This window comes from Heterocephalus glaber, unplaced genomic scaffold, assembly GCF_053883595.1.
Source record: "Heterocephalus glaber isolate CG9 unplaced genomic scaffold, H.glaber_assembly_v1.0 deba00001561, whole genome shotgun sequence".
In the NCBI taxonomy this organism is placed as follows: domain Eukaryota; kingdom Metazoa; phylum Chordata; class Mammalia; order Rodentia; family Bathyergidae; genus Heterocephalus; species Heterocephalus glaber.
Window position 1 is genome coordinate 10,917,504 of NW_028258349.1, and position 62,158 is coordinate 10,979,661.

General features: G+C 42.9%; 2 protein-coding genes across 3 annotated transcripts in view; both read right to left on the minus strand.

The window, feature by feature from the left end:
* The window catches only part of Wtip (WT1 interacting protein), a 24,790-nt gene extending 10,612 nt beyond the window's left edge, over window positions 1-14,178 (minus strand). The window contains exons 1-2 of the mRNA XM_004859155.4: window positions 13,489-14,178; window positions 6,141-6,242 (exon numbers count right to left, since the gene is read on the minus strand). Coding sequence (XP_004859212.2) covers window positions 6,141-6,242; window positions 13,489-14,155 — 769 coding nt within the window. The 5' untranslated portion in view covers window positions 14,156-14,178. The remainder of the gene's footprint in view (window positions 1-6,140; window positions 6,243-13,488) is intronic.
* Window positions 14,179-23,718: 9,540 nt separating this feature from the next.
* On the minus strand, window positions 23,719-55,523 carry Uba2 (ubiquitin like modifier activating enzyme 2). 2 transcript variants are annotated; one of them, XM_004858893.3, is made up of 17 exons: window positions 55,324-55,523; window positions 51,969-52,052; window positions 50,571-50,641; window positions 49,073-49,137; window positions 48,165-48,265; window positions 45,191-45,312; window positions 40,672-40,739; window positions 39,914-40,035; window positions 37,346-37,445; window positions 35,573-35,739; window positions 32,859-32,952; window positions 32,652-32,764; window positions 31,470-31,625; window positions 30,122-30,218; window positions 28,682-28,787; window positions 25,981-26,117; window positions 23,719-24,573 (listed from the first exon to the last, which is right to left on the minus strand). In XM_004858893.3, exons 1-17 carry the CDS (start codon window positions 55,459-55,461, stop codon window positions 24,392-24,394), a joined length of 1,923 nt encoding a protein of 640 aa, XP_004858950.1. In that variant the 5' UTR covers window positions 55,462-55,523; the 3' UTR covers window positions 23,719-24,391. The 2 variants fall into 2 exon arrangements, with proteins under 2 accessions (XP_004858950.1, XP_004858951.1); XM_004858894.3 differs by lacking the exon at window positions 50,571-50,641 and having other exon boundaries at window positions 55,324-55,514.
* Between the last annotated feature and the right edge of the window lie 6,635 nt (window positions 55,524-62,158).

Consider the following 62,158-nt stretch of genomic DNA (forward strand, 5'->3'; position numbering starts at 1 on the left):
TTCCACTCTTCGGAATTTACTCAAGAGAAATGAAAACATATGTCCACCAAGTGAACTCTACAGGAACATTCACAGAACCATGTAGTATCTACCAACTGTTCAGTGGATAAGCAAACTGTGGGGTAGTCATCCAGTGGACTCCCATTCAGCAATAAAGAAGAGGGAGCTGGGCTAAAGAGCACTAATGAGGGGCTGAGGTGTAGCTCAGTGGTAGAGCACTTATCTAGCATGTGCAAGGGCCTGTGTTCCATCCCTAGAGCATACACACACACACACACAAAGACTATATCACCATATACTGCATGAATGAAGAGTGTGTAAGAGTATTCATAAAAGAAAAATATTCACCTCACTCAATTTTGTTTTTAATTTTTGTGAAGGAAAGAAAACATTCCTTCATAAAAATTTTTATATTCCCCGAGGAAATGCACCCTCAGTATAGACCTCAACAAACTCCCACAGACAGAATTCCATAAACAAAAACTATAAAACACATAAGGAACAAGTTATCATGACCAAGAGTGAGGAGAAACAATAAACAATTAGAACTGAGACTTCAAAAGACATTTGGCATTGCAATTGTTAGGCAGAGAATACAAAATAGGTATGTTTAATATGCTTACAAAATAAAAGCAGATGTCTAAAACATAAGACTACAAAGATTTCTTAGGACATTTTAAAAACCAGTAACTGTAAGCAAAGATAAACTGGGTTTTATGAAGAATTTCTTTTCACTGCACATAGTGGCCCATGCTTGTAATCCCACCACTCAGGAAGCTGAGGTGAGAGAACTGCAAGTCTGAGAACAGTCTGAGCAATTTAGCAAGGCCCTGTCTCCAAACAAAGTAAAAATAAAAAAGGGCTGCATATGTAGCTAACAGTGCTTGCCTAGCATGCAGAAGGCCCTGGGTTCAATATCCAGTACTGGGAGCGAAAATGATGTCAGGATTTAAGCAAGGGAGGGGATTCTCTTCATCAAAGACGTCGTTAAGCCAGTGCACACCTGTAATCCCTGCACTGGGGAGGCTTCACCTGGAAGGTGGCTTGAGTGCAAAGACTGCCTAGGCTACACAGTGAGTTCAAGGCAAGTCTGAAGGAGTTACCAAGACCTTGTCTCAAAAAACAAACAAGAAATGACATCATTAAGAAAGAGATGAGTTAACCACAGGTTGAGAAAAGATATGACAGTACATATATACATAATGGACTTTATCTAAGATATGCAAAGCACTCCTACAAATTGATAAGAAAAAGTCAAACAGCTCAATTTAAAAATGGGAGCCAGGTACAATGGTGCATGTATGCCTATAATCCCAGAACTCTGGAGGGCTAAGGTAGGAGGACTGCAACTTTGAGTCTAGTCTGGGCAACTCAGCAACTTCGTGAGACCCTATCTCAAAAAATAAAAAAAGTGGGGCCGGAGATTTAGCTCAGTGGTTCCGCCACCTGCCTCGCAAGTGCAAGGACCCAAGTTCAATCCCCGGTACCAAAAAAAATTTTTTTAAATAAATAAAAATTTTTAAAGCTACGAAATAAATAAATAAATAAACAAATAAACAAATGGCAGGGATGTAGCTCTGCAGCACAGTGCTTGCCTAGCAAGTGCAAGGTCCTGAGTTCGATCCCCAGTACAAATAAATAAATAGGGCTATGGATGTAGCTCAGTGTCAATGCCCTGGGTTCAATGCCTAATACAACAAAAAAGGAGGCAGGGGTCAACAAGCACTTTATAAACAAATATATTCAAGTGGCCAACAAGCACATGAAAGAACCAAGAGTCATTACTACTCATCAAGGGAAATTCAAATTAAAGTCACATTAAGACACTACTCCCCCTTCACCAGAATGACTAAAAGATGGACGATGCTTGGTGCTGGAAGGAATCAGGAAAATTGGAATTCTTAATATACTCCCAATGGTATTATAAATCGGTTCCTCCACTCTAGTAAACTGTTTCATATTATGTATTAAACCCATACAAATGTTACTCCATGACTCAGCAACTCCACTACTAGAGATGAGAAAAATGTCCATCAACGGACATGTATACTAGTGCTTTTATTCATAATAGCCAATTTTCTACAAACAGCTTAACAACCCACTAACAGACTGTAGCTCAGAGGTCCCCAGCACAGCAAAAAAAAAAAAAAGAAAAAAGAGTCCATTAACAAATTGACTGAGAAGGGAAGAGTGATGGAAATGTTTACCACTTACTGATCTGGGTGGTTACCCAGGCACAGGTACACATGAAAATGCTTCAAGTAGGGCCGGGGATTTGGCTCAGTGGTTTCGCCGCCTGCTGCACAAGCGGAAGGATGTGACTTCGATCCCCGGCACCAAAAAAAAAGAAAGAAAAAAAGAAAATGCTTCAAGCTGAAATACACTCAAGACTGGTAGGGCCGGGGATTTAGCTTAGTGGTTTCGTCACCTGCTGCGCAAGCGTAAGGACCCAAGTTTAATCCTTGGTACCAAAAAACAAAACAGAGCTGGAGATATATGGCTCAGTGTGAAGGCCCTGGGTTCAATCTTAGTACTAAACAAACACAGGTATATATATTTCATTACTAAGTATGACATTTGCATAGATTCATAGTAATCAATATTTATTAGGCTTAGAAAGTTTCTTTTTTTTTTTTTTGGTACTGGGGATTGAACTCCGGTCCTTGCGCTTGCGCAGCAGGTGGTGAAACCACTGAGCTAAATCCCCGGGCCCAATTCCATTTTATTTCTAGCTTGCTATTAGTTCTCTGATAAATGAATATTGAGCTGGGCATAGTGGCACACACCTGCAATCACAACAGTTGGGAAACTGAGGCAGGAAGATCACTGTGGGTTTGAAGCCAACCTAAGCTACACAGTTCATGGGTGGCCTGAACCATACAGGGTCTTCCGGTAACAAAAGTTGGATCTCCGGTACCAAAAAAAATAAAAATAAAAAAATCCAAAAAATAAATAAATAAATAAATATTGAATTTTACTGGCTACTTTTTCTATACCTATTGAAATGATTATATTTGTTCCCTTTAATCTGTTTATGAGGCAGATTACATTAATGAATTTTCTATGCTAATTTTTGCCTTTAGTTTTACTTATGTTTGTTTTGGTGTTGTTGTTGGGTTTTTTTTGGTACTGAGGATCGAACTCGGGTCTTTGCATTTGCACAGGAGGCGGTGAAACCACTGAGCTAAATCCCCGGCCCTCATTAATGAATTTTCTAATGTGGATTCACAATACTTTTATTTTCCCCCAAAGTAAGACCTGACTGGAAAATAAGTCCTAGCCAGTCATTACCATGGTGATGGCCAGTGTCATGCAGAACATTTAACTCACTATTTATTCTCTTGGGCTGGGGATTTAGCTCAGTGGTTCCACTGCCTGTCCTACAAGCGCCAAGGACCCAAATTCGATCCCTGGTACCAAGAAAAAAAGAAAAAAACACTATTCTCTTGCTACAGAGCTACTGTGCAATGGCAGGTAAGGCAAGGATAGGCCGACTGGGGCTGGCATTCTTGATCTCTAGTTAGATCCTCTTTTCGGAGAAACACGAGTGTATTATACAAGTAATTTGGTCAAAATATATTATCTTAATTATACATTGTTAAATTTAGTTCAAGGGATAAATAAATAGTACAAGAAAAAACTCTTGGGCCAGGGATTTAGCTCAGTGGTTTCACCACCTGCTGCACAAGTGGAAGGACCTGAGTTTGATCCCCGGTACAAAAAAAAAAGAAACAACTCTCAGGGCCAAGGATTTAGCTCAGTGGTTCCACCACCTGCCTCGAAAGCGCAAGGTCCCAAGTTCGATTCCCAATACCCACCCACCCAAAAAAGAGAAAGAAAACTCTCAGAACTAAGGGGCAACCCCGCACTCTGAAAGGGCTCCAGGAGAGTCTAGCCCAACCAACAGCAAAAGCCTACACCAAACACAGAATCCCCTAAGCCCAGCTGCTGTGTTGTACAGGGCACCATTCACGCTGTATTTTATTACACACCATCCCCACAGGCCACCACAGGAAAGTGTCAAAGATCTGTGCCATGTACTGGCCTTCTTCCTGAGAGTTCCCAAAAGGAAGAAACAGATCGATCACACACACACACCCATGCACAATGAGAACAGAGTCTGGCACACCTGCAGTTCCAGCTATGCTGGAAGCTGAGACAGGTGGATCACTTGAGCCCAGAAGTTTGAGTCCATCCTGGGCAACACAGTGAGACCCCCAACTTAGAGAAAGAATGAATCTGAATGGCATCAGAATTTATCAGAACACTTAGAAGAAAAAACTACGAATCCAAAATGCTAAGTGAGGTCTGGAGGTGTGGCTCAGTGGTAGAGCACTGGCCTAGCATTCATGAGGCTCTGGGTTCAAGCCCAAGTACCACCAAAAAAAAAAAAAAAACCAGAAACAAAAGTTATTTCTATGTTGGAAATCTATTCCCCATCAAATGTTAATAAAGGACCAATGAAAACCCATTACACCTACCAGAAAACTTCCCTCCCACAACCCCTTTCTTAGATAACTACAAAAAGCAAGAAGACTATGTTGGACACATTGTGGCTTCCTCACGGGACTGATTCTCCTCCTCAATCTTCAAGTTTCGCTGTCTCCAGCCTCCCTCACCTATGCTTCAGGAAACCTGAACTCACTTCCATCCCCTGGTAGTCCTGAGCTCCCCTGCCCTAACCACGATGCTGGTCAGACTCAGGCAAGTCAGTCACAGAACACCCCCAGCCACAAGGACTAGTTCAGAATAACCTGGCCAGTAAGATACAAGATAAACTTTCTAGAAAAGGAGTTTTGTGCCTACTCCAAGGAAGTAACCAGAATGATTCCCAATACCACCAAAACAGAGAGAGACAGATATGCCCTTTCCCATCTGACCAGTGGAATAAAACTGAAGTCTTAAGCTACTGCCAGGACATCTTACCAGGACATGGTGACACAAATTGTCCCAAAGATAAGCCCAAACCCAACGGCAACCCAGCCAACCAAATCATAATTGCCTGAGCTGCTGAAGCAACCTCAGCCTGAAGCCAGTCCTTTCTCTGGGTTTCCATTTCACCAGGCCAACAAACAGACTCAGAGTTGAAGCCTCCTCGCATTCCCTGCAGGAAATAGTGGATTCAACACAGAAAGTAGGCTCCCAGGGTGGAATGAGTGCTCCACACAGGCCTAGAGTTCAAGGGCGCAGACTGGTGAGGGCCGTCCAATGGGAACTCGATACAAAGCCTGAATCGAATATTTGAGATGAAAAAAATTAAAGCTAAGCTGGCTTTGGTGGCACATGCCACCGACGCAAGTGGATCACAAGTTCGGGGCCAGTCTAGGTAGCTGAGCAAGACCCTATCTCAAAATAAAAAAATAATTAAAAGCACTAAACCTGTAGCTTGGTGGTAGAGTGGCCCTGGGTTCAATGCCCAATACCACCGAAAAACAAACAAACAAAAACACAAATTTTTGTTTAAAAAACACTTACTGAGGGTAGGGGTATACCTTACTCCAGAGCATTCCCTAGCATGTATGAATCCCTGTGTCCTATTGCCAGTTCCTCAAGAATAAACGCTTTTTATTAAAACTATTTGACTTACCACTGTACACATATTATTCTGTAACAAAATATTAAAATGTTTAATGGAAATAAATAAAAGTCTGCTTAGGGGCAAAATCTGTAAGAACAGTGGGAAAATCAAGAGTGCAGATTTATTAGGGTGGGTAAATTACAGTTACTTTTTTCTTTTTATAACATCTATATTTATACTGCATGTAAACAGAGACAAAAATAAATAAATTGTAGGAAAAAAGAACATTAGCCCTAGGTCCAGACAGGCAAGAGACCCCTGGCTGCTCCACACCCCCCTCCCAAGCAGACCCTAGCAGGTGACAGAGGCCAGAGCAGAGGACAGAAGGGGTGGCCTTTCCTACAACCCCAGAGGGCTCCTCAGTGGCTCCACGGCTCCCTCCCCAGGCCCTAGCACATCTCCCCATAGGCCTGGGCCTCTAACAAGCCAGGCACAGAGGGCCAGGGGTCATAACCCATGTGCATGGGAAGACTGTGGCCAGCCTGGGCCAGAGCTAGGTGGCCCATCTTCCTGGGACTTGGGTGCAAGGGAGCAAAAAGGGTACAGGGAAGAGGTTACCTACCGCAGGAGTCACAGATGAAGCAGTCGGTGTGATAGAGGCTCCCCATCGCCTGGCACGCCTGCCTTGCTCCATAGATGCCAAGCCCACACTTGTTGCAAATGCCTAGGGGAGGAGAGGTGGAGAGAGCAGTGCTTGGCACCATGGACTGTGGAGCCAGAAGGACAGGCATGTGGCTCCTGTCCCAGTGCTGCCTGCCTGCCTGACCTTGGGAAGGTCCACATCCCTAGGTCAATATCACAGGTCACTAGTGACTAACAGGGGACCATAAGGGAATCCACTACTTGTTATTGTCACCTGAGGACTCAAAGAGCTGAGCAGAGCGCCTAAAGTCATTCATCAGTTATCAGGATACACCTACCCCTCCTCCCACGACCTGAGGTAGAGGACCTTGCACTGAGGGAAAATCCGTTCTGCTGTCTATGAAGCAAATCCTATTCTTCAAAATAAACATGGATTTTCTGACCCAGACTCAAAGAAGAAGACCACACAGGCACACTGAGGAGCAGTCATTCACCCTCTCCAGACACCCTCCCTCCTCTGTACCACAAGGCACCCGTAGTCTCTCCTCAGGCGACACACACTGATGGCCCACCTCATGCCCCACAGTTCACAGCTGGAGAAATCCTGTGGTACACAAGTCCCCACCCCCAAGGAGCCTGTACTCCAGGGAGGAGATCAACACCACCCGCTAAATAATGTCAGGCGGAAACAAGTGCTATGGAGAAAAATAAGGCTGGTTGAGAGTATGTTTAGGGTCTGGGGTGTCACCCAGTCAGTAGAAGAGCACTTGCCCAGCAGGAATGAGACCCTGGGTTCCATCCCCAGTGCCACACACACACACAAACACATACTCACACACACTCACACAAAAGTCTGAGTGGTTTTTAAACAGACTGCTCAGGGAAGCCTCTGATGGCAAGGTGGTATTTGAGCAAAAGCCTGAAGGAAATAATGGAAGGTAGCAGCTGCTATACAGGTATCTGGGACTGCCGGATAGAACAGGGGACCACTGTTGGCGGGGTGTGCAGCATGCTGCCCAGCAGGGCAGAGGGTGGAAAAGAGAGGAGTGACTAACAATTCCCAGAGGAAGCCGGGCTTCAGCCTGCAGGCACTCTGACCACCCTCCTTGAGACCCAGAGGTGACCAGCAGCCCTGGCGTGAATCACCTTCACAGCAAGACTTGGGGGTCTCCCTTGCCCCACAGAGCATGAAGATGGCTCAGCCCACCTGCCTCTTCTGGCTGCTCCAGGACATGCTGTGTCCCCGCCCGCCACCCCAACTCTTTTTCCATATAAAGACTGAGTATCCCTTATCTGAAACTCGCCAAGACCAGAAATGTCTCAGATTTTGGAGTTTTTTTCAGATTATGGAATATGTACACAGGCTTTAAGCATCTCTAATCTAATCTGAAATTCAAAATGCTCCAAACTCTAAAAGAGGTTTTTGCTTGTCTTGTTTTGATTGTTTTGTTTTTGAGACAGGGTCTCACTAAGCTGCCCAGGATGGCCTCAAATGTGTGATCCTCCTGCTTCATCCTCCTGAGTTCTGGGATGACAGGAATGTGCCACCATACCTGGTTAACTTATTTAGGGGGGGGGGCTACCGGGAATCGAACTCAGGACCTTCTGCTTGCGAGGCAACCAGTAGCACCACTAAGCTAAATCCCTGGCCCGACCTGGCTAATCTTAAACTTTTTGAGTGCCATGTTGGTACTCAGAAAAGTTTAGGACTTCAACGCATTTCAGATTTTCAGATTAGGGATACTCAACTTCCGTGACACTAAACAAACCTCTCCTGGCTTGAAAAACCCCTACGTTCTCCATCAAACACCCCAGCCCCTTCCTCAGTGAAGACGATGGCTTGGTGCACACCCAGTCACCTCCTCACTGCCCACAGCTGTGCCCTTTCTGACCCGTCTTGCTAGAGCATGGACCACCCCTCCTCTGGTCTCTGAGACACAGCCTGCCCTGAATTTCTGCATCTGCTCCCTTCCCAGCACTCTTCAGTACTTCCCCTGCTCTTTCCCAAAAGCAAGGCCAGAGATCCTGATTTTTCAAGAAAAGCTAGAAATCCAGATCTGTACAAGAAATCCTTCCACTTCCAATCCATTCCATGTTAATTTAAATCTTTAAAAATGCAGCAGCCAAGCAAACACTACCTGCAGGCTTCTGCATGTGGCCGTGGCTTCCTGGTCTCTGTGGGTCTCCCATCTTCCTTCCCTACCACCCAGTCTACCCAGGGCTCCAGGTGCTCTCTTCCAGCCCAGACTCCCCTGAGCACTGATCCACTTTCCAGAGGTCCCCGGACACTTTGTGTCCAGTGTTCTAGATGCCCCCAAACAGCTCCAGGCTTGGTTTCTCCCTCAGAAGATGGCACTTCTGTCTACCAAGGTGTGTCCCTCTCCCTCACCTCCAACTCAGAACCAACGCTCCTCTTTTTTGGGTCTTGTTTTTTTTTTTTTTTTTGCGATAGGGGTCTTGCTGTGCTGCCCAGATCGGTCTCCAATTCCTGGACACAAGCAATCCTCCTGCCTCAGCCTCTTGAGTAGCTGGAATAACGGATGTCCATCACCATGCCTGGTTTGTTCCCTAGTTTTGGCTTCACTCCTACCCCCTACTCTCACTAGCCTGATTCAGACCGTGGATCACAAGCCCCTCTGCCCAGTCCCCAATAGCCCACCACCCAAACTGCAGCCAGACTCATCACTTCAAGACGAAAGAGAGCTGGGCCGGGGATTTAGCTCAGTGGTTTCGCCACTTGCTGCGCAAGCGCAAGGACCCAAGTTCGATCCCCGGTACCAAAAAAAAAAAAAAAAAGATGAAAGAGAGTCGCTCATAATGGCACACCCCTGTGATCCCAGCACTTGGGAGGCTGAGGAAGGAGGATTGTCACATGTTCAAAGCCAGCCTGGGCTTCATAATGAGTTCAAGGCCAGCCTGAAAATGCAGCGAGATCATGTCTCAAAGAACCAAAAAATAAAATAAAAACCAGGTGTGGTGGCACATCCATGTAATCTTGGTACTTTGCAAAGAGGAGGCAGGAGGATTGCAAATTTGAGTCCAGACTAGGCAACTTCATGATTTAGCAAGACCCCGTAAATAAATAGGGCTGGGATGTAGTTCAGTGCAGTGGCTGTCTGTTCAATCCCAGCACTGGGAGGGAAAAAACTAAGTGAAAAAGATCTACCCTCCCACCTTCCTTCTTATCCATCAGCTTTGAGACTCTCGCCTCATCATGTCCCTGAAGACATCCCTGGAACAGACAGACTTTTTAGTGCAAAAACAAAACTCAGCCACCCCCAAAAAGCAGGAGGGAAGAATGGACAAGAGAGGAAGCCTCCACCTTGCATTAGCTTTTGGGTTTTGTGTTTTTTCCTTTCAGTATGTGCTTGCATGCCTTTAATATAAATACACTAAAGTGCCAGACATGGTGGCACAGGCCTGTAATCCCAGCACTCGGGAAGCTGAGGCAGGATTTCAGTGAGTTGGAGGCCAGTGTGCCCTACACAGTGAGTTCACGGTCAGCCTGTAGTACACAGTGTGACCCTGTCTCAAACAAACAGAAACACATTAAAGAGAGAACCAGGAGCATGAGGCACTTGAGAGATAAGGGAGAATGCTTCAAGGAGAGCAGACTCTGTAAGTGCTGTCAGATACAGGAGCAAGATACAGACATTCAAGGCCTAGAAAATAATGGCTAGGGCTGGTGCCAGGCTGGGGCGTCACTGTCACACTGTGCAAGAGCTGGGCCAAATCAATCAAGAGGAGACAGAGCAGACGGCTGAGGGGATCTGGAGGTGAATGAGCAGAGATCATCTCAGCAAGACACAGGGATGGGAAGGAGGGGAGATGAAAGGACTGAGGAGACTCTGTGGCCATGCAGGTTTAGGAGTTTTGTTTTTGCCTTTTTTTTTTTATGTAAGATCCTCATACAACTGGGCAAGGTGGCATACCGCACACCTATAATCCCAGCTACTAGGGAGGCTGAGGCAGGAGAATTCCAAAGCCAGACCCTGTCTCAAAAAAATAAAACATTAAAAGGGCTGGGGATGTAGTTCAGTGGTAGAATGATTGCCTATCTTCCATGAGGCCCTGGCTTTGATCGCTAGCACAGGAAGGAAAGAAGGGAGGGAGGGAGGGACAAGACCTTTGTACAAATTTGTAGCCAAAGAAAAATGGCCACTGGAAAGAGAAACTGCAGATGGAAAAGATGGAGGATGCAGACGGAGGACCCTATCTTCTCAGATGGCAGGAAGAACGGCTGGTGTGGACTGGAGGGAGCTTGAGGGTGAGGAGCAAGAAGCTGATGGAAACAGACTGCAACTGGTGACCTTGATATTCTGAGCAAGTGGAAAGCAAGAGCAAGCATTAGAGGAGAGACAAGCTTGCTGAGTTCAAACTGGGCTGGGCATGGTGGCACATGGTGGCACAGGCCTGTCATGCCAGCACCTGGGAGGCTGAAACAGGAGGACTGCAAGTTCCAGCCTAGTCTGGCCAACTCAGTGAGACCTTGGCTCCAAAACGAAAAATAAATAAAAAAGAGCTGGGGATGATGTGGATCTGTGTGAAGGCGCTAGGTTTGATCCCCCGTACTGAGAAGAAAAAGAAAAAGAAAGAAAGAAGGGGGAAGGGAGAGGAAAGGAGGGAGCAATGCTACCAAGAAGCCCACCGAGGTTGAAGACGCTGCCATGGTCCCAGCAGCTTCCTCAGAGGCACTCAGGGCCCCACAGGGCTGCAGAGGGGCTTCAGTAGGGACTCAGCTGGGATCCTGCAGGGCAGGTAGCTGAGAGGAGTCAGAAGTGCTGGTGAGAAGTGGCTGGAGTTGGAACTGAAGGCTGCAGGGGAGAAGCAAAAACAGGGTGTGGCCCTGGGAGTTGGGTGGCCCAAATTCAGAAGGCAGGGAGGCCACCAAGAGGTTCCAGAGGCCAAAGGCTATTGGCTAATGGCAGTGGAGCTTGGGGAAGGGAGAAGAAAGTTCCACAGACATCAGTGAAAGGCAGAGAGGGACCAAGAGTTCAGCTGGCACCAGGGCATGGAGGGGGAATCAGGAGGGATCACAAAAAGAGAGAAAGGCTCTGCAGATGGGGTCTCTCAAGGATCCCTGGAGCTCACACTACCTTGATCAAATTTTTTTTTGTTTGTTTGGTGTTTTTTGGTACCGGGTATCGAACTCGGGTCCTTGTGCTTGCGCAGCAGGCAACGAAACCACTGAGCTAAATCCCTGGCCGATCAAATTTTGTTTTATTCAAGCTGAACTAGTATATGAAATTATCACCTTTGGTTTTTCTTTTCTTTTAAAAAAAATTTTTTTTATTATTTGAGATTAAGGTCTCGTTATGTAGTTCAGCTGGCCTTGAACTCATTACATAGGCCAGGGTGGCCTCAAACTTGTGGCAATCCTCCTGCCTCAGCCTCCTCAGTGCTGGGATTACAGGTGGCACCACTACACCCAGCTTGAAAATTACCACCTCTGTAGCTCAAAGAAGTCAAGTATTGTGAGAACCATACAGCTCAAGCAAATAGTTGAACAGTTGCTTTTCTTTTTTTTTAATAGTACTAGAGATGGAACCCAGGGCCTTTGAACTGAGCTACATCTCCAGCTCTTTTTTAATTTTTATTTTGAGACAGGGTCTTGCTAAGTCACTAAATTGCCCAGGCTTGGCTCAAACTTGCAATCCTCCTGCCTCACCCTCCCAGAGTGCTGAGAGTATAGGAATGCCCACCACATCTGTCACTCCTCATACTTTTAAGAAACAGAGAACCGTTACCTAAATCTTGGTTTCTCGCTGCCCTTGGGGTGATAAAAACCTATCATCAATACTCAGAGAGCAGAAGTTGAGTCCAACTCCTCTGTAGGAAGGATGATCACATGCATGCACACACACATACAAATTTCCACCATGGACCCCTTTGCTTCCAACATTACCTGCTGGGACCAGGGCCATGCCAACATCACATAAAAATTCTGGAACAGGGGCCAGGGATTTAGCTCAGTGGTGCTGTGCCTGCCTTGCAAGAGCAAGGTCCTGAGTTCAATCCCCGGTACCAGAAAAAAAAAAAAAAAACAGCCATGGAGGCCAACAGGTGCATGCCTGCCCAGGCTCTGCCATGCATCGGGGGCCAGCAACTGGCTAGCTTCCCTGAAGAGAGCACAGATGAGCGGTTTCTTTAGCAGACAGCCCCAGCTCTGCTCCTGGCATCTGCCTGCTGACCGGCAACACTCTTTTACTTTCCTTCGGGCACCCTAGCCAGCTAACAGCAGCCACCAGACCTGCCAGACCACAGTCTCCCACCAGGAAGACGCTCTCCATCCCCAAGGCAGGCAACCCAATAGCCCACACACGACCTTGACCTCCTGACCCCTCCTGGGCTACACAAGGAGCCGGCGGGAAGCACAGTCGGACACCCTCACATGCTTCCTTTTGCTCTGTCTGGAATGCCCCAGACTGGCCTGAAAAATGCAGCCTGCTCACCGCTCAAAATCCAGTTCAGGGCATTCCAGAGTTGTTAGCTCCACTAAATGGAAGAAAGATAGAAACCCCAGGACAGCCTCAGTCCCGGGGTTGATAACCACCCATCCCGCCAAAGCCAGGAGCCTCATCCTTCCGCTTACTGGGAAGTGGGGGGGGGGGAGCGAGGGGAGCACTTTGCTCAGGTCCTACAGTACTTCTGCCTGCCCCTAACTTCACCCTAAGGGTAGTCCAAAGGGATGAGCGGGCCAGGGCGGAACTGGGACATGGAGGCTGTCGGAGACTGATGGGCTTTACAACCGCATTCGATGCAGAATTCCTCGAAGCAGGATTCCTTTAAGAAACATCTGCTACACACAGAACAACCAGGAGCAACCCAGTGAGCCTGGCTTGGTCGTCCTCTCTATCCCTCGGGGTTCTGTGCACAACCCATACAGCTGGGTGAGAGCAGCACCAGGCTGACAGGCGTCCCTTCTGCTGATGTCGACACCACAAGCATGATGAGCGGCGGCAAGTGCCAAAGGTTAAGAAGGCCAATTCAGACATGGTGGCGCAGCTCCCGCAATGAGATCTTGTCTCAAAATTTTTAGAAATGAAAATTTAATTTTTTTAAAAAGGAGGGGAAAACGGCAGAAAATAGCTCGTTCTGTCAACCTGACTTTCAAGTCAGGCACAGCGCATCCACTCACTTTACCAGAACCCGCTCTGTAGCGGGAGACCTAGAGGGGAAGCCACTGTTGAGAATAACCCTAGACTTAGCAGTTCACAAAACGCCGCCAGCTCCCCAGCCCACATGAGACCCACTTCTCCGTCCAGGCTGCCTTCCGACGCCCGAGCCCTGGCACCCGACCCCGGCCGGCCGGCGAGGCACTCGCTCACCAAAGTAATCCTGCGCGGTGCGCGCCTCCAGCGCCCGCTCCAGCTCCCGGGTGAGCGCATCCAGCCGCCGCTCAGCCGCGCTCGGGCCGCCCTCCCGGGCCGGGGGCAGCTGCAGCGAAGGCAGCGGGAAAGGGGCCGGCCCGGCAGGCTCTGGGGAGCGGGCCGGCGCGGGGCAGGTGCTGGGCAGGGGCAGCAGCAGGTCGGCGTAGGCGCCCGCCGAGCCGCGGGAGCCCAAGCTGGACACGCTGGAGCGGGCGCTGCCCACCGACGGCGGCCCGAGCCCGGGGCGTGGGTCGGAGCGGCCGGAGCGTGGGCTGCCGTGGCGCTGGTCGTAGCCCAGGCTGATGCCGCTGGAGCGGGCGCTGCCGCCGTCCGAGCCCGCCAGGCTGGCCCGCGGACTGCCGGCCGGCTGCGCGCTGAGCTCGGGGGCCGCTGCGCGCCGCGGGCCTCTCTCCGCGCGGCTCGGTCCGTCCACCCCGGCCTCGGGGCCGCCGCCGCCGCCGCCCTTGCCTCTGCGGCCCAGCGCTGGCGCCGCCTCGTCTCCCGGCCCGGCCCGCGCCCCCCGCCGACCCCGGCCCGGGGAGTCGCCGCCCGGCCCCGGCTCCCGCAGGGCCAGCCCAGCCAGGAGCAGGGCCGCCTCGTCCGCGGCCGCCCGGGAGCGCTGCATGGCCCGGCCCGCCGGCCCTAGCGCGTCACCTCCGCCTCCGCTTCCCGCCGCCGCTCCGGCCGCGCCGCCTCATCGTCTGCCCGGAGCCCGGAGCCCGCCCCGGGACCCCTGGGCGCGGGGCGGGGCCGGCGCCGGGCCCGGGTCTCTCGGCCGGCCACGCGCGGGCCGGGGGACGCGGCGCTGCGCTCGAGGGCGCGCGCGGCGGAGGAATGTGCGCTCCGCGGTCCCGGACCGCGCCCCCTCCTCCCCGCGGAGCGCAGGGGGCGGAGGGACTCCTTTGCGGGGGCAGGAATGCGAGGAAGGAGACGGCACTGCGGCCTCAGGAATGTGGGGGGAGTGGCGGCGGCGGCGGCGGCGGCGGCGGAGCCGAGGTGTCCGCGCTGCGCCGGGAGTTTGGAGGGGCGTGGAGGCTGCGCCGGGACGCTGGGGCTGGCGGCTGGGCGCTGCCCCTCAGTGGGGAAGCGCACAGTCGTGGCGCCGCGCAAAGCGCGCAGGGCTTGCCGCGGGCCCTGGCCGCCTGGCCTCTGGGAAGATTCCGGATTCCCGCGAGCTGAGCTGGAGCCTGCTGCCCCAATCCTGGCCTAAGAAATCTGAGCAGTAGACAGACTGTTCCCACATCCTCCCCCATGTTACTTCCGAGCTCCGCCACGGTTTCAGGCGCAGGGCCGAGCAAGTTCAGCCTTGTGCAGACAGCGCACCGCCGGCATCGACCCTCCAGAACACTGAGTCTTGCAGATGCGCCCTTAGGACCTTGCAGGAATCCACGACCTCCAGGCTGTGGGGAAGGCGCCTAGAGCTAGGAGCCATGGTTGGTTGGAAACTGGTCCTCGGGCTGGGTTCCCTCGAACACGCCCCTCGAAGGCCAAGGCCGGACAAGGCTGGAGACAGGCCTCAGGCTCAGGGCCAGCAGGCAGTGAGCCTCAGCCGCGTACATTCAGGCCCACAACCTTGAGGTGTGAGGACTCCTCCCTTTTCCAGCCCCCAGCCTCTGAATTTTGGGTGTGGCCTGATGTAGATGCTCTTAAAGCACCGGTGCTGCCTCAGGTGCCAGGACCTGTGGAGCCACAGAGGCCACGTGGGTGGGGGGAGAGGGGTCCCCAATGGCACTAACTACAGACTGTCAGGATCCAGGAAAATAGCACCTGTTGCTCAGAGAATTCCAGGAAGGCACCTCCAGTATCTCAGGGGCAGGGAGCCTGCATAGGGAATTGTCCTGGCCCAGACTGATCTGGGCAGCCTGGCCTCAGCATGGCTGAGCAGTCAGTTATGGTCCCAGTTTCACAGCTGGAAGTGGAGCCTAGAATCTGACCACAGCACCTCCCAGGGCAAGACTGTTGGACTAAACTGGTGAGCGGAAGTTACGGTAAGGGTTTAGAAAGGGCAATTTGGTGCTAATATCCCCACAAAACAACAACAAAGATATTCATAAGCAGTAATTTTTTTTCAGTTATTGGAGATTGAACCCAGGGCCTTCACATTGAGGTACATCCTCAGCACCCACCCCCCTTTGGTACCAGGGATCGAACTCAGGACCTTGAGCTTTTGAGGCAGGCACGGTACCACTGTGCTAAATCCCTGGCTCTCCTCAGCCCTTTTTAATTTTTATTTTAGTTTTATTTTTTGGTACCAGGAATCGAACTCAGGACCTTGCACTTGTGAGGCAGGGGACAGAACCACTGAGCTAAATCCCCAGCCCTATTTATCTGTTTCGAGACAGTAACTCCCTAAGTCACCAAGTTGCCCAGGTGGGCCTCAAATTTGTGATCCTCCTGGGTCAGCCTCCTAGAATGCTGACATTACAGCCACCACCCCTGGCTTGAGGCCCCTCTTTCTACCAGGCTGAGTCAACACACAACATCCCCTGGTCCTGGTATGTCTTTTATGCCTCTCTGAGGACAGAGAAAATTAAAAGCACTGACAGCTGAAGCCTTGAAAAGATTGATCTCCCAATCTAAGAGTTAGGGTTGGGATCTGACAGTTTGCTTCTTTCATTAAGTATCAAGAGACCACCATCTTTTCTTACCAGGCACTCAGAACCAAGGACTTCTGTGCAAACTTGGTACCATAGTAAGAACTCCACTCAGTCTACAGCTCAATGGGGAGGGCCTATTTGGGGGTGCTCAGATTAGTGGGGCTTTTGATATTTTTTTTCTGGTACCAGGAATCAAACTCATGACCTTGAACTTGCAAGGCAGGCACAGTGCCACTAAGCTAAATCTCTGGCTTGATATTATGTTTTTGAGTATGAGGTTGGTGTTTATGACTTTCAGAAACCTGGAAGGCTACCACAGACCAACTGGTTAGTCTGTGTGTCCTCAGATCCTCAACCCAGCACTTACTGCTCCATAAGAAAAAAAAAAAATTGGGTTTCCATGCCCAACAGCTCTTGGCATCCTACTTACTTCTCTGTTTTCTATCCGTGCTGATGATGGTGACAGTTTTCCACTGAGTGCATCATAGTGCAGAAGAGAGATGCAATTTATGTTTATAGAATAAGTGAATGAATAATGTTTATAAAACCTAACTTTCCTGAGACTGATTTTGTGAGAATTAAAATAAACTGTTGGGGAGCCAGGTGTGGTGGCATTTGTCTGCAATCCCACTACTCAGGAAGGCTGAGGCAGGAGGACTGTAAATTGAAGCCCAGACTGGGCAATTTAAGAAGATCCTGTCTCAAAATAAAAAACTGAGGTTGAGGAAGGAGAATCACCTCAAGTTTGAGGCCAGCCTGGGCTACATAGTGAATTCAAGACCAGCCTGAACTACATAGCAAGATATCCTAGAGAGAGAGAAGGGGGGGGGGAGAGAAAGAGAAGAGAGGGAGGGAGAGAAAGATATCAGTGTGAAGGCCCTACACTGGGGTTCAAAAGGGCCCTGCTTTTAATCCCCAGTACCAAAGACAAAAATACCAAAGTAAACTGCTGAGTCTGGGGAGGTAGCTCAATGGCAGAGCACTTGCCTAGCATAGATGAGGCCCTGGGTTTATCCCTCCCACTGCAGGGGTGAAAAGGAAAAAGTAGACTGTTGGCAGATTCCTAAAGTACAAAGCCTGAGAATCTCTTTTGCATTGTTCATTCTATTAAATTTTGCTTCCAATCTTTCCAAGTTTTCTGAGTAATCATTGTTGCTAGATTTAAACATTTTAAAGCTTGCATTAGTGAGAGACATTTAGAAAATCTCCTAAGATGTTACTTTACCAGTGATAATTATCTTCAAAATATAACCAAACTACAAGGAAGCACTGTAGCCCTATACATAGTTCAACTTAATTAATTAATTTTTTTTTAGTGAAAGCAGTTAAAATTTCTCAAGTAATCTTTTGGCCAGAGTCTGTTTTGAATTGGATGCAGGGGGAAAGGGGAATGTTCCTTCTATGAGCAGAATGCAAATAATGTATTCCCAGTCTGGAAGTATCTATAAAAATACTTCTCTAAATATATCCTCCCTCAAAACAGTCAAATGGAGATTTTGGACCGCAAGAATACTGCTTTAAAATGCAGAAACAGGAGGCACTCCTCACATCCACAAGCCACAAGGATTAGAAACATCTGCATTTTTCTTTCTTCCCTAACTTCTTTGGATTTATGTGTGTGTTGTGTGTGTGATTAGAGACTGAACTCAGGGCCTTATGTGTGCTAGACAGGCTCTCTACCACTGAGCTACATCCCCTTTCTTTCTTTCTTTCTTTTTTATTTTTTTAACAATTTTTTTTTTTTTGGTACCGGGGATCGAACTCGGGTCCTTGTGCTTGCTTTTTTAACAATTTTTTTTTTTGAGGGCTGGGGATTTAGCTCAGTGGTTCTGGCACCTGCCTTGCAAGCGCAAGGTCCTGAGTTCAATCCCCAGTACCAAAAAAGCAAAACAAAAAAACCAATTTTTTTTTTTGAGACACCATCTAAGATTGCCCATGCTGGCCTTAAATTTGCAATTCCCTGGCCTCACCCTCCAAGTAGTTGAGATTACAGGTGTGCACCACCAAACATCCAGCCTTTAACTTTTAATATTTTTGTATATGTTACAAAAGGCTAGTTAAGTGGCTTAAATTAGCACATGTTCCTGGGCTGCAGGGCAGGACCACTTCCAACATGTGCCATTGATGGGTAACCTTCAGGACAAGGCATCTGTTATGAACCAAATGGTTCTGGGCAGCTTCTGAGTAGACTATTAGTCTAGTGAGGACAGTTTGATATCAGTTTTCTAGAGGTTCAATGGCTGGGGATGGCACACACACTTGTAACCCCAGCACGTAGGAGGATGAGGCAGGAGGATTGCTATGAGTTCAAGGGTAGCCTGGACTACCTAGTGAGACCCTGTCTCAAAAAGACAAAACAAAACAAAACAAAAAGTATAGCCATCCATTTTCTAGAAGCTCAAGTCAAAAAGAATCTTTCCAGGCTGGGGATTTACCTCAGTGGTTCTGCTACTTGCCTCGTAAGTGCAAGGACCAGAGTTCAATGCCCAGTACCAAAAAAAAAAAAAAAAAAGAATCTTTCCTAAGTTCCACTCTAGTGGAGAGACAAGTAAAATTGATTTCATCAATGTTGCACCCAGGAATCACTGAACTTCCCATTCCAACTTAGGCTTTTAATAAACTTGATGGCCTTTCCAACATTAATCATAGGATACACTCAAAACTTTGGAAAAGTCACATAGTTGAGCTGGGCACAGCTGCATATACCTGTATTCCAACCTACTTAGAAAGCTGAGGTGGGAGGATCACTTGAGCCCAGGAGTTCAGGACCAGCCTGAGCAACATACAGAGACCCCATCTCAAGACACATTAGGCATAAAAGGAAAATATAAATTGTACATGTTATGGACTAGCCAAAGCTGGATAGTACAATCAACAATGTATACATTACCCACCTGGATCCAACAGACGGTAATTTTGCTCTTTCTTTCTGTCCACACTATATATTTTACTTTTTAAAAATTGTAGGTTATCAGCTGGGTGTGGTGGCACATATCTGTAATCCCAGCACTTGGGAGGCTGAGGCAGGAGGATCGCTGCAAGTTTGAGGCCAGCCTGGGATACATAGTGAGTTTTAAGGCCAACCTGGACTACACAGTGATATCCTGTGTTAAAAAAACAAACAAAAAATAACAGAAAAAAACAAACAAAAAAAGCTACAGGTATCATGAAGCTTCATCCCTAATATCCTGAAAATAACAATGGCCTAAACCAGGCTTGGTGATGCACACTTTTAATCACAAAATTCTTGGATAGTAAGAGGATCACAAGTTCAGCCATCCAGAACCACTTAGTGACTCAGTGAGATCTGGTCTCAAAATAAAGAGCTGAGAATGTAACTCAGTTCAATCCCCAGTACCAAGAAAAAAAATTTTGGCCTTTCTAACTCCAAGAACACTGTCATCCCTAAGAAAATAACTTTGTGTGTGTCTGTGTGTTTTAATGGTACCGGAGGTAGAATCCAGGACTTTTGCACTGAGCTACATTCCCAGCAACCTCCCACTTTTTTGGGACACAAAGTTGCCTAGGCTAGGCTCAAATTTGGGATCTAGAACTGGTGTTTATTTATTTTGTAGAATTGGAATATGACTTTACAGTATTCCCACTGTATTCTTAAATTTCTTTTAATTTGCAGAAATCACCATTTTCTAAAACGCCAATGATTAGCCAGGCATGGTGCTTCGTCCCTATAATCCCACCACTCTGGAAGGCTGAAGCTGAAAGACTGAAAATATGAGTCCACCCTGGGTGACCTAGCCCATCTCAAAGTAAAAAGAACAGGGATGGAGATGTAGCTCAATGAGAAGGCTGAGGGTTCATTCCCCAGTACAGCAGAAAACAAAAAGTCAACAACTATGCTAGGCATGGTGGCACACGCCTGTAATCCCAGCACTCAGGAGGCTGAGGCAGGAGGATCTCTCTGAGTTCCAGGCCAGCCTGAATTACAAAGCAAGACCCTGTCTTTTTTTTTTTGTACCAGGGATCAAACTCGGCACCTTGCGCTTTCGAGGCAGGTGGCAGAACCACTGAGCTAAATCCCCAGCCTAGACCTGTCATGTTTTTAAAAAAAGGCAACAAATTATTGAAAAGCCCAGACAGGACTGAAGATTTAGCTCAGTGGCACTGCACCTGCCTGGCAAGTACAAGGTCCTGAGTTTGATCCCCAGTACTGGAAAAAAAAAAAACCTGACGGTTCAGTTGTGGAGTATCACATACTTTTTTTTTTATGGTAATACTGAGTACTGAACTCAGGGCCTTCACACTGAGCTACATCCTAGCCCTTTTTTTTTGAGACAGGGTCTCACTAAATTGCATAAAATGGACTCAAATGTGCAATCCTTTTGCCTCAGCTTCATGAACACTGGGATTATAGGGATGTAGCACATCTGGCCATTTGTGTTATTCCTCTACTTCCTGTCAGCTGGAAGTTGAATCTACAGGCTTTATTAGATTCAGGCTAACAATATGTTGGCAAGGTGCTGCTGTTCTTGGTATTAGCAGGAAGCACCTAACATTCCCACTGGTGCTGCCAGGTCTGATCACTAGATTATGGTGGTGGCAGCCAGAACTGCCCACTGATGAGACCATTTTCCTTTTCAGGTCATCTGTGTATCAACACTGGAGCACTGCACTAACACTGCTCCTTGGCAGCCATGCGTGGAAGGGTTTTGGCATCCATTATGATCTTCGCCTTATCAGTTATTTCATGTTAAAGTGCTGAATCTTCTTGTGGTACATGTTGAGTATGTAGATCAGCCTTTACGCAAACTTGTCACCAGACTGTTCCCTAGGAGGCTGGAAGGTGATCCAACACCATCAGCCTATGGCTGAACAGAGGCTGTTGCAAAGAGCCCTGCAAACAAGTCCCCACTGAGAAGACCCAGATCTGAAGTGTCTCCACCTCTAGGGATCTGCAGGGAGCTTGGCCTACTGTTGGGTTGGGCAAGACTCCCTCCACCTTCTAGTTAAGACTCGCTGCCGACAAAACTGCATCTCATCAAATCAGATGGTGAATGTACAGATACTGCTGGAAAAGGTAGTGAAAGTTGATGCAAAGATAAAAACCTCTTGTCTGCCTAGACAGATACACAGCTACAGACTTAACTGGCATTTTCCACTATGTACCTTCAAATGGGAAGGAACAAAAGAATATATACAAAATACCTGAAACACATTGCAGACAACTGTATCTAAAAGGCAGGCTAATGGGGTGTAGAAGGGAAAGAATTTCACAATTCAATTTCTTTTTTTTTTTTTTTTTTTGGTACCGGGGATCAAACTTGGGACCTTGAGCTTGCGGGGCAGGTGTTAGAACCACTGAGCTAAATCCCCAGCCCTTCACAATTCAATTTCTGGGGAGCCTTTTAGAGTTCAGAATTTTTTTTTTGGTATGGGGAATCAAACTCAGGATCTTGCACTTGCCAGGCCGGCTTGGCACCACTGAGTTACATCCCTGGCAAGAGTTCCTAATTTTAACATTGAGGTGGTATCCTAGTCCTAAGTATAAAATGTTTTTCTAGAGGAAAATTAAACACCTAAAAATATAAAGGCAGAATGAAAGCACAGCCTCGCAGCACTTTGAATGAGCCAGCTTGCTACCAGCAGCTTTTGGAAGGCTAGAAGTTAGTGTACCCTGCAGGGATTGAGCCACAAGCTCCTGAGGGCAGAGACTTACTCAATGTCATTTTTTTTTTTTTTGCTATGTGTGATACTGGGGGTCAAACGCCACTGGCTCCATTTCCAGCCACTTTTATTTCCTCTTTGAGACAGGGTCTCACTAAATTGGCCAGCTGCAATTCAACCTATGATCTTCCTTCCTCAGCTTCCCAGAGTGCTGAGTACAGGCATGTGCCACTGTGCCCGGCTTCAACATGACTTTTCTGAAGGCTCTGACTGCATGCTGAATTTACAAAAGGTATAAAAGAAGGAATAACAGTTAATAAGCTGGAAGGCAGAGTAAGAATTACATAGAGTGGACATCTGATATGGTGGCATGCACCTGTAATCTCAGCACTCTAGGAGACTGAGGCAGAATTTGGAGTTCCAACCCAGCCTGGGCAACTTAGCAACTCAGCAAGACAGGGTCTCAAAAAATAAAAAAGGGTAAGAATGTATGTAGCTCAGTGTGAAGGCCTTGTATTCAATCCTCAGCACTGAAAAAACCAAAGCACCAACCAAACCAAACCAAAACCAAAACATCCACAAGTGGAATACAGTAAGTTATCAATTTGAAAAGGAGCTGTGTATCTAAAAGGATTATTACCAAAAACACACCAAGGGGTGCTGCACCTGCCTGGCAAGCGCAAGGTCCTGAGTTTGATCCCCGGTACCCAAAAAAACCCAAGAACAAACAAACCACACCAAAGGCACAGATGGCCAGTGGAGAAATAGCTTAATAGCTTTCTGTTCTCCGAGGTCCAGCTCAAGGGGAACATGAACTCTCTTCCAGCCAGCACTGTCGTGGCCACATCTGTAGGCTGGATGGAGTTGGGCTGTGAATGGCAGCCTCAAGAAAGGGTGCAGTGGGCGGGGATTTAGCTCAGTGGTTTTGCTGCCTGCTGCACAAGCACAAGGACAGGATTGATCCTGATCCCTGGTACCAAAAAGAAAAAGAATGGGTGTGGTGGCGCATACCTATAATCTCAGCACTTGGGTGGCTTAGGCAGGATTGCCACATCTCAAAAAAACCCAAAAAGAACCCCCCCCCCAAAAAAAACCCCCAAACAATGAGCCTGGTGAACTGAGGAACAATTCAAAGACTAGAGAAGAGATAACCCCCCAAACACACTTTCTCCAGCATCCCAAATCCAGAGCCTGAGTCATAGATGCTGGGGAGAAAGCACTTAAATATTCTCTTTTTTTTAAAATTTTCTGAGACAGGGTCTCACTGTGTAGTCCAGGCTGGCCTCACATTTGTGGTGACCTTCTTGCCTCAGCCTCCTGAGTGCTGGGTTACAGGTGTGTGCCACCATGCTGGGCAAAATCACTTAAATGTTCTCAACCAAAGGGCAAATGTTGACAATACAAATGTAAAATACAACACTGCCATCAGAGACTTTATTATAGAAAGTACTCAATGGGGATCTTTCAAATCTTCATACTCATTAGTACTTGGTCCCACTAGGTTTTATTTTTTTTGGTACCGGGGAGCGAACTTGGGACCTTGCACTTGCACAGCAGGCACCAGAACCTCTGAGCTAAACCCCGGGCACCACTACATTAATTTTTTAAAATTTTTATGCAGTACTAGAGATTGAGCCTCACAAATCCTAAGTAAAGACTATACATACCACTGAGCTACACCCCCAGTCCTGAATTAGTATCTTTTTTCTTTGGTACTGAGGATCGAACTCAGAACCTCAAGCTTGCCAGGCGGGCACTGTGCTGCTGAGCTACACCTCTGGCCCCTGAATTAGTATCCTTTTTTTTTTTGGTACCGGGGATTGAACTTGGGACCTTGCGGTTGCGAGGCAGGCGGTAGAACCACTGAGCTAAATCCCCAGCCCCTGAATTAGTTAGTATCTTAACATAGAGATTTCAGCATGGCTGCAGTAGCTGTAATGCACAAACTTAGTAAGGCAGCAGAAATAGGAACTGTGCAGGCATTGTAACAATTACGCAGATGCCATTTATTTGGTCCATAGTACAGTATATTTGTTAATTTGAGTTTTACAAAACATCAAATATAAATAACCTGAAATTGTAACAATACACAAAAATTGGCTTCTTACACAGACATATCAGGCAGTAAAAACTGAAAATCTGAGTAAATTAACATTGTTTTACATTAATATACATAGCGCCATTTAACATTTAAAAACAGGTTTCAATGCATAGCACTTGATATTTCTTTGAATCTGCCTCAGTTAAGAGTATGAAAATGGTTAGATCTAGGCTAAAAATAATTCTTCTTCTAGCCAAAAATAAAGGCATAATATTTATAACCAGGTATCAACTTTACTAAATCACAATATTTTTAAACTATTAAATGATACCTAAGGGTATTTACATTAAAAAGGCAACATGCATTGTGTTGTTTTATCTCATAACTGGTTATGCACACAGTTTGTTCAAAGGGTTTAAAAACTATATTCCTACTTTCAATACAGCATACTGCAATGTTTCTAATAGTTCTAGCAAAATGAATGCTTTCAAAGGGAGCAGAATCACTTTCAAGTCACTGGTGTCAGTTTTCCCTTTGGAACAAAGGATATAACAAATGATCTGGTTGTGCCCAGATGAGCTGACAGAGTAAGGGTTTTTGTTCAATCTAATGCTATGACATCATCAAGCTCTCCCCTTTGTTCCATACGAGACCTCTTTGCACTGATATTCTCTTTCTCATCTAATTTCCTCTTGCGATTTCTCTCATCTTCATTACTGTCAGCATTATTTGAAGGACCTTCTTCGTCTGAGTCAACTATGAGCACATCATCTTGCTCTTGTGCTTTTTTCAGAAAAAAGAAAAAAATGGTTAAAGTGTGGGAGTTATTAGTGGCTCACCAATAATTAACATATAACTTAAAAATAACTCTTCGACTATATTCCAAACTTAAGAATGGCTCCACTACCCTTATGGAACTTCACACATCGCATATTTGTTTCTGAACTGTCTTAAATGTCTGTATACAACCAGCACCAATTTTCTTTATTTTGGGGGGGAATTGAACCGAGAAGAATTAGAACAAGCATCACATAACTCAGGAATCATTATGCTTCACTGGTTTTCCAACTTGAAAGTGGAGGATGCATATCCTAAGAGCGGGTGAGATAGACAGTAACAGTAACAGTTTTTATAATGTGGCACAAATTGTTCTGACCACTGTCCACATAACAATCCATTTCATTATGACAACTCTATAAAGAAGATGAACATTATCCATTTTCCACCAAGGTACAGTGAGGCACTGAGGTATAGTAGTCCAGAGTAAGGCTGGGATTCAAATCCACTTAGAGGAACTCCAAATTTTATGCTCTGAATCTTACACTAAAGGTGGTTTTATCCCCTCATCCCCATGTACAAATCAAAAGCAGAACACTTATTTTATTGTTATATTGCCTCTGAAACCAATGAATAGCGGAAGACCAATAAATGTTTATTTCAAATCACCATTTCAAACTACAATTGAAAACTGCCAGAGCAGCCCCAAAGGAGACCGTTTCAGTGGAGGGAAAAGGTCACAAATCAACAGCCCATGAGACAGCCGTACTCTAGTCTCCAAGTCTGTCCGCCCAAGCTCTCAGGGAATACTGGAACCAAGAGTAAACATATCCCAAAGAAAGCAAAGGAAATGCCAAAATGGAAGGAGAGAAATTAGAAAGTGGTAGCTTTAGTTTCCTGAATAAAGAATGAAGGGAAGGAAATAAACATCCAAATCAGAGCACCGTAAACAAGTTGTTTGGAAAAGCACCAAGTGGCAGCACTGAAACTCCACTTTACCAAAGTCACATTGGCTTAAAAGAAAACTCTGAGTGCTAGAATTCCATACTTACCAAGCATCTATTCACTCAAAATGACCAGATGCATTGACTGGTTGCTCCTAAATAAAAGAGGTACGGCCTACTCTGTAGCCAGAACTGACTTTATGTACTAGTAAACTGACATTTCCAGTTGTAAAAGCCAATTTAAAAATAACAGGGTTTTAATTTTTTCTAAGAATTTCCCTCAGTCTGAAATGTGTCCAGGGGTCATATATTCAAAGGTCCACAAAATCAATACTAAACCAATACATACCTCTAGTATTTTTATGGATTTCTACCTCACAGTCAGCACTCAAACATGTAACCAGAGCTTGTTTCTATATACTGGGGTTTGGTGGATGATGAACCACCTGCTAGTTGGGCCAGGACTTACCTGTGGAGGTGGAAGGCTGGGCACCATCATCGCTGCCATTGGTGATGCTTTTGGTGGCATCTTCGGCTTGTTTGGGTCCTACTTTATCTGGGGCATCACCCACAACTTCAAATTCAACATCCTTCCCTAGGTCTTCACTGTAAGAGAACCATATACCACAGAATAGGACTACTGCTATGACTATTTACACAGTGAAAAGAGCAACCAGAGAAAGCTCAACATATACACTAGTTCATATCATATATTTGAATTCTGTTTAAAATATTAAAAAGATTATTTACAATAGATTTTTGTGATAGTTCAAAACTTTAACTCAAATGAGTCAAAACTAATCCATCTTTGAATCAGGGGACAACTTAAAAAGAAAAAAAAAGCTAAATAACTTTTATTACCAACGCATAAAACCGAATCTGAAATGCTGTAGCCTAATGTAACTTTTTTTTGGTGCTAGAGATCAAACTCAGGACCTTGTGCTTACGAGGCAGGCAGCGGAACCACTGAGCTAAATCCTCAGCCCCCTAATGTAACTCTTAGATGTTACTTCACCAGGTGTGCCAAAAGATTCCATATATTCTATTCATAATCTGATTTTGACCATGGTGGCATTGGTGTTTTATGGGTAGAGCTACATGATTTCTGGGTTTTTTCTCCCTTTTTTGGAGACAGGGTCTCACTATGTAGCCCAGTCTGGCTTTGAACTTGGGGCGATCCTGCCTCAGCCTCCCAAGTACTGGGATTACAGGCATTTGGCACCACGCTTGGCTTTCCACCATTTTTATAGGCAGCACCCTGCTTTTCTTTGAGTCCCCAAAAACATGTATGAAACTTTAATGTATGAAAGTCAAACAGACTTACATATTTTTTGTGGGGGGGGGGCTGTTCCCAAGAGAGCTAAAAAATATGGTTAAAAAACCCCAAAGCCCTAATTATACCTCCTCTTTTATTATTAGTTATTATTATTATTATTATTGGGTACTGGGAATCATACTAAGGAACTTGCACTTGCCAGGCAGGCGTGGCACCACTGAGCTAAATCCACGGCCTTACATTTCCTCTTTTAAATACCATGTGATATTTCCACTTTATTGTACATGTCTTCATAGTCATTTCTTTCACGAGTGGACACAAGCACACCACTGACAGCCAACTGGTGTCCAACAATCACAGCCTGCCTAGTCAAGTCTATCTTTGACTCCATTATGTAACCATGTGAAACTTACACTTCTCACTAATGATCCCCATTTAGTCTTTACTGTCATTAAATGCTTTTTATAAAACAAGTATAAAATGTTAATCTCTCCAACCAACCACACACACACTACACAGTGGTATACAGATGACAACAGCGCAAAATGGATGCTAAGCAACACCAATCTAAGTCTTTGTGTCAGTTTATGGGTAAAAATGAGGATTTTTAAAAAGGCACCTTGTTCAGCATATTAATATATGAGTGGCCAGGCATCTTGGCACATGCCTATAATCCTGGCATTCTGGGAGTCTGGGCAACTTAGCAAGACCCTGTTTCAAAACGGAAAGGGTAGCCAGGTGTTGTGGCAAATGCCTGTAATCCTAGCACTTAGGAGGCTGAGGCAGGAAGATCACCTGGACTACACAGTGAGTTCCTGGTCAACTTGATCTACATAGTGAGACCTGGACTCAAAAACACAAAACAGGGGCTGGGGGTGTAGCTCAGTGACGCCACACTTGCCTGGCAAGTGCAAGGCCCTAAGTTTGATCCCCAGTTCCACAAATAAAACAAAACAAAACAGGGCTGGGTCTGTAGATCAGTGCAAGGCCCTGGGTTCAATCCAAGGTACCACCAAAGGGGGAATAAAAAAAGTACAGGATCATTTGTATCATAACCTTGCTGGATATATATAAATATTCTGTAACACAAAGCAGTTTGAGTACTTTTTTTTAAAGCAGGCAGGAAGTAAAAGCAAATAGAAAAAATACATGACTCAGGAATCTGTACAGGATAATTCTTTTTCATGTGTGTGTGTTTTCTCTTTTGGTACCAGGGATCGAACTCAGGATCTTGCAGTTGTGAGGCAGGCGCGGTGCCACTGAGCTAAATCCCTGGCCCTGTGTTTTTTATTTTCTGAGAAAGGGTCTTTATATGTAGTCCAGGCTGGCCTCAAATTTGAAATCTTTCTGCCTCACCTTCACCACTCCTGGGACTCTAGGCCTGTAACACCATGTGCAGTGGGATAATTCTTAAGTCTTCTGTTACATTACAGAATCACAAATAAAATTATTTGCCTTGTGGGAGAAATATTTCTTCTTTATAAAAAGGCTGAAGATTTTATTGCCACTTGATTACTGAAATAAATTCATCTCTGATTAAAACTATTCAAAGTCCTAGAGTCCATGTCATTCTATCAGTCATTATTGTTGGCAGTTCTTTACTTTTGCTTATCCTTTTTAGTTCTTTTTTTTTTTTGGTACCGGGGATTGAACTCGGGTCCTTGGCTTGTGAGGCAGGCAGTGGAACCACTGAGCTAAATCCCTGGGCCTTATCCTTTTTATTTCTGAATCCCCAAATTTTTTCTCTTGATTAAACTTTAGGGAACTCACTAGTCAACTCTAATGTACTGCAGTTTTGAGTGAACAGTAGAGTTTAAGGGTAAGAAAACATTTTTCTTCCACTTTTGTTTGTATATTCATAATTTTCTATACTTAAAATAACAACAGTGCCTACCTATGAAGGATGTTGATCAATAAAGTGTAGTCCTGAAGGAAATCATCTGCTTGAAGTCGGCTGCCATTTCTAATTCCGAATTCTGACAACTTCTTATGATTATTAGCTAGGAAATATGAAAGGAATATAGTTACTTTATTTACATCTTCATGACGTCAGGTAGGTTTTTAAAAAGCTAAACTTATGTTATAGGCCAAACCGTGTCCCTCTAAAATTTGTATGTTGAATGTAACTGCTATTTGGAGACAGTTTTTTGAAGAGATGATTAAGTTAAAATAGGTCCTTACTACCTGAGATTCTTGACCAGTTTCCATTTTTAAGCTAACATTTGAAAGAGCTGGTGAGAACTAAGGGGATACCATATGATTATAAACACACTTGGGAGGAGGGGCATGAAACCGCTGGTTAGAATGGGGCTTACATATTCAACTAGATTCCTAAAATAGACTAGCACCCAGCCAATACGTAGTCTTCAATTACAAATGAATTTATGCCCTCAACAATTTCTCAACAAGCAACTACCATCAAGAATTCTGACACTAAATCTTTGTTTTGTTTTTTTGGTGCCGGGGATCAAACTCGGGTTCTTGCACTTGCATAGCAGGCGGCGAAACCACTGAGCTAAATCCCCGGCCCCTGACACTAAATCTTAAAGACAACTTAACATTTAAATCCCCATCAGGATCTAACAAAGTATACTGAATAAATGACAGCGGGACAAATAAACATATGAGAAAATAGTGCACCTAACCTAAAAGAGATAGTACAACACAATTCTCACTAAGGAGGTTGAACAAAATCAAATGCATTCTGCTTTATGTAACAAATACATTAACAAAAGGGATGATCTGCTCTTTTTTGAGGAGGGCAGTGCTGGGGATTGAACCCAGGGTCTCCCAGAAACAAGGCAACTGCTCTATCTGAGCTAAACTCCCAGGTTCTGTTTGGAGTTTTGAAAGGAAAACCTCAGAAAATTAAAACTGGGCACTGATTTGCAGTAGTATTTTCTGCTGTGGAGGAGAAACAGGCTATCAAGGCTTTCTTACTCCTGCACAAAACACCCCAAAGATTTAATTGCCTTTTCCACTCTGAATTACCGAACAGTCTCCTCATCACCAACTTATCCACCTGCACTCATGATATAGGAAGGGAGGTGCCCTGGAAGTGGATCAAGAGTATCACAGTTACTGTAAATAGCATCTGCGCACTGGTCACTGAGAAACTGTCCCTAAGACACTGGAATAACACAGAGCTCCCAAATCTGGAATTGTGATGAGCCCACCAAGGCCAACATTACCGTGAGAGAGCACCTCCTTGACTAAACATCACCTCTATCACTGTGAAACTGAGTAATGTACAGTGAATGTATAAACTAATGTATACTCCTTCCTTTAGCAGTTCACCCAAGTGAGGGGAATGAAAAATGCAATGATATAATACCTTCTGTCTCTCCTTCTTCTGAAGATATTAGGATTGTTCCTTTTCCATCTTCAATTTGAACATCTGGTGCAACCATAGCAAATTTCTCTTTCACTATCTATAAGGAAAAAAGATTCAAAATGCTAACATAGGTAATTATATACCATAAAAGGCCTAGACATTTTTTCTATGAAGGCTCCTATGTCCCCCTTCCATTGGAATGGGGTTAAGTTATTCTTAGGGCAAGCAGGAAAACTGGGGATTTATTCATATTCTATGCCCTATATATGACCACTATTACAGATCAGATCACACTTCCTCCAAATAGGGGATCCAGAACTCCTTGACTGACTCTTGGTATTTTATCTTTTCCTGCAGGCTGGGAAATGACCTACACACTTGAAATATTTTATTTCAGTCTCTGAGCCAACCCTGTAATGGAAGATGTTAGATGGAAAAATCTGTTACTAAACCGATTCTCAGATAACCATGACCTTTCCAAATCCAATCTCTCTTTAAATTCTAAGATGTATTTAGAAGTAGTAATATTCTATTAAGTTCTAACTGCTTCTAAACAATAATTACCCTACAAATAGAGGAATTGTCTTTAATCCCAACAGTCAACACATAACAGTAATTATTTCCTAGAAAGTGAGACACCCACCCTCTGATGGTCAGTTCACCAAGACCTGCTGTTTCTCTGACTAAAATGTGAGTGCAAGTCAGTCTATCCTGTGTAATCAATTCTAAGAGAAAGGCCTATCACTATCAAGCCTCTTTTCCCAAAAGGGAAAGGCTTCTTCCCCCAGCTCAGGAGGTATGTAAATATGTAGCACGGTGATGGACACAACAGAGGAATAATCTGAAGTAATCAAGTTAAGAAGTGACACTCTTTACAGCCCTTTAATATGAAGATACTAATTGGGGTTTTGCTCTGCTGCAAACACAAAACTTTTCACAATGCATGCAAATACTCTGTTCACTGCCATAGTCAGGACTTTTCAAGGATACCTGTTTGGCTGTTTAAAACAGCCAAATAGTGGGATTTACCCACTATCTGGTAAACAAGAGCAAAAACTCTTCTGCTTTCCCAATATTGTGTCATCTCTGTACCATATGGAGTAAGCATCCCAGCCAAACACACCTATATCATTCTAGAATATGAGACACATATTCTGGAAATATAGAGAAAAAAGCCAGCAGGAATCCAGACAGTGGAGTAATCTAAGAAATCAGAGCAACTCACTTCAGTAGTCAGAACTTTTCAGAGTAATGATCAGGTGTTAGTTTATCATAGTAATAATGTGAAGAGCAAAAGGAACCTGGATTCCTCCCCTTTCCGGGAAAAGAGAACCAGCCCTGCACTCACCTTATCTTGTAAGGTGAGAACGCTCACTTTGTGGACATTCAGCCGTACAGTCACCTCTGGCTTGCTGGCACATACATAACAATTGGGGTTGGGAGGATCCAGTGCACAAGGCACAAGAAGCTTCTTCCTCGGGTTTGGTTGCTTATTCAAAAAAATCTTCAGAGAAAAAACACAAGCAGGAATCAGAAATGTGAGTTACAATTCTACACAGCAATCTAAAAATCTTACTGTATATGCAGTTTTTAAAATGACTGAAATATTCCCCTTTACATTATATGGCAAAAAGATCAGGAAAATCATAACCTTAAGAGTCTGATTTTCCCACCATCTTTCCTAATCAGCTACAATGAACAAGGCTAGGTTTACTGTAAAGGCACTTTCTTTGACTTATACAAAACTCTAGATTTCTCTGCTACCTAACCTAACAGTAAGGATATAATCATAAAGGTCTCTGGTATCATTAAATCAGCTTGTGGGTGTTCTTCCTGGTGTTTATTCACATCAACTTTAAGTGCTCAATAAAATCAATACATTCACTTCTGTAATTTAAAAATGCTTTTACTGATGTCTGGAACCAAACTGACTGCATTTCCTCATTTTCTGTGACAACACAGTTAACATAATTACATTAAAAATATAATGTATACAGATAATAATATTATTTAATACTCTCCCAAAGAACCAAAGTAAATACAGTATACTGAAATTAAGAAAGGTCTCAACTCCTGTAGCTCAATGGCATAGGGCTTGCCTAGCATGTGCAAAGCCCTGGATTCAATCTCCAGCACCACAAAATGGCGTGCATGCATGCATGCACGTGTTTTGTTTCCAGAGTTGAAAAAACAAGGATCTCATTCATAATTAATTTCTTTAAAAATTCTGTAAAGCTGGAAATGTTAAAAGCAAATTTGCTTCTATTTCCATTTATCAGATAAAACTAAAAGAGGCAAATGTGCTTTACCACTGCAATTTCCAGGAAAGTTAAACAGACTATAAAATAACTGAACAGTTATTTTCCATCCATCCATCCAACAATTTTGTTGTTTTAATTTTAAAAGTTGTCCATTAAATTTTATTTTTTGGTGCTCAGGATCAAAGCCAGAGCCCTGCAGTGAAATATACTCCCAACCCCTATAAATTACTTTTAAAAAGAAGCTGAATTTATAAAATAGAAATACTCACTGTTCTACATTGATCTATTTTTCCTGATAAAATCTTTAATCCTTCCAATACTATCAACCCGGCAATCACTGCATTAGTAGTAGCAATAGCAGGAATAATGTTCCCTGCCATTGCTGGGGGAAAAAAAGATGGACATATTTGGCTGTTAAAAAAGAAAATAATACACTAGAGGTTTCAATGACACAAATGAAGTACAGAACAACTTACATTTTATATCGAATCTGCTCTTCATATTCATACTGAAAATATGCATCCTGAGGTTTGCTGCAGAGGTGACAAAATCCATCGCTGATGGGTCATCCTGCCAAAACATAAATAAGGTATCAAGTCTTCCCACAACTTCACCAGTTTGACTAGTAATGCTTCAGAGCGGTACTTTCACCTGTTTATAAAATTGCAGATAGTCAACAAGAACAAGAGACGATCCTGAAGAGATGCTCATCAGCAAAGTCTTAGAGTAAGTAGCCTAACGGTTTGAGTTATAGCCTGAACTCGAGTTTGATAAGGCCTTCTGCTTTGAGAAGATTCTATCCCAGTGTAGAATTCAGAAGCAACAGAACCATCGGATGTGCCCCTTTTCTCATATGATGCCCAGTGCAAAACTCTTCAGTGTACAAAGTTAAAGCCATGAGATTTGCTGCTAAAAGACTTACACCAAGCAATGTTACTATTTTATTCACACTTTAGGTCATTTTTTAACAAATAAGGATGGCTACTACCAAAGATGAATGACTGCTGTGTTGTGCCTGACACACGCTAATGATGCAGCAAAGGTTTGGAGCCTGACATGAGCTCAACATATGCCTAATTCAACACCAAATTCAAAACTGTTTCTCTCTGTTGTAACTAATTTCTATTCATATTTTTGGTAAATTCTTGAGCGAGATATAACTGTTTCTCTCTGCTTTTTATTCTCAAAAGGTAGAGGCACATTCCTGTAATTCCAGTACTCTGGGAAGTTGAGATAGGAAGATGACAAGATCAAGCCCAGCTTGGGCAATTTAATGACTTAGTCAGACCTATCTCAAAATTAAAGAAAAAGCCAGGCCTGCTGGCACACAGCTTTAATCCCAGCACTTGGGAGGCTAAGGCAGGAGGATCACCATGAGTTCAAGGCCAGCTTGAACTACATGGTGAGACCCTGTCTCAAAAAAAACAAAACCCTCCCACAAATAAAATTAAATGGGGGTGGGGGGCACCCACAGGCAGGGGATATAGCTCAGTGCTAAAACCTGGTACCAAAAAAAATTAAAATAACAATTCTCAGTTCCAAAAGTTCTTTATTCAGTTACTATAAATTGATAAACTTTCTAAGTCACTAGAATAACAAAAATATTGAAAAACTACCTTTAATGTCATGCAAGTAAACACAAGACTAATGTTTGTTTGTTTGGTTTTTTTGGTACTGGGGATTGAACTTACGACCTTGCACTTGCGCAGCAGGCACTGGAACCACTGAGCTAAATCCCTGCCCCAAGACTAATGTTTATAAGAATCTCAAGAATCTAAATTTACTAGCACATCTGATCCAACAAAAGTCCCAAACTTTGTGTACACAAAGCAATCTCAGGTTTCTAAAACTGGCCAAACTCTTTCCCTTACATTAAAATCCATAGTACATCTTTACCATCATAGGAATATATAAACCTTATCAGATAACTTCTGTATATAATTAACATCAAGTAAAACTTTTGAGCCTGGGGGCATAGGCCCATAATCCCTGTACTCTAAGAGCCTGAGGCAGGCTGCTCCCATGTTTGAGCTCAGCCTGGGCAATTTGGCAAGAACTTATATCAAAATAAAAATGGACTGAGGGCCAGGGATTTAGCTCAGTAGTTTGGCCGCCTGCTGCGCAAGCGCAAGGACCCAAGTTTGATCTCCAGTACCAAAAAAAAAAAAAAAAAGAGGTATGCCATCGGACCAGGATTTAGGTCAGTGGCCTCACAAGCCCAAGGTCCTGAGTTCGATCCCCAGTAGGGCAAAAAAAAAGAGGTACACCCTGAGTTCAATCTTCTGTTAAAAACAAACAAACAAACAAACCCTCATGCAACATGTAACTACAAGCTGAGTGTAGTGGCTCACATCTGTAATCTTAGCACCCAGGAGGCTAAAGCAGGAAGATCACTGTAAGTTTGAAAGTTTGAGGCCAGGCCAGGATGTACATGGTGAGTTCAAGGCCAGCCTGAATTAGAGACCTTGTTACAAGAAACAGAAAAAAAACCATGTAACTGCAGAGTACTATTAAATATTATTTGAAGCTTAAGAGTAAATCCATCTCATTATTATACTGAGAGGTCTTTTGCTCAGACCTCCTAAAAGTTGTAATTATTTCAACAGAAAGGCAATTTTAATCACTTTCAAGGTCAAATGAAGCCAAAAGACTGTTGTCTCCAAAAGGATTTTGACTTCTATTAATACATCTATATTGAATTTAAAGTCTATTTTCTTTTTTTTTGGTACCGGGGATCAAACTTAGGTCCTTGAGCTTGTGCAGCAGGTGGCAAAATCGCTGAGCTAAATTCCCGGCCCTCTATTTTCTTAAGTCAGTGGAACAATCTACTCTAATAAATTCACATTATTTTTCTTGTCAATATTATAAACCACAAACCCTTTACTAAAATCCAAAATGAAGTTTCACGATACTGCTTGAAATCATATACAGAAAATTCACACTGCAAATATAGTAAAACATCCAAACCAAATTAAAGATACATCCTCAAGATCTGATAATACCTCAAAAATTCCTAACTTCTATTACAGCTCAAGAACTAAAATATACATGTGATATATATATAATTGACCCATTGTCAGGGATTTAGCTCAGTGGTTCCGCCGCCTGCTTCGTATGCACAAGGTCCTGAGTTCGATCCCCGGTACCAAAATTAATTACTTAATAATTGACACACATTTTCAAAACAAACCTTATCCCATATGAGCTCAGCTCCATCCCCTTTTTCAGCTAAATGAACTCTCAAAGTCTCAATGCTCTTTGAAAAAAGATGTGCATAGCTCTTCACATCTAGAACCTGCTGGTCTTTCAGACCTAACTGGGGTTCATTTTGTTGATCTGATGCTTTGGTTTCCCCTCCTAAAAAATAAAATAAAAATAAAATTAGAAACTTCAGTAATAAATACTATTTCTCCACTGGGTTCCATTTAACAAATTCAATCCTTCACCAATAAGGAAAAAAAAGCTAGGCAAAAAAAAAGACAGTTGGGCCAGGGATTTAAGCTCAGTGGTTTTGCCACCTGCTGTGCAAGCGCAAGGACCCGAGTTCAATCTCCGCACCAAAAAAAAAAAAAAACAGTGGAGAACACCTATAATCCAAGCTACTAAGGAAGTCCAGGCAGAAGGATCACCATTTGTAAACAGGAAGGGGAAGAGAGGTTGAAGGGAGGGGAGGGAAATGGGAAAAAAAAGAATCAAGATGTATCATGTACAGGTGCAAATTCCATATGATGAATATTATCATTATGTGTATCAACAATGTACCAATAAAATTAAAAAAAAAAAAAAAGAAGGATCATCAAGTTTGAGGCCAGCCCAAGCAACTTAGTGAGACTTTCTCAAACAAAAAATGAAAAAAGGACTGGGGATGCAGCTGTCTTAAGAGCCCTGAGTTTAATCTCCAACACTAGAAAAAAAGGAAAAAAAACCAAAAAAAACCAAACCCCCTCTATTAAAATAATTATCACAATAGAAATATCTGTACAAGTAAACTGTTACAAAGTTGAGATAGGGGGCCGGGGATTTAGCTCAGTGGTTTTCCCACCTGCTGCGCAAGCCCAAGGAACCGAGTTTGATCCCCGGTACCAAAAAAAAAAATGTTGAGATAGGGCTGGGGATTTAATTCAGTGGTTCCAGCGCCCACCTCGCAAGTGCAAGGTCCTGAGTTACATCCCCTGTACCAAAAACGAAAAAAACACATTGCTAGGCTGAGGATTTAGCTCAGTGGTGCTGCCACCTGCCTTACAAGCACAAGATCCTGGGTTCGATTCCTAGTACCAAAAAACCCCCCAAAACAATAACAAAAAAATACATTGCTAATTAGGTCTTGAAGAAATACTCAAATTAAGTGTTGAAGAAATAATCATACGACTACAAAGATGGATATGCACATACACTCATCACAACTCTTTTTTGAACTACTTGTTAATCAATAAATGACTAAATAATAACTGACTGAAAAAAATCAAGAGTATAGTATTCTATTCCAGCATTGCAAACCCCAAAACCAACAAAACAAAAAAACTTGCCAGGCGTGGTGGTACATACCCATAATCTCAACACTGAGGAGGCTGAGGCATAAGGATTGTGAATTCAAGGGCAATCTAGGCTATATAGTGGACCCTGTCTTGGACAAGACATGACAGAACAAGACAGAAAAGAAGGGGAGGGCAGAGGGGAGAAGAGAAAGAAATGATAGTCATATTATTCAAAATATTATGGTCCCATTGATGTAACATATACCTAATTGCCTGTGTCTATGTGCATGAAATGGATGAGAACACTGCCTCAACTGTTTAATGTGGCTATTCTTGTAAATGATGGTAACTCTGATTGATTTCTGACACTGTTTTGAATTATTTGAACATATGAACACATACCATTTTCAAGAAACAACAGGACATTTGAAGATTTTAGGTGAGGGAACTTCAGTTTAGGTATTCCAAAATCTAAATGTATTCTTTACCTTGATTTTGTACTTCAACCCAGTCCAATGGAACTGGAGGTTTCCTTTTCCGCCACAGTTTGTCCATTGTCAATAGATACCTGATATCATCTTTAAAAAGCTTTAAAAAAAAGGAAAAAGAGAAATTCCATGAACTCTATAGGCCCCAAGTTTAAAAATATATATCACACTTTCACTGCTGGTTTAAATATTATACTGTGAAATCGTATTTAAAGACACTTTCAAAAGCCAAAAGATAAAGCTCAAATGTTTTGTAAAAGAAAATTTTACACAGAATCCCTACATATAAGAGTTACAAGCAAGGGCTGGGGATTTAGCTCAGTGGTTCCGCCGCCTACCTCGCAACCACAAGGTCCCAAGTTCAATTCCTGGTACCAAAAAAAAAAAAAAAGTTACAAGCAGGAGCATTCTGAAAAACACAGAGAAGCTCTAAACTGTGGTAACTTCCCCAGCCCTCATGAATCACGTCCTCAGAAGCTCCCCTAAAACTCCAAAAATCTATCTGAAGCATCACCACAAATTAAGGGACTCAAACAAATATGCATCAACTCTACAAGAACTGAATACAATCACTGAGCCTGGAGATACCAGTGACAGTATCTCCAAGTTTGTAGGTACATGCCAATAAGGCATATTTATTCTACAAGTACTCAACAGAAATTCCTAACTATCTGTAACATATTCAAAATGTGATCTCAGTACCCTCCTTCTTATACGCACAAAGCTTTAAAAAAAAAAAAAAGCACAAAACTGACAAGCAAATAAAAAAAAAATGCTATCAGGCCGGGGATTTAGCTCAGTGGTTTCGCCACCTGCCTTGCAAGTGCAAGGACCCGCGTTTGATCCCTGGCACCAAAAAAACAAAACAAAAAAACAAACAAAAAAGCTATCACACATAGACTAAGAAACCAGCACAAGAAAATACGTGGTGGGATTTCAAGTAACTTTAGTATTTTTACTTTTTCCTTATCTGGATTTTCTATTATTTTTTTAACACAATTACGTGAAGAAATAGTTAAAGAGTATACAACTGTGGTTCCGGCACCTGCCCCACAAGTGCAAGGGTCCCGAGTTCGATCCCCAATAACAACAACAAAAAAAGTATACAGCTGGCTTAATTAATTTGCTTTTTTGAGACAGGGTCTCCCCCTCTGCAGTTCAAACTGGCCTTAAACTCTCAGCCATACGCCACCATGGCCAGCCAGGCTAAATTTAAACAATGTAACTACTTCTTCAAAATATACTCAATTTTTAATTTTCTCAAAACAAGTAGATATACAAGTAAGTAGAATACAATTTAATGTAAAAATCACAAAACTGTGTACTATAAATACTTTGGTTTTATCTAATAAGGAAAGACTACAACACTACACGTGCAATTAGTGAACAAAGAGATCAGTCTATTATGATCTGGGTAACAAATGCAGCTGAACACAATTTGCAGAGGACACTGAAAGTCTGGGTGAGCAAAGCCTGCCAGACAAGGGAGAATTAGCAGTTTTCCAAGGATAAACTCCATGTCCTTCTCCTTTCCTGGCTATTACTAAATATTAAGAGTGTCCCAGAGTTCTGTAACTTCTCTTCTCTACCTTGTCCTTGATACAGCAAGTACATTCCCATTAATTAAATTACATCTATACACTTGAGTCCTAACCATATCCTTAGACTAAATTCTTACTTATCTAGAGAATCACTTATCATGGATCTAATGCTCCAGAGCAATCTACAGTTTGAAACTGATTGTACTATATTACCTTCTCCTACTCGTCTAACCCCCTTCATTCACTTACTTCCCACCTCACCTGTCTCAGAGAATGGTACCTCTGTTCTATCCAACTGCCCAACAAGAAACCAGGTGTCATTCCTGATTCCTCCCTGCTCCTCACCATACACACCAGAGTCTTGCTGAGGTTATTCTCTTCCATGCTCTAGTGGGAATGCAGATGGCACTGCACACTTCCAGGAGCACTGTTCCATATTGGTTAAATATGAAAATCAGATCCTACAAAGGGGCAGTACATCCCTCTCGATGCCCTTACAGTGGTCCTGAAAGATTCCCTTTCAATAGTCGCACTGTTGTAGGAACAAAAATAGGTACCGAGGATAACAATTTGAAAACTATTGTTGCTAGCCATATCAGTTTAGTATATTTTAGGTATAACAGAAATACAAACCATTTTCCCAAGAACAAAAACTTTGTGAGAAAATAAATACAAAAGGCTTAAAAGAGTCAAGCTGTGAAATCTGTTATGAGGAAAAGAATACAAGCTGTTGTTAGGACAACATTTACATACATACAGAGCTTAATTTAATTTTAAATGCTATTTAAGGATGCTGGGGATTGAACCCAACGGTGTCAGGCATGCTAGGCAAGAGATCCAACACTAAGCTAGCTACACCCTCAGCCCTTTTATAAATTTTAGGGTCTTGCTAACTTAAGTCTCGAACTTGCCTCACCCTACTGGGCATCTGGGATTACAGGTGTACCTTGCCCAATTCTATATACTACTGTAAAACAGAATCAAAAATATCAAATCTATCCAAAATTGTAAAGAAAGTAAACCTAACCTTAGTAAAAAGTTTAACTGGATCATATCCAGTTGATTTAGCCCATTCCTTTGTGGAAATACGTTTGATGTCACCATCTTCATTAGATGTTCGAGCTCTGGCCTCAGCTTCTGTTGGTTCCCCTATAAAACAAATACCGGGGTTTTTTTTTGTTTTTGTTTTTTTTGGTGTGTGGTATTACTGGGGATTGAACCCAGGGTGTTGATGCTACAGTCCTTTTTCATTTTTTATGTTGAGAAAAGGTCTTGCTAAGTCACTAAATTACCCACCTGGGCTCGAACCTGTGATCCTTCTGCCTCAGCCTCCCAGAGAGCTGGGATTACAGAATGTACCACCAGGCCTTACCTCATCTTATTTTCGATGTAGAAATGAGCTCTCACTAACTTGTGGGGGCAGTCACTCATGGAAGTCACTTCATTGAGTTCCAGGAAAAAAGAAAACACACTCATCGGCATTTTTTGTGCCTCAGTGTCTAAAGGCCAAATGCTTAAGTTTACAAAAGCATAGTCCTGTCATCAGATCTGAATGAATCCTACCTTTAATTATTAAATTTCTCTTCACCAATAAGTCAGAACTACTTTTCTGTAAATATTGCTTTAAAAATGAAATAACATTTAATGCTTAATAATGTTAAGCATGTAACATATTATTGAGCACATAACAGCAATTATTATCCTTCTCTTAACCCACCAATACTAAATTACCAAAATAAAGGTAATAGTCACTAATAAGAAAACATGTTAAATATGTTTACTCACAGGCAGCTTCAGGGTCAGCTCTGTCAGGGGATACTTCTTGATCAGCATCTTCTTCCCCAAACAACTGGCTATAATTTTAAAGTAGTGAATATTTATGAACAAGGCATTTGAACAAATGTGGCAATTTTTCCTACTCTCCTCACAAATAATACAGTACTCCATGTTTAGTGCAGATAAAGAGTAGTTTGCTACTCATAAATTACATTTCATAAACCAAAGAGAATTAAAGCAAACTGTTTAAATAGCTTTCATGCTAACAATAGCCACAAAACATGATCTACATACATTTCTATCATCTAAGCTCTGTACATCCTGATGTTAAATATCTGTGATCAACATGCCGGGGATTTAGCTCAGTGGTTCCGCCGCCTGCCTCGCAAGCACAAGGTCCCGAGTTCAAAACCCAGTATCAAAAAAAAAAAAATCTGTGATCAACCAATCAGTAGCCTTTATAAGCCCTCTTGAGATGTTTCAACACCAGAATAACATTTGTGAAGTACACCTAAAGCTAGGTGTTCTTATCACACACCTGCTAGATGCAAGGTCCTGTGACAGGTAGAGATAATCAACAGTGAACAAGACACTTTTATTTTAACGGGAGTATATATATATTTTTTTGCAGTACCGGCGATCAAACTCAGGACCTTGTGCTTGTGAGCCAGGCTGGAGCCACTGAGCTAAATCCCCAGCCCTGGTAGTATTTGCACAGAGACTTAGAAAACAGGCTGGAACTTGTAATCCTCCTGTCTCAGCCTCCCAGAGTGCTTAGATTACAGGCACATGCCATAACTGGCACTTATGTGTGGGAGTGGGGTGGGGGGCCCTGTAGTTTAAAGCTAGAGCCTTGTGGATGCTACTAAGCTCTCTACATCATATCTACAACCTAACCAATTTTTTTTTAAACAGTAGTGGGGATCAAACCTAGGGAATGCTGACCTAAATCCCCAGCCATTTTAATTTTTTTTTGGTACCGGGGATTGAACTCGGGACCTCCTGCTTGCGAGGCAGGCGGCAGAACCACTGAGCCAAATCCCTGGCCCCAGCCATTTAATTTTTAATTTTCATTAGTAAATGTTTGCAGTACATAACAATTACATTCATTGTGGGGAGTCAGAATAATGTACAGAACCCACCTTAATTTTACTTCCCCTTCCCCTACCCAGCCCTTTTTAAAAATTTTGAGCTGGATCTGGTGCTACACACTTGTAAATCCCAGCACTTGCGACGGTGAGGCAGAAGGATTAGTGTGAGCTCAAGGCCAGCTGGGCTACACAGTGAGTTCAAGGCGAGCCTAAACTACAAAGGGAGACTCTATCTCCAAATAAATAAATAAATAAATACATACATACATACATACATAAATACCCAAAGGAAAAAAATTATTTTGAGTTTCTCAGTAACATGCCTAGGGTGGCCTCAAACTTTCAACCGTCCTATCTCAGCCTCCCAAGTAGCTAGGATTAGAGGTATGTATTGCCACAGCCAGCATTTGCTTTTTTTTAACTGATTAAAGGAACACATTATGGAGCACAATCTTTTCTCCCACATATTATTTACGTATCATTTAATGTCTTCTGATAAGAGGTACCTAACAGATTTGAACATATCGATCTTTTCCTTTCATTGTTACTATGCTTTGAAGCTTAAGAAACTGATCCCTAACCCTGAGGATAAGAACATCCTCCTATAAGGTTTAAAGTTTTGTCTGTTACATCTCAACCCTTAATCCATCTGGACTTAATTTTTCTCTATTATCCACACTACAGATTGAACTCAGGGCCTTTGCACTTAACTACTATCACCAGCCTTTTTTTCTTTTTCTTTCTTTTTTTTTTTTGGAACCGAGGATCGAACTCAGGTCCTTCTGCTTACAAGGCAGGTGGTGGAACCACTGAGCTAAATCCCCGGCCCCTTTTTTTATTTTTCATTTTGGGTCTCACTGACCAACGCAACTCCCAGGGTTCAGATTGAATTTACGATCCTCCTGCCTCAGCCTCTAGAGCGCTGGGATCACAGGTATGTACCACCATAGCAGGCTTAGACTTAATTTTAACACATTGTTTAAATTATGGAATAAAACCATTTCCCACATTGATACCAACTACTACTCTACCTTTTATTTAATCCCTTCTTTCATTTGAGATCTCTATGACCTTGGTTTTGAGATCTACAGTCTGTCCCAAGATGTGTTTATCCCTACACCAGCAATACATCAATTATTTTTAATGTGAAATTATTTTTGTTTTTAAGACAAGGTCTTACTTTGTAATGCAGACTGATCTGGAGCTCACTATGTAGACCAGGATAGGCTCCAACTTGCAATCTTTCTGCCTCAGCCTCCCAAGTGCTGAGATTACAGGCCCAAGCTACCACTCCTGCCTACAGTGTTACAGAAATCTCGGAAAGAAATACACAGACAGAATTCCGATAAAATAACAAAATTTCTTCTCGCCAGTGGGCAGAACACGCCAGAAACCAGTCTGGTCAGTATCCGACCCCTTTGTTCAGCATTTCCCTTTTTGTATCCTTTTTAGCCATTATCTCATCCCTAGTGGTCTTTGATATGTAAATACAATCCCAGTACCTATTTACAAATCACAGACACAAGACAGGCCATGTACATTGTAAATTCACCCTGGCCTGGTAACTTTGTTAGGTTAATGAAGTTACCCCTTAAGAGTCAGATAATCCTCACCTTAAACAAGGAGTTATGGGAAAAGTAAATCTTAAAAGAATACATTACTTATTTTGCTTCTACAATTACCTTAATATTCAATCTATTAAGTTATCTAAAACTTTTCTGTATCAATAGTAAATCTTGACATTTGTTAGGACAAACTGGCCCATCATCTGTAGGAGTGTTTTGGCTCCTTAGTCTCTAACCTTCCATATACATTTATACACTTCTTTATCTGAACTCAGAGCCTTTGCCCATGGTAAGCATGTTTCTACCTACCACTGTGTCATACCCTCTGACCCTTATACATTTTTTTTTTGGTAATGGGGATCAAACTCGGGACCTTGCGCTTGCGAGGCAGGCGGCAGAACCACTGAGCTAAATCCCCAGCCCCCCCTTATAGATTTTTAAATTAGCTCAACAAGTGCCAATAAAATTTGAGATTTTAATTGGAAATGTAACTATATAATCAATTTGAAAACAAATAATATTGACAATATTAAGACTTCCAATCCATAAATACATCATTCTATTTTACTTGTTATTTATATTTCAACAGTCATTAATTTTCTATGTTGGTCCTTAAAACTTAATTTTTATATCTTAAGATTTATTCTCAGGAACTTTATATTTTTCCTTCCTACAATACTGGGGTTTGGAGCCAGGCATGGTGGCGCATGCCTGTAGTCCCAGCACTTGGGAACCTGAGGCAAGAAGATTGCCATGAGTTCCAGGCTGGCCTTGGCTACATAGTGAGTTCATGGCCAGCCTGAACTATATAGTGAGACCCTGTCTCAAAAAACCAAGGGCCAGGGCTTTAGCTCAGTGGTTTCGCCGCCTGCTGCGCAAGTGCGAGGACCTGAGTTAGATCCCCAGTATCAAAAAATAAAAAATAATAAAAAACAATAAAAAGCTGGGCTTGGTGGTGCAGGCCTGTAATCCTAGCACTTGGGAGGTTGAGGCAGGAGGATTGTGGCAAGTTCAAGGCCAGCCTGAGCTACATAGTGAGTTCAAGTCTGGACTATATAGTAAGACCCTGTCTCAAAAACAAAAACCTGGGTATTGATTCCAGGAACTGCATCTACTTACAAAAGCACTCTAGCACTGAGCAACTTCTCCCAGTCCCCCTTTCTAAAAATATTAACTTGAGATAATCTCTTGGTAAGTTGCTGAGGATGGTATCACTTTTCTATTTTGCTTTTAAGTTTATTTTGTGGTTCATTTTCTCACATAAATTGGACTCTTAGGTCACTAATGTTCAGTTTTTTTTCACGTCTGTAAACTTTTCTTCCTACTACATTTGATGTATCCTATGGGTTTTAAGGAAATACTTTCCACTATCACTACAAAGCTGTTCTTCACCATGCACACAGGGGCCTGGGTGTTGAACCCACAGCCTTCACACTGAGCTACATTCCCAGCCCTTCTCTTTTTTTGAGACAAGGTCTCACTAAGTCGCCTAATTCCCCAGGATGGGTTCAAATTTGGCAATCCTCCTGCCTCAGCCTCCTGGAATGCTGGGATTACAGGCATGTGCCACTATGTCCAGCTGTGATTTTTTTTTAACCAATGAGTTATTTACAAGTACATTCTTTATTTCCAAATATATGCATTTGTATTTAGTTACACACGCCTGTCTCCAATATCAGACTAAGCTTCCCACATCATCTATGGTATACAATGTTGTCTGATTTACATTAATACAATAAGTACCACAAGAAAGCTACCAAAGTATCTCTTCACCATATTTAAATATTGTAAGTACAATCTCTGTATTTAAATAAAAATGACATCATGTCCCATCATCAGTACTGAAATGTCCAGAAACATATACTCTCTTACTTGAACAAATATTTTGCCCACACGATGCAATGAATGGGTTCTGAAGGTGTATTACGAATTGTACAGCCAGGAAAAGTTCTCTGGGTTGGTTTAGGATGACATTCATAACACTCGGTCACACCCTACAAAATCAAGACACAAAAGAAGAAATTTGTTCCATGATGGTTAATTTTTCAACAGTGTATTTCTTCATCTATAGTCCAAACAGGCTTTACGCTGTCAAGGATATTTTAAAATTTCCTTTTTTTTTTTGGTACCAGGGATCGAACTCAGATCCTTGCGCTTGCGCAGCACGTGGCGAAACCACTGAGCTAAATCCAGGGCCGGGGATTTAACTCAGTGGTTTCGCTGCCTGCTGCGCAAGCGCAAGGACCAGAGTTTGATCCCCGGTACCACACACACACAAAAAAATCCCCGGCCCTGTTTTAAAATTTTATTAACTCCAAAATCTTTATTCTACAAGCAAATAACCTCTTTCCTTTTTTTTTTTTTTTTGGTACCGGGGATCGAACTCGGGACCTTGCGCTTGCGAGGCAGGCACTGGAACCACTGAGCTAAATCCCCGGCCCAAATAACCTCTTAATACAAAACAGCCATAAAAGTCAACCATAGTCACAGCTAAGGCTGAGGTTCTCTGACTCCTGGGCCAGTGAACGTTACTTACAACAACTCAAATAAAAATTCCTGTACTTGAATGAAATAAAAAGTTTACATTCATTATACTAAAGTAGCAAAAAGACAATTTTCTAATCAATTACTTCTCAAAAGTGAAACTTTGTTAAGTAGTATTCATAGCCATGATCTTAAAATCTCACAAAAATTAAATTCAAAGTAATCATGAATTTCAAGCGCTATCTAGATACATGGAAAACCCTATCACCAAACTTCGCTTGTTTTTGTTGGTACTCAAGTTTCAAGTTAACCATATGGAATCTAAACCCTGGAAGAAGTCTATGGTCCTGAGGTAATTTTTCAAAACCATCAAATGAATCATCTTTTTCTGGTCAACAATTCTCAACATCAGTTTTTTTGTTTTTAAATTAATTGAACCCAGTCACCTTTTTGGGAGGGAGGGGAGGGGCAGGGACTCAGCCTGGCCTTGAACTCACTATGTAGCCCAAGCTGGCCTCCAACTAGCAATCCTACTGCCTCAGCCTCCTGAGCCCTGGAGTTCAGGCTCAGCTTCTCAATATAAATTTTTTTTGTGTCAGGCAGGCTCAGAGCTACTGAGCTAAATCCTTGGCCCTCAATATAAATGTTAATACACACTGGTGTCTCAAGATTACATGTGAAAAGCAATGTCTTTCTAATAATGGTTAAAGAACCAACACCTACAGACACTGTTCCAAGAGTTTCAGAGTTTCCTCCATCATCTTGTGCCCTTGATCTTACAATATACTTTCTTGAGGACAGTCACATAGCAAGCAATTATGTCTTATATCAGGGAAAAAAGAGAACTATTCATTTGATCTGTCAATAGATTTAAGGTCTCCATTTACTCAACTAAATCGAATACACACTGACTTGTACAATAGGCTTTGGAGAATGAGTCTAAAAAACCCTCCAAGGATAATATTTAACAGTTCAAACAAATCAAACAGCCACAATTTTTAACATGGATAAACTGCCAAAATCAATCAATTAAAACCAGCATATTTTATGTATTTTTTTTCCCACAAAGTCATAAGGTTTAAAAACCTGCACAAGAATTCTTCAAATGTATTTTTGTAACCTTTAATTTCTTTATAGACCGAAAAGAGAAAATATCTGAACCAAAAATAAATCACAATGTTGGGGTTTTTATAAAACTGGGTTATGAGCTGGGGATTTAGCTCAGTGGTTCCACCACCTGCCTCCCAAGCACAAGGTCCCAAGTTCGATCCCCAGTACCAAAAAACAAAACAAAAAAACTGGGTTATGAGTATACAGGTATTTGTCCTATTATTCCTTAGTTTCAAATATTTGAAATATAGCCAGACGTGGTGATGCATGCCTGTAATTCCGGCAAGAGGATCGTCTTGAGTTTAGGACCAGCCTGAACTACATAGCAAAACCCTGTCTCAAAAAAAAAAAAAAGAAAAATTATCTGACAAATCACCACAAAAAGTTTTCAAAGTTCCTTTCAGATACATAGATCTAGATCCATTAGACAAAATTTATTCATTTAGTACTGGCGATTGATAGTAAGCACGTACTTCTACCACTCTACCTCCCAGACTAAAGAACTTTAGAAGCCTGGTTTATTATATGTCAATCACACCATGGCATGTAGTCTCATGCTACAAAGAATTTTTTTTTTTTTTTACCGGGGATCAAACTTGGGTCCTTCTGCTTGCAAGACAGGCGGTGGAAACACTGAGCTAAATCCTGGCCAAAGAATTTTTTTAAAAACATGTTTGTAGTTTTTTTTTTTTCCAGTACTGGGAATCAAACTCAGGACCTTGCACTTGCCAAGGAGGCATGTGACCACTGAGCTACATCCCCAGCCCTATGAAGAATTTTTTATGGTAAGATTTAATGCTTTTTCTTAATTTTTGGCTGTCCTGGGAATTGAACCCACAGCCTTCGAACTGAGCTACATCTCAAGCCATTTTATTTTAAGGCATAGTCTCACTAAGTTGTCCAGGCCAGGCTCAAGTTTGCAATCCTCCTGCCTCACCATACCAGAATGCACCACCACACTCAGTTTTGAATTTTAACATTTAACTAAATGAAACAAAGTGGCACAGAGCTGAGATATTTCTGCCCTTAGTCTTTTAAAGTACCTTTATAGCATCCTGACTCCCAGAGGGAGGACAACACAGGCAGGAAACTGAGCCCAGAGCCTCAAGTATATCATCGTAAATTTTATATGGCATGAAAATCCTTACCTCTTTTACTGATCTACTTATATTATAAAAATTCAACATTTACTTCTTCCTTCCATAAGGTTCAAATAAATATTTAGAAAGTCAAAAACAAAGCTTTTCTTTACCTTTTTGATAGTAGTTACTTGTCCAAGATAACCAGCAGTCCCACTCTCAATAAGAGGGATATCAGCTGCCAGACACATTCTATTAACATGGTTTCGGGCAGCTGAAAGACAAATACTAGTTAACAAGATTTTTAAAACACAAATTAGCTACCTTTAATTAGAATGAAATTTTTTGCTTTATTTTTTTCTGAAGCAGGATCTCACTATGTAGCCCAGGCTGGCCTCGAACTCAGTGATCGTCCTGCCTCACCCTCCCAAGTGCTGGGATTTATAGGCATGCGCCACCTTATCCAACTAATTACAGACTATTCTAAGAGACACACAACCAAATATCAAGCATAAGGAATTTAAATCACAAATTTATTCCAGGAAAATCACTCCTAAAATCAAAATCTTACTATTTGTGGTACTGGGGATCAACGCAGGGCCTCACATACATGTTAGACAAATGCTCTACAACTGCAACCCTAGAAAATAATTTTTAAATAACAAAATTCCAGGTGCTGGGGCTAGGAGTGTAGTTTACTTAACATACACAAGACTCTGATTTCAATCACCAGCAGAAAAAAAAAAAAAGGGAGAAAACCCCCCAACCTAGGCCAGCGTGGTAGCACACACTGTAATTCCAGCACTGGGGAGACTGTAGCAGGAGGATTGCTGCAAGTTCAAGGCAGCCTGGGTTACATAGTGTATTCAAGGCCAGCCTGAACTACAAAGCAAGACGCTGTCTCAAAAAACAACAAAAGAACATTTGAAAAAAAAACAACCTGCTACTTTTCCCTTCCATACCTTGACCAAAACAATGTGATCCTTAATCTGCTACTATTCTTCTGTAATTATAAGGTAATACACAGAAACAAATAAAAAATTTGGAATATCACTTGAATTGGGATTTTTTAAAATCTTACCTCTGTTATCTAATGCATTCATAACCAATATAAACTGTCGAAAAAATTCCACATTGTAGTCAGGGCTACAAAGCAAAGCAAAAAGGTCACCAAAATTAGCTTTACTAAACATGATATTCACAGTATATTGCGGGGTCCTTAAAAGTACCAAAGTAACTACTGTTAGGGGTATATACAATATACACAGTAAGGTTTGACTTTTTCCAAACATAAGCAGATTTCAAAAAAAATATTTCCCTCAAATTTGTATCCTTTTTGGCCAGCTACCTAGGGCACAAGAACAAGATCTCAAACCGGCAGAGACATGGCATGACCTCACTAGTCTCGCCAGGCCTTCTCAGGGCAGCGAGAGCCTGGGAAAACACAAAGAACACATTCCCAGGATCCACGTGGCTGACAGCTTCACCTCGGATGGTCAGGATCAGCAGGGTTCAGGCCCCTAGGGTCTCTGCTTTTAGCAGTACTGGGAAAGTAACATGGGGTAAGAGGGTTACAGAGCTATAGGCAGGTCTGGAGAATAAAAAATAAGTTGGAGATAAAAATGCCCTGAGAAAGTATAAGACTTTTTCTAATTCTAGTACCTCAAATAAGAACTATTTTTAACTATACTACTTTTATAGTAATGTACTTGTGAGCTAGGGAACAACTATAGATAATGGGTAATTTAGGGACTAGTGCTATATAGCTCAGTAATAGAACACTTGACCAAAGCCTTAGCTAGGTTTAATCCCTGGGACTAGGGCGAAAATAATGCAACTCCTTTGGTCCAACACCTCCAAACTTATGTATTTACTCTATTTTTACTGAGACAAGTGTACCCCAACCAACATGGTGATGCATGTTTGTATTCCAGCACTCTGTGGATTGCTGTGGGAGGAGCATCTCAAGTTCAAGGCCAGCCTGGGCAACTTAGCAAGTATGTGTCTAAAAGTGAAAAAAATGGGCTGGGGATGTAGCTCAGCATCAAGGCCCTGAATTCAATTCAGGGTCAGGGTTGGGGGTGGGGTGAGAGGTGTTTGTCACTGCATCACTACAATTCCCAGTGTCATATTACACAAGTCAGAATCCTAATAAATATATCATCTTGGAAGAGAACTTTTTAAACTGAAATCAATCAGAATGAAATATATTTGGAAGTCTGAATCATCACATACAAGGACATTTTATAGTTTAAAATGCCTTCTTAATGTGGAACAAGAATATAATGTCCACTAAGTTTCTAAACAATGTATTTATTAAAAACATTAAAATTTAAAAATATAAAAACATTAAAATATCTCATCACTTACTTAAATAATTCAACTATACATAAAATAGTTAAAAAGAATGCAACCTGACTTATATGGGCACAATCACATTTTATTTATTCTATAAAAAATTTTTTTAAAAAGCAGAATGATTTTGTGCTTACATTTTGGCTAATAAAAATATCTTATAGTTCAAAAGTTTAATTAAAAATTCATAGCAAACACAACTACTCAAAATAATTATTACATACTTCATGATGCTGTCATGATAAGCTACAATATTAGCTTTTGGGTAAAACTGTAGTACACTTTCTTTGGCAACCTGGAAAAACAAACAACAGTAAATTACTGTAACATTTGTTTGTATTTCAAATCTGCTTCTGAGAGATATAAGCACTGTTATCTCACTTACTTACATAGTAACCTCATATAAAACTAAAAAAGTGATAAAATTTCATTAAGATTAAATTATATTTTATATATATACATGGGGGGGGGTACTGGGGATGGAACTCAGGTCCTTGTGCTTGTCCAGCAGGCAGCAAAACCACTGAGCTAAATCCCCAGCCATAATTTATAAAATAACAGGAAAGCCCTCAACCCCACCACATATATCAGACACATTTCTATATGAAAACTAAAATAAGAATAGCCAAGCATGCCACCACGGGTGTGTGTCTATACTCCCAGCTACTCACAAGGCTGGAGCTGAAAAGATGAAAGCTCAAGGCCAGCCCCAGCAACTTACTGAGACTTTTGTTTCAAAAATAAAGAAAGCTGGAACTGGTGGCCCATGCCTATAATGCAAAGGCCGAGGCAGGAACATCAAGGCCAATCTGCACTACAAAGTGCATTTAAATCAGCCTAGACTACACAGTAAGATCGTGTCTCAAAAAAAAAAAAAGTGAGGAGGTGTCACTGAGATCATAGCTCAATGGTTCAACGGTAGAGTGCACAAGTCAGGTTCCCAGCACCACACACACAAAAAAAGCAATAACCAAGTGTCATTCGTTCATTCACTTAACAAGAGCCTGAGCATAAGACATTATATAAAACCATCCAAGTAAATATAATTCCAAACCATGAAGCTGCACATTGTTATAGACCTCACTATATCTAAAGGATTAGCAAAGTATCCCTGGATAAAGAACCCAAAATATAAAAAATGAAAAGGAGAAGCAAGCAGGAGTCAGACAAAATGGCTAGTAGATGTGGTGGTGCACGCCTGTAATCCCAACACTTGGGAGGCCAAGGCAGGAGGGTCACTGTGAGTTCCAATTTGGAATACAGTCCCCCCCAAAAAGTCCAAATTGTGAAGGAGGTTGAAGCTTCTCACAGAGAAGTCACCCTCTATGGAATGTAGGAAAACTAGGCTCATCCTAAATAAACCATCAAAGATTTAAATATGAAAGACATACAACAATCACTCCAGTTACAAGCTTAGGTAGAGTACTTCTATTTCCTTTGTAGACTAAAAATGGAGAGCCTGGTGTTTAGCCTTTTACTTGATGTATCTTTTTACTCTTAAAAATCCTTCATCTAAAGAGATAGTTGTACTTCTTTTCTTTCACAGAACAGGCAGAATTATTTTGCTATCATAAATAAAAGATCCATCTAGGGGTAACAGAAACAGTATGAGAAATACTTACTTGTGCCTTTGATCTTCCAACGTGTTTCTTTTGAAACAAAAACTGCCTGTTGAGGTTGCTGACATCGATGGTATCTAGATCAATCTACAAATGCATAAAACCCAGTAAATCACAAATGTTCTGGTTTGACCAATACTCCTCAGCATCCAAAATTCAGAAACCACCACCACCACCCCGCTACCACCCTCCCACCAGGAATTGACCTCAGGAATTTCTGCCAGGTGAGGCGCCACTGAGCTACATTCCTGGCCTACTTTTTTTAGGGTGGCCTTGAACTCACAGCGAACCTCCTGCCTCAGCCACCTGGCTAGAACTTCTGATATTTGCTATATTAGCAAAGAAAATACATGGACTAGTCATGCAAAAATTGTTATATTGATAAAAATAACACATATGAAAAGAACTAAGATACTATCAAAGATACCTTCTCAAAAATACATTTAAAAAGGAGCACTGGCCCAGGGATTTAGCTCAGTGGTGCTGCCACCTGCCTCGCCAAGCATAAGGTCCTGAGTTCAATCCCTGGTACCAAAAAAGAAAAGGAGCACTGGGCATGGTGGCACATACTTGTGATACCAGCATCTGGGAGAGTTCCAGGTAAGCCTGAGCTACATCATGAATTTAAAGCCAGTCTGAACTACACGTGAGACTCTGCCTCAAAAAAGCAAAAAAGGGGGCTGGGATTTAGCTCAGTGGTTCCGCCACCTGCTTTGCAAGCGTAAGGTCCCAAGTTCGATCCCTGGTCCAAAAAAAAAAGCAAAAAAGGATAGCTCTTTTTTATTTACTTTTATTTTTATTTTTTTGGTACCAGGGATCGAACTCGGGTCCTTGCGCTTTTGCAGCAGGTGCCGAAACCACTGAGCTAAATCCCTGGCCCGGATAACTCTTTAAATCACTCATGCAAATATTTGAGGAAATTCCTTAGCTGAAATAAAGCACGTGAATTTACTGAAAATATAAAATTTCCCTATCAGTTTAATTCTTCTTTCAAATCCAATATAAATTTTACTGTGCCTTGTTGTTCTTATTAAATACATGGCAAAAAATAATGTATAATAATAAAAAATAATCTGTTTAGTAAACAGATTTACTAAAGTTTTGCAGTACTCTGTAATTCGTCCTTTTATATATACAATTCATTTGCATTACCCGAGGTCTGAAAGGAATTTTTCTACAGACAGTAAAAAAAAAAAAAAGGGGGGGGGGTCCTTTTTTTTTTTTTTTTGGTGTACTGGAGATTGAATCCAGAGAGTGTTCTGCTACACTCCAACCCTTTTAAAAATTTTTATTGAGACAGGATCTCCCTAATTAGCTCAAACTAACCTAGCATTTGAGATGGTCCTGCCTCAGCCTTCCAAATAACTAGGATTATGTGCCAGCCTGCCCTGCCATTAAGTGTCATGTTTTAAGTTATCTACTGCTGCTTAAAAGTAAATATAAGGGGGCCAGGGATTTAGCTCAGTGGCACCACATCTGCAAGGTCCTGAGTTCAATCCCCAGTAGCCCCCCCTAAAAAAATTAAATACAAGGAAGGAAAAACATTTTCATTCCATTTCAATTAGCTTATATAAACAGCAATCAAATGTGAACTGTGAAACATGCTAATACTTTTGACTATGATTTATGAAAATCATCAAAACATATAACCACAGCTGGGGATTTACCTCAGTGGTTTCGCCACCTGCTGCGCAAGCACAAGGACCCGAGTTCGATTCCCGATACCAAAAAAACCAAACCATATAACCACCTAAACATTTATTTGTACTTTCTAAATGTAATACAAAAATTAAGCTTGGCATGGTGCCTCACACCTGTAATCCCAGGTACCCTAAGGCTGAAGCAGAACCACTGCAAGTTCAGGAGGATGACCATCAATGCGAGTTCAAGGCCAGCTTGGGCTATGTATCATGAGTTCTAGACCAGCCTGAACTACAAAGTGAAAAGGGCAAGGAGTGCAGCTCAGTGCTCTCCAGTTTCCATCCCAGTACCACAAAAATTGAATGAAATCAAACAAACAAACAAATATATATATATATATATATATAAAAGTATAACCATTTATTTTTCAGGTCCTTACACTCACTACCTCTCCTATGACAAAATAGTTCTTTTAAACATGTATCAGCATATTAGGATTTCTGGTAGAGAATCGGATCAGATATGAAGAGTAACCAAAGAAAAAACGTGTAAATTCTTTCCGTCCAGTCATTCATTCATTAGTTCTGCCTGCCACCTCTACTTTTTCATTCCGTGTTTACACATTATGATAAACACCTCCGGAGCGAGTTTGAAAAAATATACTTTAAACTCATATCCAAGTTCCAGGTAATGTCCTTAGTTGAGAGAGAGAGGGGGGTGGGAGAGGGAGAGAACACATCGGGGATCGAACTCGGGTCTTTGCGCTTGCGAGGCAGGCAGCGAAACCACTGAGCTAAATCCCCGCCCCCCGTCATTATTTTTATTTCTTTTTTTTTTTGGTACCGGGGATCGAACTCGGGTCCTTGTGCTTACGAGGCAGGCGGCAGAATCACTGAGCTAAATCCCCGGGCCCCCCGTCATTATTTTTTAAAGACAGGGTCTCGCTATGCAGTTGAGGCTGGCCTCGAACTCTCCGCATTCCTCTTGCCTCAGCTTCCAAGGTTTACAGGCATGCATCACCACGCTCAGCTCTGTCATTGTCAACAATGCAAAGGTAAAATCCTAATGGTTTTAATGAAGTAAGCTACCCGGCAGAGAAGAGTGCGAATCCAACGGTTCTGCCACTTGGTTCGTCACCCAGAGAAAGTTTCTAAACCTCATCGTATCTCACTTTCCTCATCTGTTAAAAATAAAATGGAATGAAAATGTTTGCCCCCACAGAGTGGCAGTTAGGATTAAATGAGTTAATGCGTGTACACCGCTCGGGACGAGCGCTCTGATGTGTCGGTACTATCACAACTGTTTGCGGATCTGGGTCACTATTCCTGAATTGAGGGGAACGTCCGAATTTAAGTCGCAACATCCACGAGGGATTCAAACAATCACCTCCTACATCCCCCTGCAGCTGCGAAACAGTTCTGAAGTAAAAACAAAACCACGAAGCCGCATGCATCACCGGAGGCGCCACAAACGCAAGGTCCGGGACGCGGGGGACGCCCCCGCGGCAGAGCTCGCAAGACCCCGGTCGCGGCCTCTGGGGGTCCCGGGGTCCGCAGGCCGGGCCGGCTGGGCAGCCTGGGCCCTGTAAACAGTTCCCTCTCAGCCCGCAGCCAGGATCCCCGCCTCGTGGGCGGCGCCTGCCCCGCAACTCCCGGCCCCAAACCCCCCGGCTCCTGCACCCCAGCCCGCCATTCAGCAGCGCGCGCCTGGCCCTCACCAGGTCGATGTGGGAGAAGCCAGTGAGCACGAGGTTCTTCAGGAGCTCGCAGCCAATGCCACCCGCGCCCACGACCAGCACCCGGCCCCCGGCCACAGCCTCAGCCAGCTCCCGGGGCAGCCCCCGGGACAGTGCCATGGCGGGACTTCCACGAGCAGCGGCGGAGGCGGAGGCGGGAGAACTGAGCCGCGGACGGAAGTAGGTGGGGGAAGGGCAGCCCAACTTCCGCTACTGCGCACTGAGGCCGCCGCGCGGCGCCTAGCGGGCATTTCCTGGTTCCTGGCTGGCTGTTCGCTGTTGGGCCCAAAATTGTCTTGGTTGAAGGTATCCCAGACGTCCAGGACCTGTGGTGTTCTTCGTAGTAGAACAAGGACCTGCTATCCGGCCTGAGAAGCCAAGGGTCGTCTTTAGCCTGGAGTTAGAACTCCAAACCAAAGATTTTCTTAACTGTGGTTCAGAAAAATGATAGCCCTATATGTAAAGAGTTCTTTTTTTTTTTTTTTTTTTTTTTTTTGGTACCGGGTATCGAACTAGGGTTCTTGCGCTTGCGCAGCAGGCAGCGAAACCACTGAGCTAAATCCCTGGCCCAATGTAAAGAGTTCTTATAAATTACAAGCAAATTGTCTCCCCTCCCTCAAATGCTGGAAAACCAGGTATCATGGCACCCACCTATAATCCCACCACTCTTTTTTTTTTTTTTAGGTACTGGGGATCTTTGCTCTTGCGCCGCAGGGAGCGAAACCACTGAGCTAAATCCCCAGCCTCAGATCTCACCACTCTTAAGAGGCTAAGACTGAAAGATTAAGGGTTTGAGCCCGAGCCAAGGCGAGCTCAACGCAGGAGAAGCATCAGGAATTCCAGGCTACATACATAGGGCTGAGGAAGAAGCTCAGTGGGAAGGCCCTGGGTTCAATCCTTAATATCACAAAAATAACAAGTAAAAAATATTGGCAAAGAATAAAGGCTGTGAAGGGGAACATACAAAGAAAATGTACAATGTGGACTTGAGCACGTGCTTAGCATGCATGAGGTCCTAGCTTTAATTTCCGCCACTGCATATACAGTGCATAAACCAACCTTCCAAAAAAACAGTACTCCTACCTTTCCTGGGTGTGTGTCTGTGTGTGTGTGTACTCCTACCTTTCCTGGGTGTGTGTGTGTGTGTGTGTGTGTGTGTGTCTGGTATTTGGGATTGAACCCAGGACCTCTGCACTGAGCGTCATCCACAACCCTGGATTTTTGGTTGTTTTTTTTATTTCTGAGACAAGGTCTTGATAAATCATGAAGTTGCTGTGCTCAAATTTGCCATCCTCCTGCCTCAGCCTTGAAGAAGAATGCTGGGATTATAGGTATGTGCCACCATTCCCAGCTATTTCTATCTACTAAACTGGCAAAAAGAAAAAAATACCGTAACAGTTGTCAAAAGATAAGAAAACAAAGCTCTCATGTTTTGGTTTTTGTCATTGTTCCTGGCTCATAACTCTCTCCCAAAAGCAGGCCATAGAAACTAGAATGTATCTTCCCAAGGTGAGTCATAGAAACTAATTCCCCCATCTTTCTGTGGGGGAGCATAAAGAAATTGTCTGACCAGCTCTAATAGTAGGTCATAAGATCCTCCTCATTCCAGAGAGGCCCTATTCCCTTAAGGGAAAATGCTGCAGAGCACCCAGACTGCCTTGATGGTAGCATTAGATTATATGCTTTTTCTCCAGTTTTTAAAATTTGTTTTTTCAGTACTGAGGATTGAATCTAGTACCTTCTCATTGACTGAACTACATCCCCAGCCCTATTTTAAGAATTTGAGACAGGGTCTCGCTAAATTGCCCTGCTGGGTTCATTGCTCAGCTTCCCAGAGTGCTGGGATTACAGGTGTGCAGCACCATACTCAGCATCCAGTCACATTTCTTTCCACATGGTAACCCATATTTTATACCTATGCAATGGCATCTCCATTAAAACCGGAGGTGGTAGCCCACACCTGTAATTCCAGCACTTGGGAGACTGAGGTAGGAGGACTGCAAGTTTGAGGCCAGCCTGGGCAACGTAGTGAGTTTAAGGCTGGCCTGGACTAGCAAATCCCTGTTTTAAACCACAAAAGAACAGGGTCAGGGACCGGAGATTTAGCTCAGTGGTGCCGCCACCTGCCTCGAAAGTGCAAGGTTCTGAGTTTGATCCCCTGTACCAAAAAAATAAATAAAAAACAGGGTCAGGAGAATTTCCGGGTAGCTGAACACATGGACATTCACTCAGAGAAGGGAGAGAAGCATCACACACTTCTCCCATACCTTGTCCTATGCTTCTTCACCTGTAACCTTTGTAAGACCCTTTCTAATAAACCAGGAAGTGTGTTTCCCTCACTCCTGTGAGCCTTTCAAATAAATTGACCTGACTTGAGGAAAGGGTTGTGAGAACCCCAATTTACAGCTGCTTGTTCAGAAGCAATGTATTTTTTCCCCAACGCATTCCCATACACCCCAGGTAAGAATTCTAAAGCACAGCTTTTTTTTTTTTTTGGTACTGGCGATTGAACTCAGGACCTTGTGCTTTCGAGGCAGGTGGCAGCACCACTGAGCTAAATCCCCAGCCCTAAAGCACAGCTTTTTAAAAGGGGGAATTTAGCAATGATTAAAAATGTATACAATTGTGAACAGCTTATAGTTTTCACCCCCTTTTTGAGACATGGATTTGCAGTATTTCCCAGGACAGTTTGAAACTCCTAGACTTAAGGGATCCTCCCTAGCTGGTCTATAGGCCCATGACCTCATGCACAACGAATTTATTTTTTGCAATGCTGGGAATCGAACCTAGAGCTTACTGCATGCTAGGCAAGCACTCTACCACTGAGCTACATCACTGGCCCTTGTGCACAGTTTCTGACTCATTCGTTCAAATTCTAGAACTTTGTCCTAGAATGTAGAACTTTGTCCAGAATGTACCTCACTGGTGGAGCATTGCTCAGCACACAGGAACACACACAGACACACGCACACAGAACTGAAAAAAAAAAACCAAATTTTGAAAAAGTCACAAGATTTAGCCTAGGGGTAGTTATCATGAGAACAAAAATTAGAAAACCATGGTTAAAATTGCATAAAGTTTTGATGAATATTTTAAAAGACATTATGCAGCAATATAGGAAAATATTTTAAGTGTAGGAAAATTTATCTGGGAATAGGAATGGGGACTTGAAATGTGGAATAAGAATAGCTCCTGAGGGCTGGGGATTTAGCTCAGTGGTTTTGCCACCTGCTGTGCAAGGGAAAGGACCCAAGTTCGATCCCTGGTACCAAAAAAAAAAAAAAGAATAGCTCCTGAGACCCAAATGAGTTGCCCGGAGAAAACAATGAGAGGGAAATGCTCACAATATAATGTTAAATGAAAAACAGACAAAACCATTTATACATGTATGGATCCAGCTTGATCTGACTACAGCCACCTCAAATTGTAACCACTGTGATTGACCTTGAATAACCCCAGTCCACCCACACAACCACCACCATGGTTTCCCAGTATACTATAAACTAGACAGTTACAGTGGTACACGGAGCTGTGGGACCCACTGGATTCTGGTGCTGTTAGCACTAGGAATGTGCCTGAGATCCTTGATAGCAGATTGAGATAAACCAGGTACATTCCAGCTTGGATGAAGTCACTTTCGTCCTGGCCGCTATATAAGCTCTATCCCTGAGACCCAAATGTTAGGGATCCACTGGTCTTCCTGCTCTTGATCACATTTCTGACAGGGGGCCCAGTAAACTGTATTCAGTGCAATCCTGGATCTGACTGACTTGTGGCATTTTGTACCTGCTTCTTTGACACTGGGTTTCCCAGAGAAGATGATTAAATTTTGTGAAAAACCAAACCAAACCAAACCACAATTATATCAAAAGACAGGAAGAACTGGACGTGGTGGCACATACCTGTAATCCCAGCACTTGTGAGGCAGAAGCCGGAGGATTGCTCTAAGTTCAAGGCCAGCCTGGGCCACATAGTGAGTTCAGGACCACCCTGGACTACACAGTAAGACCTTGTCCCAAAAAAAGTAAAAAAGGGCCGAGGATTTAGCTCAGTGGCACCGCACCTGTCTGGCAAGCATAAGGTCCTGAGTTCAATTCCCAGTACCAAAAAAAAAGTTAAAAAACCAAAAAAGCAGGAAGAAAAAAAAATTGGTATTTTTGTATATTAGCATGTGGTAGAATTGTGGATCATTTTTTAAAAAATTATTATTAAACTTTCATGCTCTCCAAATGCTCATGCTGTATATTTTTTTTGCAAGGGATAAAGGTTTGAGACAGACTCTTGCTGTGTAATTCAGGGTGGCCTTGACTCACTGTGTAGCCCAGGCTGGCCTTGAACTAGAAGCAATCCTCTTATCTCAGCCTCCCAAGTGGTGGGATTACAGACTTGTGCCACCATTCTCTGCTCATACTTGTTTTTTTTTTTTTTTGGTACCAGGGATCAAACTCAGGACCTTGGTTGCAAGGCAGGGGCGGTGCCACTGAGCTAAATCCCTGATCCAAGCTCATACTCTGTGAATTAAATGTTAACTTCAAAATAAAAAAATCATAAACTGGGTGTGGTGGCCTGTAATCCCAGCACTCTGAGAGGCTGAGGCAGAAAGATCAAGTTCGAACCCAGCCTGGGCAACTTCATGATTAGTGAGACCCTCAAAATACAAAAATAAAGGGCTGGGGATGTAGCTCAGTGCAAAGGCTCTAGTTTTAATCCCCAGTTCCACAAAAACAAATAAAATAGAAATCCTTGGGGCTCAGTGGCAGTGTACATTTAGCATATGTAAGGCCCTAGGTGGAATCCCCAGTGCTACAAAAAAAATACTAGAAGAAAGTAGAAAAAAAGATTAAAGAGAGAAAAATGATATTTGACTTCTGAGGTCTTTCTCAGCAGCTGCTCAGTTCACCAACCACAAAGCAGGTCTTTGAGGAATATTTAGGCTGTGTTCCTGATGCCTGAAGGGCAAGAAGGGCCAGAGAGCCTGACTAGGATTGGGGACACCCCTCAGAATGGGCTTTTGAGTCCCTCCTCACCAATGGCCCACCTCTGCCAAAGACCCCACTGTGCAATAAACCTAACAGACGGCCTCCTAGGGAGGCTGACCTTCCTTTTCTCAGGACCTTCTGCACATGGGCGCCATCTGCCCTGGCTTCTCTTCTGGCTGCCCTATCTTGCCTTTGTCGTGGGCTGGGCTTAGTGCCTAATTCTGATAGCTTTTGCTTTTCTTTCTGGGTTCTGTTGGGTGTGTGTTTGCATATGTATGAAGTGTAAAATGCTTGCCCGGTTTTGTTATAATAGGACTCAAATGTAGGAAGTAAAAAGCTGAAAGTCCCACCTACACTACAAGCCTATCCAGTTTGTCGAGACCTTTGCTGTGTAGGTGTCTTCCTAGATTTAGGTCTTTTACAAGCAATATACAGAATTTTACTTTGCATGTGGAGGGGGATGGTGGTACTGGGGATTTAACCCAGGGCCTTTGCACATCCCCAGCCTTTAAAAACTTTTTTATTCTGGGCTGGGGATTTAGCTCACTGGTGCCGCCGCCTGCTTTGCAAGCACAAGGTCCTGAGTTTGATCCCCAGTACCAAAAACAAAAATTTTTTTTATTCTGAGACAGGGTTTCATTAAGTTGCTAAACTGCCCAAATTGGGCTCCAACTTGCAAATCCTCCTGCCTCAAACCTCCATAGAAGAGTTTATACTGCACTTTTTTATTTAAACCTTGCTTTTCACAGTATGTTACATATTTATTTTTATAAGATCATGGTCCCGGGCTGGGGATTTAGCTCAGTGGTTTTGCCCCCTACTGCGCAAGCTCAAGGACCCAAGTTCAATCCCCGGTACAAAAAAAAAAAAAAAAAAGATCATGGTCCCCCTGATAATCTGTATTCTATTTACCTGGGTAAGACCCAACACAAATGCATATAATTAGATTCAAGAATGTGACTAATCAACAAGGAGTCTATCTTCATCTAAAAATCAAAAAGAAGTCTGGTATGGTGGTGCATTCCTCTAATTCCAACACTCTGGGAGGCTGAGGCAGTAGGATCACAAGCTCAAACCCATAATAGCCAATTTAGTAACTTAGTGACATGTAGTGAGACCCTGTCTCAAAATTTTAAAAAAACTAAAAAGGGCTGGAGATGTAGCTCAGTGTGAAGGCCTTGGGTTCAATTCCCAGACTTCCATAAAAAAACAAAATTAGAAACATAAAAAATTAGAAACATATCGGTATCAACTTCAGATCCTTGAAAGGACACTCTTATGCAATAATTCTTCATCTTCTCATCAGATGGGTGGACTCCTTGGCCCATTTAAATAAAGCCAGGGTGCTATACCTGTAAATGTGAGCAGTCACTTTCTGTTCTAGTTGGAGTAACTGGTCTGACAGGCTAAAGCAGTCTCTGCCTACCACAGAAGTGCCACAGGGAAAGGTAGTCACTTCACCAGCATGACAGAGAAAGAAAAAATCAAAAGCTGTCTGTGGGGCTCTGTTCAGCTTCAGTCCTGCAAACCCAGGCCTTCAGGAGCCTCAGTGTGTACATATGCAGTTGCTTCTCTCAGGGGCCTTGGGGCCAGGGTGGAGGGCAGGTTCGGCTACTTTTCTCAGAAGTCACACTGCATAGAAGCACCCTGCCTCATGATAATCTGGGCCTCACGAACACAGGCAAATGGCATGCCTGCACATGGCTGACAGAAGTGTTCTCATGTTGCTCTCAAGAGCAGCAGAAAGGTGGGTCAGGAATTTAGCTCAGTGGTTTCGCCACCTGCTGTGCAAGCACAAGGACCCGAGTTCGATTCCCCGGTACCAAAAAAAAAAAAAA

What these genes read in the sequence shown, in the direction of transcription:
- Uba2 (XM_004858893.3), bottom strand. Translation starts at nt 55,461, where the DNA reads ATGGCACTGTCCCGGGGGCTGCCCCGGGAGCTGGCTGAGGCTGTGGCC. An exon ending in AAGTAACTACTATCAAAAAG is followed by an intron (nt 45,313 to 48,164) that starts GTAAAGAAAAGC and finishes TTGATTTTGTAG; the next exon opens with GGTGTGACCGAGTGTTATGA. An exon ending in AAATAGATCAATGTAGAACA is followed by an intron (nt 31,626 to 32,651) that starts GTGAGTATTTCT and finishes TTTTCTCTGAAG; the next exon opens with ATTTTTTTGAATAAGCAACC.